General features: G+C 37.7%; 2 protein-coding genes across 2 annotated transcripts; both read right to left on the bottom strand.

Moving 5' to 3' along the window:
* Positions 1-12,810: 12,810 nt before the first annotated feature.
* LOC145782835 (uncharacterized) lies at positions 12,811-63,893 on the bottom strand. The gene is given in 10 exon segments (XM_082594600.1): positions 12,811-15,451; positions 15,541-15,545; positions 17,918-18,420; positions 29,162-29,233; positions 29,482-29,903; positions 40,188-41,293; positions 54,715-54,897; positions 54,941-55,092; positions 60,292-61,322; positions 62,569-63,893. Coding segments are annotated over 10 exon segments (5,562 nt in total). The 5' UTR covers positions 63,861-63,893; the 3' UTR covers positions 12,811-14,655.
* On the bottom strand, positions 30,414-33,964 carry LOC145783006 (uncharacterized). The gene is made up of 2 exons (XM_082594762.1): positions 33,098-33,964; positions 30,414-31,283 (listed from the first exon to the last, which is right to left on the bottom strand). The coding sequence occupies exon 2, from the start codon at positions 31,075-31,077 to the stop codon at positions 30,562-30,564; it is 516 nt and encodes a 171-aa protein (XP_082450888.1). The 5' UTR covers positions 31,078-31,283; positions 33,098-33,964; the 3' UTR covers positions 30,414-30,561.
* Positions 63,894-64,707: the final 814 nt, after the last annotated feature.

The raw sequence follows: 64,707 nt of genomic DNA, 5'->3' as shown, positions 1-64,707 counted from the left end.
TTCAGCTACTGAAACCACTGTGTTGCTGTTTTCTTACGTGCAAGAAAGGTCTAAATGATTGCCTCCATCCAGTAATGGGTAGTTAAAATAAATTCCAGTCAGACTAATGTAAGTCACTGGAAACAGTGTATTACAGGCAACTCCAAAGCGAGTGCTGCAAAAATTGCCTACTATGTGCTGTGCTTCAATGATGTTTTTCCGTCCTGGAGGATAAAAATTCAATGACGACAACACAAGTGGGACATGAATCATGAATAATAACACAGCAACAGCTAACGCTCATTAAGTAGGACATGGATGATACTAAGGCCCGTATTCTAAGATCCAACTTGAGTTCAAGCTGGAGCACAAGTTGGACTTGGGTTATGGTATACCAAATGCATGGACCAAGTCAAACTTGAGTTTCAGCTTGAACTCAAGTTCGATTTTAGAATACGGGCTTAAGTTATCTATAATCCTGCAAATAGTTAGATTTTTTCAAAAACTGCAAGTACGATTAGTATCCAAGCCAGTTGGTTGACATATTAACATGATTAATGATGCATGCATATAATCGTCAAAGAGGCAGTTGGGCATCATCAACATTGGGTGCTTCTTTTGCGAAGGAATGGTTGACACTTTCTGTGTTTTTCTGCCACTTGCACGGTGTCTTGGTAATGGTCTTCGCTGTGAGAAGATCCCAAGAAGTCTGAGCTTAATTTTATATACCTATCAGCACAGTCATTAATTACATTGCTTCCGAGGACATTTACCAGATTTTCTTTTAAGGTGCAAAAATGTATGGTTCAGGTTTAACAAGTTGATAAAATAGCATGAATCTTGTCCAACTAAATCACCAAGCCTTGTTGATGGCCCAAAGTGTTGTGGAAATTTTGGTTTTTCAAACCCAGATCCATGTCGCTGTTTTGGGATGACTGAGCGTAGAGATGTACCGATATATCGGTATCGGTGATATCGGCCATTTTTTGGGTATCGGTATGGGTATCGGCAAAATTTGGCCGATACTAAACACGTAAAAAAAGGCGTTTGCTGCGGATTTTCTACAGAAGCAAAGATATAAATTTTTTAAAGTAGTAACTAACGTCACATTGATGTAGAAAAATAACAACCCGTTCAAATTTTTGATACGTCACACTCCCATGACTTCTTGCGCGCACGTTTTAACATTGGTTGCTTACAGTGATTCTTTCACTTAAACAAAACGTTTTGTTTCAGCAGTTTTGCGTTGTTCGATTCTTAAGTTGTGAAGGAGACTCAATTTTTCCAATATTTATCATTTATGTTTCTTTTTACTCTCAGCAGAATATAAAATTTGTAAAAGTTTTTTATCCACACAACGTTATGAACAAAATTATTATATCTCAAATCAGCATAATGACGTGACATCATCTAAACGTAACAGAAATAGCGAAGAGCAAGTATCACTATAAAAAAAAACACAAAAGTGTAACGCAAATAGGCAACATCAAAAGACATATATGTTCTTTGACTTGTCAGCAGCAAGTGGTGATAACTGTGGTTGTTGGTTGGTTTTGTGGGGTATTTTGGAATTTATTTACTGTTTGAATTTAGGCTTTTTTTTGGTTTTAGACTAATTTGTCATTGTGTCAGTAGCGGTGATGCCACGGCTTGTGTTTTAGCGCAAGATCTTGTGGTTTTACTTTGGATGTTGTGCTTTAAGTTTTGTGCATATTATGCCAATTCAAAGCTTTTTTTAATAGTTTTATGCAAATAAGGTAAAACTTAGCATTTTGTATAATTACTTGCAAATACCAAAATTGCTTCTTTTTGTAACACTAAAGTATCGGCCAAAATATCGGTATCGGCCCAAAAAAGTGATATCGGTATCGGCCAAAATATTGGTATCGGTACATCTCTAGCTGAGTGTGTATCAATGCCTTGTAGCATTCGATCAGCAATAAACCAAGTTTCTTCAACAGGGGTGTGTTCTCTGAATAGAGAAAGAGAAATCATTTCCTCTGTCAAGTACCAAAGGTGTTTCTTTAATGCCTTCAGAGCAATACAGTTATCGATGTTGCTATAAGTGAACAGCATCTTGTAAAACTTTAGATCATTCCATGGAGCATCAGCGGGCGATGAACATGTCAACCACCACTGAAAATACATATGACATGAGTGACGAAGTTGACAAAGCCTCTTATCTTTGAGGTTTGTTGAGTGGTAATAACAGTGCCAAGTGGAAGCAATTCGAGACAGGGTGACTTTCCCTTAGATTTTTATAAGTAGATTTTAGTATTTTTTGTGGATTATAATATTTTTAATATTTATAAGTAGATATAAATAGATTTCTTATATTTTTTGTGGGATTTTCAGGGGTCAATGAGAGCCGCAAGAAGGCTAGCTTGGAGCCGCATGCGGCTCTAAGAGCCGCGGTTGGGAATCACTGATTTGAATGAACTTAAAGAATGCTGAAAGCGAAAAATAACCTACTGGCTTTTCCGGTACACGACAAGTGGGCGAGACAAAGTGGGCGATACCCACTTGGGCAAGACCAGGTGGGCGACGAGTCAAGTGGGCGATGGGCCAGGTGGGCGACAGACCAAGTGGGCGACGGCCAAAGTGGGCGACAGTAGCGCAAGTTTAGCTATATTTTCTGTTTTAGATCATAAAATATGACTTTTAATTTTTACTTTAAAATACAATGATTGAGGCAATGAAAGTTCTGACGCTAAGTCTTACGCACGTTCTGACGCATTCTACCAAGTATTCAGGTAATTTCAATTTGTGAGCACGCTTCTTCAGAATGTCGTGGCCTACATATATATATAGGTCACCAATCGAATGATTGTCCGCAATGGGCGAAATGAAGTAAAGGTGGGACAGGCGCATGCGATCAAAACAAAGACAAGTGTCTGTAACCCCAGACCATAAAAGCAAATCTGTAAAACGAAAAGATCTGGCTTTAGCTGAAAGAGTAATTGCAATCAGAGAGTTAAAGAGGAAAACGTCGCAGAGAGTTGTTGCAGCAAAATTTGAGGTGGCACAGGCGCAAATTTCACGGATATGGAAGGCACGGGAAAAGCTCTTGAACAACCATCGTAAAAACAACATCGACAAAACTCACCTTAAGTAAGTAAAAGTTGTGTTTTATTTCCAGCAAACACACACTTCTTCTGTCCATCCTTCAGACCAAGGTATCATCAAGAATTTCAAACATCATTAATTTATTATCGATGGAGTATGTTGCAAAAACTTCCGGCCACCATCGATGCTGATGAAAACGCTACAGCCACCAACATAGCACGCGCAATCTGTTTTTGTTTTTTTCGCTTAGACTTTTCGGTCATTTGTCCGAAATAACTTGTAAAAATTCGGTCATTTTTTATTTATTTCGGTCATTTTTTCTGATGAAAATATTTCGTTTCAAATAGCTGATACAAACCAAAATTTGCACTTCCTGACTAGCTACAAGATTAAGTTTCGCTGAGAAACGTTGTCGTGTTTTATCTGAGAAAAGACTCAACGTTCATATCGGTCAATGACCGAAAAAAAAAAAAAAAAACAGCGCACAATTAGTGTTGTAGAGTAGACTAGACGCTATAAATCGTATGTGCGAAAATCCAATGTCTCATAGAGACTTGCTATTAACTTACATTTACAATGTTGTATGTGAAAGTACCAATAAAACTTTAATGGACAGGATCCACCACAGACTATGTGGGACTTCTCAAGAGGCATAAGTCATAATTTTAACTTGGGCACTTAAAGTCAACTGATATTTTTTAATCCGAATGCTCTAGTCTAGACGCTGTGTAGCTGCATCAGCAGTTTACAGAAAACATTTTGACGGACAGCCATTACTAGGGCCATTTTGTTTATGACCTAAAAATTGAAAAATGTGACTTTATTTTTAGAGCATCAAATTTATGCTAATCTCCGTAGTTAATGATTCGTATGTAAGTTTTTACATGTATTTTGAACAATAACACACTCGAACAACTAACAAAAAACTTCTGTTTCGCTTGAAAATCACTACAAAAAATCAAATGTCTATTGCATGTACCTACCAAACCAGCTACTTCGTTGTTAAGATCTCAGCACTAGCTGACCTAGTGACCTACCGCAAGTGTTCATAATATTCAGAGACTGGATTGTGTGTTGCAAAATAATGTGTCAAGATGATGTCTAGGGCCATTTAAAGTAATATTTTTTTCTATGCATCAGTAAGTCGTGAAATCAATTTTAACGCAAAAACCGCATCCCTATGAGGTATGTTAAGAAAGTTATGAAGTCATATAAAGTAAAATTTTCCTGGTTAGGTCATAAATCAGCTTTTTAAGTTATGTAGTCATATTTTTGAGTTATAAAGTCATACCGTTGTATACTTTAAATAAAAAAGTACCAATTTAAGCGGTGAAGCAATTAAGCACTAAGAAAGTAAGGCAATTTCTGATTGAATGAAGGCAAACTGAAGGAATACCCTACATAACACTTACAGTCACAGACCTATATTTTATGAGGTCACACATTGCATTGTGTTGCAACAGAATCTGTTCTACTTCTGTGCATTGAAGTGGGACGTCATGTGAAGTTCAGTCAGTGGGTAGGCAAGCTAAAAATCAATGTTTTATTTGTCAGTAACAGGAACAATGTTCTAGAACTATGTTCCTGGAACATAGGTACATGTTTGAAATATGCAATTAATATACACAATGCAAAGTTACACAAGTTCCCATACCGACAGGGAGACGAGACGACCATACGGTCTACTAGTCAATTGCCACCCTACGGAAATGACAATTTTGCCATTTAAAATAAGCTTACAAGAAAAAAAATAAAACGTTAAAACGTTCCCGCGCTTCAACATACGCACCAAAAAAAAAAAAAAAAAACATATTTAAGATAATGTAGGCCTAAACACAAAATTCCAAGAAGCAAGCAGAGATTAATCAAGTTTCCGAGTGAACATTCTATTGCATAATAATGAAACTGGCAAGTTGGTTTCCATAACATATCAGTATCACTTACGAAGCACTGTAGCTTTGTAAAATTAACGTTTTGATCTCTTTTTTGTAACAATGAAATGATAAGTTTTTTAGCCTACTTGGAACCTCTGACCAGACCATTGGTCCCAATATCTGCACAGACTTTTTGCCAAATTCTGTGTTTGATCTATTTATAAAATAGTTGTTGCTTGTTTGATACCTTGTGTTATGCTGATCTTGGTCTGCTCTGTGTTAGACAGATCGCCAAATAGTCAGAAAATAATACACGAACTTGACGATGTGGTGAAAAAACTCAAAATTAACAGAGAGCAAGTGAATTTATTGATATCTGACGCAGCAGCTTACATGTTCTGCGCTGGAAAAGTCTTAAAAGAGGTATATCCTAAACTGCTGCATGTAACATGTGTTGCGCATCTACTGCACAATTGCGCCTTGAAAATAAAAGCCTCCTACCCCGAAGTAGACAGACTTCAACCACTCTTTGGGCATTCGTTTGTTTCTTTTCTGAGGGGTTTCGCTTAAGTTTCACGACAAACCGTGACGCCGCAAATTGCAAAATAATGTGTCAAGATGATGTCACAGTGCAAATTAAGATCAAACAACAAGCGCTCTACTAGACCACAAAAAATAATGAAAATGTTGCTTCCAATGCTTCGTGAAACTCAGCGTCAGAACTCTCATTGCCTCAATCATTGTATTTTAAAGTAAAAATTAAAAGTCATATTTTATGATCTAAAACAGAAAATATAGCTAAACTTGCGCTACTGTCGCCCTCTTTGGCCGTCGCCCACTTGGTTTGTCGCCCACCTGGCCCATCGCCCACTTGACCCGTCGCCCACTTGACTCGTCGCCCACTTGACTTGTCGCCCACCTGGTATCGCCCACTTTGTCTCGCCCACTTGTCGTGCACCGTGGCTTTTCACCAGTGTGAATTCGCATATGACCTTTCAGGTGACTGACCTGTGCAAACGATTTCTCACACATGTCACATTTATATGGCTTTTCACCAGTGTGAATCATTTTATGCCGAATTAAATTACTACATTGTGGAAATGATTTTTCACATAAATCACACTTGTATGGCTTTTCACCAGTGTGACTTCTCTCATGAATTTTCAATTGCACCACTTGTTCTTGGTTATTGATTCCATATGGTTCACAATCTTCAAGCACTTCAAGCTTTACCAGTATTGCTTCACTTTGATTCATGGTAAAAGGTGCAGTGAATTGTTGATTTGAATTAGTGGTACATTAGCGATGGTTGACCAAACAAAAGACTCACAAAGTATGAAAAATATTGCAGGATAAACAGCCTATAACCTGAAACACAAGTAACAAACTGCGAAAAATTCAATATTGGTAAACAGTGCGAATACTCGAATACTTATCTCCAAAAACAGACATAACTCAGCAACAACACTACATGTAACATTATAAAAACAAAAAACAAAAAGCGAACGTTTTCGGCTAGTCATATAGCCCTTTTCAAGCCTATAAGAAAATACATTATTAAAAGAAATGCTAAAGAATCATATAGTATCACAGCAATATCACAGCTATATGATTCTTTAGCATTTCTTTTAATAATGTATTTTCTTATAGGCTTGAAAAGGGCTATATGACTAGCCGAAAACGTTCGCTTTTTGTTTTTATAATGTTAAATGTAGTGTTGTTGCTGAGTTATGTCTGTTTATGGTTTAAAAGAGTTACCTCTCTACCCAAATTGTATTATCTCCAAAAATATTGCAAGTTAAATTCTATATCCATAAAAGCACAAACCATGCGCACAAAAGTGACATCTTGAAAAGTAATAATTATATTACACAAACGTTAACGAAAGCACAGTCTTTTATTTCCATGTTACACAAACTAATATAAAACATATATTATTGAACTATAGCTAATGGAGCTTCAAATGATTAACTTAAGAGAAGATTTTACACACATCACAGACGAAAGCTTTTTCACAAGAAAGAAACGTCAACTTAAATTAATGTGGAAAGGATTTACAACATATACAATTATACATACATCATACATAAAACAATGAAAACTAGTAATACTACAAAAAGTGCTCAATGCCAAGCAAAAAGGCAAAGCAGAGCGAATTAAATCAAATGTATAGTCAAACAGGCAAATGCGCGGAGGTTTTTTAAAAACTTTATTCTACATCATTTAATAAGCGGAAAATTCGTCTTATTTTTGTTCAGTTATGTTCGTCTAGTACTGCTCTATGATCGTGCAAAAAATCACAAACTTACGACTTGTGGTTTCGCGTCACGGTAATTAACGCTATTACTAGCGCATTCACGCAATAAAGATGAATGCGCGTCGCGTGTTGGCCTAACGCGCTCGTGCATTTGCTAATACGCGGTCCATGATTAACTAGTGAATTACGTCTTTGAACAACAGCAAATAAATCTGTCAATTATTGCCACACTCGCCCAGTTTGCAAAAAGTCGTTTTAACGTCGTTAGACGTTAAATCAACGTTAAAGCATCGACTTTGATGGCTGGGATCGTTTTAACTCTAGATCTGACAATTCATTTCCTAGTTTTGTAAAAAAAAAACACGTTTCTTTAATACAGAACTTTTATCACCGTTACCTCATTGTTGATTGGATTATTTCGTTTATTCGATTATGTCAACCTGGGAAAGATATTGTTTACGCTACGAAATGTTGTGATGCAACAATACAATGAAAAGAGTCGGAAGATAGCCCTAATACAATAAAAACAAAAATGTGCTTTGAACAAAGAGACGATCGGTGGTAAAAGAAAGTAGAAATGCAGCTGTGAAGGTTTTAGTTCCATTGTTCTCTATAAATAGAGGAGATTAAATAAACAAACTAATTTTTGAAGTTTTTAACAAAGCGTTGGTACGCTACAGTCCTGTCCTCTTTTTCTACGGTTTCAAACAGTTCTTTAATTTCCTGAAAGTTCTTGAGTTGCCATCGACCACCGCGAAGGGCCTCAATTTGCGCCAAAGCTATTACGTTATCTGCCTTGAAAATATCAATGTCCTTGGGTAAGTGAGAGGGCGTGCTGTCATACACTCCTTCCTCGCCAGTATGCTCCTTCAAGCAGCAATCTATTTCAAGACTTTCTATTGGACCATCCTCCTCAGTTAGAAACCGACGCAATGCACGTCCAATGTAGAGCAAGTTCTTCTTCTTTGAGGGATATATACATGCATACCATCGGCTTCTGACTGATGCTTCATCGTTCGGTGGAGACATAGTTTGCCAAAACAATTTCAAATTATGTTCCCAACTAGAAGCTTGCGAAAATAGGGAACACTTGACTCGCTTTTCTTTCTCAACAACACCCCTTTTCTTTTTTGAAATCCTCTCCTCCTTTTCTTGAATTGCCTTTAAAAAGTCGTCACTAGTTATCACCCGTCCTTTCAAGTCCACCTTTCGCCGTTTCTGTGGGGGCCGTGACGTTGGCTCCTTTATTTTGGTTAGCAACAGCTCCTCAAAGCTAGCTGTTGCACTATCTTGCGGTTGTGCAAGTGCAATAGGCCGTGGAATCCACGCCGCTACCCACTCCATTCCATCACTAGGTGGAAGGTCAGGTTTTTTTCCAATAGCCAAACAGACATTGCAATCACACATTCCCTCTGCTGTGATCGCTGTAGCTGTGCTACTGGAAGCAGGAAGTGTTGCAGTAGCAGGCTTACCTTTCTGGGGCGTATTTAAAGCTGTGGCAAGCAAATCTTCATCTTCTATAGACTTTCCCTCTGTCACCCACTTTTCGTATCTTTTCACCAGCCGTCTATCTAAACGCTCTCCTGGATATTTCGACTCATCTACTGGATATAATCCAGTAGTTTCAAAGCCCCTCTTGACGTTTTTTTCATTAAGGCAGTCTCGCCAAATTCTGCAGAGTTCATCCACAAAAAAAGACTTTCCAAGTGCCTGCTTGGCTCCATAGGCAGTACACCATTTATTAAGAACCTCTTCCCACTTTCGTTTTAATGGACCAAAACAAGTTACATCTAGTGGCTGTAATACATCAGTGACATGAGGTGGAAATTTGATTAAAATAATATTGTTGTCCATAGCTGTTTTTATGACTCTGGCTGACACGTGACTGAGATGTCCGTCCATCAATAGCAAAATGGGTCTCACCTTTACTGTCGCAATAAAATGTTGGAACCACTCCAGAAACACGTCACTGTCCATCCACCCATTCTCACTGACAGCGTATGTAGTGCCACTAAGTTCGTTAGTACCCTTCCACGTACTCTGTAGATTTTTTCCTTGAAAGATGACCAGTGGGGATAACACATCACCTGCAGCATTACAACTAGCTAGAACCGTTGTATTTTGCCGACCTGCTCCACAAGTCACTTTGTAAGCTGTTTTTCCACGTGGACTCACGACTTTGCATCTTGCTGGATCGTGTGGGAAACCAGATTCATCGCAATTCCACACCTGGTGCGGTTGCAGGTTGTAGCCATTCACCACCTCCCGAAGGAGATCGTAGAAACCATAAATAATAAACGGATTACATGTAGCAGATTTTCTTGCGCTACTTATCATATTAGCTCTTTTCATGGACAGATGATTACGTTTCATAAAATTGCGTAGCCAATCATAACCCGGCTTCCCTGATGTAAACCTGGTTTTGAAGTTGTTGATTTCTAAATATTCTTGAACCACGTCCAGAATGTCGCTCTGCCGTGGGCTAAACCCATGCTGGCACAGAACCTTCACACACTGAGCCAAGGACGCCTCTACTTCCTCATCCAGTTCTGGCCTCCGACCCTTTTTCCGTGCAGGAACGTCATCCATCCTTGCTATCCTGCCCCTTATAGTGCTTTCTGGAATACTGTATTTCTTGGAAACTTTTCGTACGCTACTGGTGCCAAATTTGATTTCTTCAAGAGCTAACTGCATTATGTCTTCAGTCCACAAAGAAGCCATTGTAAAAGAAAAGATAGCTTTAGAATAATGAAATAGAGTAAAGTATTAGGAAGCCTACATTTTTCAAAAAATACGTTATTTATATAAGAATATATAGCGCAGGCTAGGCTAATTAATAGTTATTGTTAAACTATATTTTTTAAGCTCGTTCTGACCTTTTAAAAAAAAAATCACAACCTCACTGTATTTTCTTAAGCTTGTTCTGACATTTCAAAGAGAAAATCACAACTTCTTTTTAGTAGTTTTGATCATTCAACTTCAGACAGCAAATCCGTCACTTTACATTGATTCAACGTCTGCGGACGTTGAATCAATGTAAAAATGACGGATTTTGCTGTCTGGGCTACTGAGCCATGTGATAAATCAAAGCCTTTGGTTGCGTCATAATGAATTACGTAATTCCAACTTATCGAGCGAGGAGCAAGATACGCGCGCCGGTATTTAAAAGAGAATTGCGGAGGAAAAGAGTGGGAAGCAAGATAAAGTTGTTTACCACAAAAATGAGCGTCACCGCGTAATAACTAAATTCTCGAAAACCTTTTCGAATGCACTGATTAATGATTTTAATTGGGAAAGAAAGCCAGAAAGTAGAAATTTTCCCATTCAGGTAAAAGTGAAACCACTCGACGTTGGACTAAAGCGGAAAATAACTCTATCACGTTGCCTTGCAAGGCGGCAGATCAAAGATAGCAAATCCGGTCGTAAAGTTGATTTTGCGTGAAAATTAGGTCGTTGAAATCAAGGCTTGATTACTCCTAACTTTGATGTGATATAGGCTTAATTTTTTTTTGTAGTCAGAGTGTAAAAATGGAGGTTTGATATTATCGAATTGAATCACCGGTTTATACTTGTTTTGATACTCTAAATTGATGGACGGCGCATTATCGTAAAAACTGTCCAACCGCGCATTTGCCAATTTGACTATAGTTATTACTACCTGAAGCCTTTACAAATTGTTTCACCTAACGGATCATCAGAAGGTCTTATTCAAATAGAATCATAGATTCTATATATAGATTCTATTTGAATAAGACCTTCTGATGATCCGTTAGGTGAAACAATTTGTAAAGGCTTCAGATAGTATTATAATAACTACATTTGATTTACATCATACATATGTGTTTTTTTTTGCTAACAATGATGTGAAATCAAAAGTTATTGAGTCTTTGCTTCATTTTCTTCAAGAATTGGACAATGCCAAATTAGATTGCATTCAAAACCCATTTGCAATGCTAAGACAAAGTAGACTGCCAAATACCTCTTTCCTAACTCTTAGGAAGAACTTGGTGACAGTGTAATTTCTGACTCTAAGTTGCGGCTTGAAGTTTCTGGAGAGTGAGAGAGAGAAAGAACTTTATTTGCCAATCAGATTCTACAACAGTACGATACACAATAAGCTTACATCACAATAACAAACAGTTCATGAACATAGAGGAACGCATAAGTACGCTCAGTGTTAACAAATTCAATCTGATTAACCAGGAGCAGCGAAAGACCATTTGGTCGTATAGTCAGCTGCTCCAACTGGTCATTAATGAAGACACAAATGGATTGAAGAAAGCACTTGAATTGGCTAATGGCATTAAACAATGAACGGCAATAAGTCAGTGTTTGATATAGTCAACTTAAACAGCGTAATTGTTTGTAGAGGTAGGCTAAGTTGCTTTTCATGTAGGCAACTGGTTTGTCGTCATTTTCAAATAATGTAATTTTACTTTATCACTGAAGGCATTGACGTTGGAAAGTGTGGGATTTCATTCCATACTTTTGGACCTTGCACTTTGAGGCTAGAGCTTGACTTCTTCGTTTCAACTCTTGGCAAAAAATAGTTATTCTGTTGAGAGGATCTTGTGTTATGGTAGTGTATTTCTCTTTGAGTTTGGAAGTATCCAGTAAAGATTGTTCACTTTTGTACTTAAACATAATTTTTGCAATTTCATGTTTATAGATGAGGTTTACAGGTAGTACACAACACTTCTGACAGAGCGGAGCTGCTGTAGTTGTTTGTTTGCTAAATGTTATGGCTCGTATGATTCTGTTTTGCAAGACTAATATTCGATTTAATTGTTTTTTTGAAACTGAACCCCAACTGACGATTCCATAGCTAATAATAGTGTGGGCCATTGCAGTGTAAAGGCTCAGTAACACTTTTCTGTTCAGGTATTTTCTTATTTGAAAAAAGGTCCAGAAATTTTGGGTCTGCTACTATTCGGTGAGTCCGATTCGGTGAGTCTGATTCGGTGAGTTCCTAACCTCTAACCCTAACCCCAAACCCCTAACCCTAAAACCGCAATGATAATTAGGCTACGGTACCCGATAATTTAAAAAAAAATTGAAAAAATCCCCCGTTAAGGGATCGGACTCACCGAATCGGACTCACCAAAACGGGCCATTCCGGAAAATTTGAAAGTCTTTAGCATATGTCGTCAATATGCACTTTCCAAACTAAATTCTCGCCAATGTTAATTCCGAGGTACTTTGCAGAAGCTGTTCTATAAATAATATCATTTGCGTTAACTTGTATTTTAAATTGTTCATAATCAAAGCTTTTTGTTTCATGCTCCTCTAATAGTAAGAATGATGACTTAGTGTAATTTAAAGTTAGTTTGTTCGCTTTTAACCAGTCATTGATATGCAGCATTTCTTTGTTTAGTTATGTTTACTTCCTCTTGAACAGCTTCCAATGTTTTACTTGAGGTAAAAAAAAACTGTGTCATATGCATACAGCTCATTTTAGTACTGCAGGGCAAGTCGTTGATATACAAAAGAAAAAGAAGTGGACCTAGCACCGAACCTTGTGGTATTCCGCAAGTAATATCTATTCTTTAAGGTCTGATGAAGTGTCTTCACGTTTTATAAACTGCTTTCTTTGAGACAAATACGATGATAATAATTTATTCATTTGTCCTCGAATGCCATAGTGTTTCAACTTGTTCAATAATATGTGGTGGTTTACAGTGTCGAAGGCTTCGGTTAAATCCAGGAAAATTATACATGTATTGTGTCCGCATTGTTATTTTTAAAAACAAAAGAACCATTATTCTTTTCAATGTTACACTAAGCAGTCTTTTTGCGACATGTTGCAGTATATAAAAAAATAAAAACAAACCTGAAACACAAGTAGACTACCAAACGGAAATAGGAAAGGTTCAATAATGGTTAACAGTGAAAATATTAATTATCAAAACAATCACAGGTTGCAGTCTATATTCACGAAAGCAAGGTTGTTGGCATACAGTTTAAATACATTATTCTCATTCAAAAGTTCATTCTTATTCATTTTATTAGCAGTTCGATAGCTTCGTCGAAACTTGCTGCCATTGTTGTTTGGCGCCTTTACTTTGTGGATCCGCAGTTAAGAGTCTATGCTAGGGCACAAGTCTTTTAAATCCATACTTTACTAAGCAATATAGACTGTAGTGCAACATCAACATTTCCTCAATTAGACGTCTAATTTGTTAATAAGAAAGTTATCTTGCAAACTAAAGTAAACAACAGAATTAAACCAGCAAGGAAACTCAAAACAAACCTACGGCAATGTGACAAAAAAAAATCAGAAAACAAAAATATATGTTGCATAAAGCAATATCAAGTCATGGTGTAGTTTGAAATTCAATCAAAGATTAATTATTGTCGGGTTATAACGTGTTCTCAATAAGTATAAAAAATACCACAAACGACTCCTGTCCAGAAACACAGGAAACAAATCACAAAAAGTTATACAGGGGACGGCAACCTACGGCCCGCCAAGGAAAATCATCCGGCCTGCCGCCGCTTTACAAATTATAGCAGCCCATTATATGTCCTGCCTACAGGGCCTCTGTGAGAAATTTTACTAGGGGTACTGTACGAAGAGTCATTCCGGCCCTAAACTTCAACAACTAAATTTCACACCGAGAGTGCATCACTGCTTGACTTCTATAAAATTTCTTGAGTGGAAACAATATCCCAAATTGATTAATCATGCCAAAAAAGGGGGTCATTATTTGGCAGCATTTACGCATGTAAAAATCTATTTTCGTCAATGAAACTCACCAAGAACAACTTGAGAACAACATTTTTTGACGACCACTTGCAAGATGTCATGCTTCTTTCCATATCCAATTTACAGCTTGAACTTCAAAAACTTTCAAACCAAAACAACTGCAAAATCTCACATTAATGTTGTTCTAGCAATAAATGTATGTTATATTTTGTAATTTTGTTAATGAAATCAGGACTTAGTCTGATTAAATTTTATAAATTCGAAAGTTGTGACAACGTTATAAAAAAATAATTTGTTAATGGAAAATGTGAGCTACGGTCTGCCAAGACTTTGTAAATTTTGGTTTTGGCCCTCGGTTAATAAAAGGTTGCCGATCCTGTTATATAATGATTAGCAATACAAAACATTCAAAAATATCACAAGCGATAATCTATATTCATAGTAACAAGGCAGCATACAAAGTAATCCCAATCAAACAAAACAATCTCTTAATATCTATTCACCAAAAACAAAGGAAAAGCAGACAAATAGTTAACATAATAATAAACAAATAATAACAAATAAATCACATTCCTATAACTTTCCTCCAGAGTGTTTCTCCATCTTCTGACTATTCAAATTGCTAACACATGGAACCACTTTTTCACATAGGCCTACGACTATGTCCTACATCACATTTTGGCTTTTCACCAGTGTCAATTCACATATGCCGTTTCAGGTTACTGACCTGTGCATTGTGCAAACGATTTCACACACAAGTCACATTTTTATGGCTAATCACCAGTGTGAATTCGAATATGCCGTTTCAGGTTACTGACCTGTGCAAACGATTTCGCACAAACGTCACATTTATATGGCTTATCACCAGTGTGAATTTGCATATGCCTTTTCAGGTGACTGACCTGTGCAAACGATTTCTCACACACGTCACATTTATATGGCTTATCACCAGTGTGAATTCGCATATGACATTTCAGGTGACTGACCCGTGCAAACGATTTTGTACACACGTCACATTTATATGGCTTTTCACCAGAGTGAATTCGCATATGACCTTTCAGGTTACTGACGAGGGCAAACGATTTCTCACACACGTCACAAATATATAGCTTTTCACCAGTGTGAATTCGCATATGACCTTTCAAGTTATCGATGAGGGCAAACGATTTCTCACACATGTCACATTTATATGGCTTTTCACCTGTGTGAATTTGCACATGACGTTTCAGGTCACTGACCTGTGCAAACGATTTCTCGCACACGTTACATTTATATGGCTTTTCACCAGTGTGAATTCGAATATGACCTTTCAAGTTACCGATGAGGGCAAACGATTTCTCACACACGTCACAATTATATGGCTTTTCACCTGTGTGAATTTGCACATGACGTTTCAGGTCACTGACCTGTGCAAACGATTTCTCGCACACGTTACATTTATATGGCTTTTCACCAGTGTGAATTCGCATATGACGTTTCAGGTTATTGGCCTGGGAAAACAATTTCTCACACACGTCACACTTATATGGCTTTTCACCAGTGTGAATCATTTCATGCCGAATTAAACTACTATGTTGTGGAAATGATTTTTCACATAAATCACAATTGTATGGCTTTTCACCAGTGTGACTTCTCTCATGAATTTTCAATTTCACCACTTGTTCTTGGTTATTGATTCCATATGGTTCACAATCTTCAAGCTTTACCAGAATTGCTTCACTTTGATTCATGGTGAAGTGAATGGTTGTTTTGAATTAGTGGTACATTACCGATGGTTGACCAAACAAAAGACTTATATACAAAGTATGAAAAATATTGCAGGATAAACAGCCTATTATATAACCTGAAACACAGGTAACAAACTGTGAAATATTCAATATTGGTAAACAGTGCGAATAATCGCATAGTCGAATACTTATCTCCAAAAATATCGCAAGTTAAATTCTATATCCATAAAAGCACAAACCATGCGCACAAAAGTGACATCTTGAAAAGTAATAATTATATTACACAAATTTTAACGAAAGCACAGTCTTTTATTTCCATGTTACGCAAACTAATACAGTATAAAGCTTGGGTAGAGTTTGCTTTGTTGAACCATAGAGAAATAAAACAAAGTAACCTCAGCGAGTTTAACATGATGTATATATACATTACATGCACAAGTATAACATAATTAAAAATAAACTCTAACGTTTTCAACACGTACGTATCTGTCCAAACAATATGAACAGCAGATGGAATCTGTCCGAGAGCGTCCTCGGAGAAGCCGAAAACCTCCAGCAAGATTCGCTGATTTAAGCTCAGTTTGTTTTAATTTCTGACCATCACAATGAAAAAACAAAATATTACAAACATAGCAGAGGTCTAGAAAAAGGTAGAAGAGACAAAACACGAACGTTATAATGTGCATGATACCAAAGCAGGAATACCAGTTTAAAATATGGCACGGTCGCAACACCTGAATAAAATTTTTACAAATTTAGAAAAAAAAGAGAGGGGAAAAAAGGCTAGTGATTTTTTTTAACAATTTATGAGTAAAAATAAATAAACAAAAAAAAATAACACAAGCCAATTTTTTTTAATTTTTAAGATAAGATATAGCAATAATGCTTATTTATCAGCTCACTATCGAGTAATGATACAAGTGTCCGGTATACAATGAGGGACATCATGCTATGTTATAATGATGTAACCTACTGTGTTGCAGAATTTTGTGCCGTGAATAACTGAATATCATTTTTAAGGCAAAAATGAAAGATTAGGCTACAATTAGGCTAAAAGCGAATAGCAGAAATTGTTATATTGCACAATGTGCAGTAGTTTACATGACCTTAAAACGGCACCATTGCCCCACCATCAACAAAAAAATTGAGGGCAGGGAAGGCATCCTCCCTCCTAATCCCCTGCTTCCGGCGCCCCTGGCCTAGCCTACGCGCATTCAAAACAAAACTACGACTCTGGGAAAGTCAGCTGGAAAACGCAAATTATGCTTTCTTTGCTACACTGCAGAAGAACAAACCTACGAGCAATACGTTATTTGTTTCTATGATACAACACATTTTCATCCCGCTTTGGTGACATTCGTTCTCTCGAAAGTAACATTAAAGTATTAAGTCCTACTCCATCTGATGCACAGATGGATACAATGCAGAAACGAGCTATAATTGAAATTTCACGCCGAGAGTGTATCACTGCTTGACTTCTATAAAAATTCTTGGGTGGAAACAAAATTCTAACTTGATTAATCATGCCAAAAAAGGGGGGTCATTATTTGGCAGCACTTACGCATGTAAAAATCTATTTTCGTCAATGAAACTCACCAAGAACAACTTGAGAACAACATTTTTTGACGACCACTTGTAAGATGTCATGCTTCTTTCCTTATCCAACTTACGGCTTGAATTTCAAAAACTTTCAAACCGAAACAACTGCAAAATCTCACATTAATGTTGTTCTAACAATAAATGTATGTTATATTTTGTGATTTTGTTAACAAAATTAGGAGTGACAACTTCATAAAAAAAATAATTTGTTAATGGAAAATGTGAGCTACGGCCCGCCAAGACTTTGTAAATTTTGGTTTTGGCTCACGGTTAGAAAAAGGTTGCTGACCCTGTTATACGACGATTAGCAAAACAAAACATTTAAGTGATAATCTATATTCATAGTAACAAGGTAGCATACAAAGTAATTTCAATCAAACAAAACAATCTCTTAATATCCATTCACCAAAAACAAAGGAAAAGCAGACAAATAGTTAACATAATAATAAATAAATAATAACAAATAAATCACATTCCTATAACTTTCCTCCAAAGTGTTTCTCCATCTTCTGACTATTCAAATTGCTAACACAAGGAAACACTTTTTCACATAGGCCCACAATCCCACATCACATTTTGGCTTTTCACCAGTGTCAATTCGCATATGTTGTTTCAGGTTACTGACCTGTGCAAACGACTTCGCACACACGTAACATTTCTATGGCTTATCACCAGTGTGAATTCGCATATGCCGTTTCAGGTTACTGACCTGTGTAAACGATTTCTCACACACGTCACATTTATATGGCTTTTCACCAGTGTGAATTTGCATATGGCTTTTCAGGTGACTGACCTGTGAAAACGATTTCTCACACAAGTCACATTTATATGGCTTTTCACCAGTGTGAATTCGCATATGTTCTTTCAGGTGACCGACCCATGTAAACGATTTCTCACACATGTCACATTTATATGGCTTTTCACCAGTGTGAATTCGCATATGACCTTTCAGGTGACTGCCCTGTGCAAACGATTTCTCACACAAGTCACATTTATATGGCTTTTCACCAGTGTGAATTCGCATATGACGTTTCAGGTTACCGACCTGGGCAAACGATTTCTCACACATGTCACATTTATATGGCTTTTCATTAGTGTGAATCATTTTATGCCGAATTAAACTACTAGGTTGTGGAAATGATTTTTCACACAAATCACACTTGTATGGCTTTTCACCAGTGTGACTTCTCTCATGAATTTTCAATTTCACCACTTGTTCTTGGTGATTGATTCCATATGGTTCACAATCTTCAAGTACTTCAAGCTTTACCAGAATTGCTTCACTTTGATTCATGGTAAAAGGTGAAGTGAATGGTTGATTTGACTTAGTGGCACATTAGCGATGGTTGACCAAACAAAAGACTTATATACAAAGTATGAACAATATTGCAGGATAAACAGCCTATAACCTGAAACACAGGTAACAACCTGTGAAACATTCAATATTGGTAAACAGTGCAAATAATCGCATAGTCGAATACTTATCTCCAAAAATATTGCAAGTTAAATTCTATATCCATAAAAGCACAAACCATGCGCACAAAAGTGACATCTTGAAATGTAATAATTATATCACACAAGCTTTTAACGAAAGCACAGTCTTTTGTTTCCATGTTACACAAACTAATATAAAACATATAATTGAACTACAGTATAGCTGATGGAGCTTCAAATAATAAACTTAAGAGAAGATTTTACACACATCACAGACAAAAGCTTTTTCACAAGAATGCAACGTCAACTTAAAATAATGTGGAAAGTATTTACAACATATACAATGTACATACATCACACATGTGTGGGTTTTTTTGCTAACAATGATGTGAAATCAAACGTTATTGAGTCTTTGCTTCATTTTCTTCCAGAAATGGACAATGCAAAATTAGATTGCATTCAAAACCCATTTGCAATGCTAAAACAAAGTAGACTGCCAAATACCTCTTTCCTAACTCTTAGGAAGAACTCGCTGGTGTAATTTCTGACTCTAAGTTGTGGCTTGAAGTTTCTGGAGAGAGAGAGAAATAACTTTATTTGCCAATCAGATTCTATAATAGTACGATACACAATAAGCTTACATCACAACAACAAACAGTTCATGAACATAGAGGAACGCATAAGTACGCTCAGTGTTAACAAATTCAATCTGATTAACCAGGAGCAGCAAAAGACCGTTTGGTCGTCTAGTCAGCTGCTCCCAACTAGTCATTAATGAAGACACTGTAAATGGATTGAAGAAAGCACTCGAATTGGCTAATGGCATTGAACAATGAACGGCAATAATTCAGTGTTTGATATAGCCAACTTAAACAGCGTAATTGTTTGTAGAGGTAGGCTAAGTTGCTTTTCATGTAGGCAACTGGTTTGTCGTCATTTTCAAATAATGTAATTTTAGTTCATCACTGAAGGCTTTGACGTTGGAAAATATGGGATTTTATTCCATACTTTTGGACCTTGCACTTTGAGGCTAGAGCTTGACTTCTTCGTTTCAACTCTTGGCAAAAAATACTTATTTTGTTGAGAAGATGTTGTGTTATGGTAGTGTATTTCTCGTTGAGTTTGGAAGTATCCAGTAAAGATTGTTCACTTTTGTACTTAAACATAATTTTTGCAATTTCATGTTTATAGATGAGGTTTACAGGTGGTACACAACACTTTTGATAGAGCGGAGCTGTGTAGTCATTCGTTCGCTAAATGTTATGGCTCGTATGATTCTGTTTTGCAATTCTAATATTCGATTTAATTGTTTTTTTGAAGCTGAACCCCAACTGACGATTCCATAGCTAATAATAGTATGGGCCATTGCAGTGTAAAGGCTCAGTAACACTTTTCTGTTCAGGTATTTTCTTATTTTGAAAAAGGTTTCAGAAATTTAAAAGTCTTTGGCATATGTCATCAATATGCACTTTCCAATCTAAATTCTCGTCAATGTTAATTCCGAGGTACTTTGCAGAAGTTGTTCTATAAATAATATCATTTGCGTTAACTTGTATTTTAAATTGTTTATAATCAAAGCTTTTTGTTTGATGCTCTTCTAATAGTAAGAATGATGACTTAGTGTAATTTAAAGTTAGTTTGTTCGCTTTTAACCAGTCATTGATATGCAGCATTTCTTTGTTTAGTTATGTTTACTTCCTCTTGAACAGCTTCCAATGTTTTACCTGGGGTAAAAAGAACTGTGTCGTCAGCACACAGCCTAACACTCATTTTAGTACTGCATGGCAAGTCGTTGATATACAGAAGAAAAAGAAGTGGGCCTAGCACCTAACCTTGTGGTATTCCGCAAGTAATATCTTTAAGGTCTGATAAAGTGTCTTCATGTTTTATAAACTGCTTTCTTTGAGACAAATACGATAATAATTTATTCATTTGTTCTCGAATGCCATAGCGTTCCAACTTGTTCAATAATCAATAATATGTGGTGGTTTACAGTGTCGAAGGCTTTGGTTAAATAATCCAGAAAAAATTATACATGTATTGTGTCCGCATTGTTATTTTTTAAAACAAAAGAACCATAAATCTTTTAAATGTTACACTAAGCAGTCTTTTCGCGACATGTTGCAGGATCCAAAAAAACAAAAACAAACCTGAAACACAAGTAGGCTACCAAATGGAAATAGGAAAGGTTCAAGAATGGTTAACAGTGAGAATATTCATTATCAAAACAATCACAGGTTGCAGTCTATATTCATGAAAGCAAGGTTGTTGGCATATTGTTGAAGTTGAAATAACGTTTTAAATCAAAAATAAGTCAAAAAATTCTTATTCAGTTTAAATGCATTATTCTTATTCAAATGTTTATTCTTATTCATTTTATCAGCAGTTCGATAGCTTTGTCGAAACTTGCTGCCATTGTTGTTTGGCGCCTTTACTTTGTGGATCCGCAGTTAAGAGTCTATGCTAGGGCACAAGTCTTTTAAATCCATACTTTATTAAGCAATATAGACTGTAATGCAACATCAACGTTTCCTCAATTAGACGTCTAATTTGTTAACAAGAAAGTTATCTTGCAAACTAAAGTAAACAACAGAATCAAAACAGCAAGAAAACTGACAACAAACCGACGGCAATGTGACAAAAAAAAAAACAGAAAACACAAATATATACTGCTTAAAGCAATATTAAGTCATGGCATAGTTTGAAATTCAATCAAAGATTAATTATTGTCAGGTTAGAACGTGTTCTCAACAAGTTCAAAAAATACCACAAACGACTCCTGTCCAGAAACACAGGAAACAAATTACGAAAAGTTATACAGGGGTCGGCAACCTACGGCCCATCAAGGAAAATCATCCGGCCTGCCGCCGCTTTACAAATTATAATAGCCCATTATATGACCTGTTAACAGGGCCTCTGAGAAAATGTTTCACTAGGGGTACTGTACGAAGAGTCATTCCGGCGCCCCCATCTCACTCTGGCCCCCTTTGTCAAAACACATGAGGTTTGCTTACACGTATTGCACACCATACAACATTTTACTGCAGAATTGGACATCTGTGCGCAATAATAGCATCAGGCTGCAATAAAACTATTATTTAATGTTTTGTGTTGTGCATATCATGTGATCTGTCCCTCGCCAATTTGTGTAGGCTATCATGATTTGAATTTGTGTCAGTTGTTGATGGTGCTGTTGAGGTGTCGCTTGTACAGCTTTAAAATGTAAAATTTCCAAATTTATTTCTCTAAGATATAGCCTATAATTATTCCCCGCTAACGTTACTGAGAGTTATAATTATGTATCTGGTAGCCTGCAACAAGTCAAGCTCTCTACCAAGGCTCAAACATAAAATCTTGTTAAACATAATCAAATTAATCATCTGACCAATAACCTTTCTTCATTAAATTTTGCATTCACCACATGCCCAGTGCCCACTGCCCAGCAGAGGTGAACAAAGTCACTTTTTTCGACTCAGGCTCCAAAATTCATTTTGAAGTGAAATAAGCGTGAAACTACCTTTTCCAAATAATTTTTAAAAAACACAAAAAAGCCCAAACACGTTTTTCTCAAGCCTGCTTTTGCTACCCTACCCCTCCCTCCCCCCCCCAAACAGGAGAATAACCAACTTTTATGATTTAATTTAGGGCGCTTTTTAACAGAACATGTTTACAAGTAGCCTAGTACAAGTAGCCTAAGTTGCGGCTTGAAGTTTTTGGAGAGAGAAAGAGAAAAAACTTTATTTGTCAATCAGATTCTATAATAGTACGATACACAATAAGCTTACATCACAATAACAAACAGTTCATGAACATAGAGGAACGCATAAGTACGCTCAGTGTTAACAAATTCAATCTGATTAACCAGGAGCAGCGAAAGACCGTTTGGTCGTCTAGTCAGCTGCTCCCAACTGGTCATTAATGAAGACACAAATGGATTGAAGAAAGCACTCGAATTGGCTAATGGCATTAAACAATGAACGGCAATAAGTCAGTGTTTGATATAGCCAACTTAAACAGCGTAATTGTTTGTAGAGGTAGGCTAAGTTGCTTTTCATGTAGGCAACTGGTTTGTCGTCATTTTCAAATAATGTAATTTTAGTTTATCACTGGACGCATTGACGTTGGAAAGTGTGGGACTTCATTCCATACTTTTGGACCTTGCACTTTGAGGCTAGAGCTTGACTTCTTCGTTTCAACTCTTGGCAAAAAATACTTATTTTGTTGAGAAGATGTTGTGTTATGGTAGTGTATTTCTCGTTGAGTTTGGAAGTATCCAGTAAAGATTGTTCACTTTTGTACTTAAACATAATTTTTGCAATTTCATGTTTATAGATGAGGTTTACAGGTAGTACACAACACTTTTGATAGAGCGGAGCTGCTGTAGTCGTTCGTTCGCTAATGTTATGGCTCGTATGATTCTGTTTTGCAAGACTAATATTTGATTTAATTGTTTTTTTTTTAAACTCAACCCCAACTGACGATTCCATAGCTAATAATAGTATGGGCCATTGCAGTGTAAAGGCTCAGTAACACTTTTCTGTTCAGGTATTTTCTTATTTTGAAAAAGGTTTCAGAAATTTGAAAGTCTTTGGCATATGTCATCAATATGCACTTTCCAATCTAAATTCTCGTCAATGTTAATTCCGAGGTACTTGCAGAAGTTGTTCTATAAATAATATCATTTGCGTTAACTTGTATTTTAAATTGTTTATAATCAAAGCTTTTTGTTTGATGCTCCTCTAATAGTAAGAATGATGAGTTAGTGTAATTTAAAGTTAGTTTGTTCGCTTTTAACCAGTCATTGATATGCAGCATTTCTTTGTTTAGTTATGTTTACTTCCTCTTGAACAGCTTCCAATGTTTTACTTGAGGTAAAAAGAACTGTGTCGTCAGCATACAGCTTAACACTCATTTTAGTACTGCAGGGCAAGTCGTTGATATACAGAAGAAAAAGAAGAAGTGGGCCTAGCACCTAACCTTGTGGTATTCCACAAGTAATATCTTTTAAGGTCTGATGAAGTGTCTTGTCTTCATGTTTTATAAACTGCTTTCTTTGAGACAAATACGATGATAATTTATTCATTTGTTCTCGAATGCCATAGCGTTCCAACTTGTTCAATAATCAATAATATGTGGTGGTTTACAGTGTCGAAGGCTTTGGTTAAATAATCCAGGAAAATTATACATGTATTGTGTCCGCATTGTTATTTTTTAAAAAGAAAAGAACCATAAATCTTTTAAATGTTACACTAAGCAGTCTTTTTGCGACATGTTGCAGGATCCAAAAAAACAAAAACAAACCTGAAACACAAGTAGGCTACCAAATGGAAATAGGAAAGGTTCAATAATGGTTAACAGTGAGAATATTCATTATCAAAACAATCACAGGTTGCAGTCTATATTCACGAAAGCAAGGTTGTTGGCATATTGTTGAAGTTGAAACAACGTTTTAAATCAAAAATAAGTCAAAAACTTCTTATTCAGTTTAAATGCATTATTTTTATTCAAAAGTTCTTTCTTATTCATTTTATCAGCAGTTCGATAGCTTTGTCGAAACTTGCTGCCATTGTTGTTTGGCGCCTTTACTTTGTGGATCCACAGTTAAGAGTCTATGCTAGGGCACAAGTCTTTTAAATCCATACTTTATTAAGCAATATAGACTGTAGTCAACATCAACATTTCCTCAATGAGACGTCTAATTTGTTAATAAGAAAGTTATCTTGCAAACTAAAGTAAACAACAGAATCAAAACAGCAAGGAAACTAAAACAAACCAAAGGCAATGTGACAAAAACAAATCAGAAAACACAAATATATGTTGCTTAAAGCAATATCAAGTCATGGTGTAGTTTGAAATTCAATCAAGATTAATTACTGTCAGGTTAGAACGTGTTCTCAACAAGTTCAAAAAATACCACAAACGACTCCTGTCCAAAAACACAGGAAACGAATCACGAAAAGTTATACAGGGGTCAGCAACCTACGGCCGCCAAGGAAAATCATCCGGCCCACCGCCGCTTTACAAATTATAGTAGCCTATTATATGACCTGTCTACAGGGCCTCTGAGAGAAATTTTCACTAGGGGTACTGTATGAAGAGTCATTCCGGCCCCCCTCTCACTCCGGGCCCCTTTTGTCAAAACACGTGATGTTTGCTTACGCGTATTGCACACCATACAACATTTTACTGCAGAATCGGACATCTGTGCGCAATAATAGCGTCAGGCTGCAATGAAACTATTATTTAATGTTTTGTGCTGTGCATATCATGTGATCTGTCCCTCGCCAATTTGTGTAGGCTACCACACATTGAATTCGTGTCAGTTGTTGATGGTGCTGTTGAGGTGTCGCTTGTGTAGCTTTAAAATGTAAAATTTTCAAATTCATTCATTTATTTCTCTAAGATATAGCTTATAATTATTCCCTGCTAACGTTACGAAGTGTTATAATTATGTATCTGGTAGCCTGCAACAAGTCAAGCTCTCTACCAAGGCTCAAACATAAAATCTTGTTAAACATAATCAAATTAATCAGCTGACCAATAAATTTTGCATTCACCACATGCCTAGCAGAGGTGAACAAAGTCACTTTTTTTGACTCCGGCTCCGAAATTCATTTTGAAGTGAAATAAGCGTGAAACTACCTTTTCCAAATAATTTTTAAAAAACACAAAAAAGCCCTAACACGTTTTTCTCAAGCCTGCTTTTGCTACCCTACGCCCCCCCCCAAACAGGAGAATAACCAACTTTTATGATTTAATTTAGGGCGCTTTTAACAGAACATGTTTACAAGTAGCCCCGCCTAGTGATGTATTATTTTATAACCAAACCCCTAATTTTTGATTAATGTGATTATAACACAAACTATGCTTTATTTTCTCAGCTTCTTTGGTGACTTTTATACCGTTCATGATGTGAATCGTCATAACACCCGACAAACCTTTGAACATTCCTTTTGGCTCAATCGTCCGTTGGCTAAGTCGAGACGATATGCTAAAGAGTGTACACGTTGAAGGAAGAAACAGCAACCTTCCTTAAAAGTAAGACCATCATTGCTGCAGAGTTTCATAAACAAGATTCGGTTCTAATTTGGCAATTCTCGTCGATTTAACGTCACATCTGAACAACTTGAATGTGCGCCTTTAGGGAAAGCTCCAATTGATACACAAGATGTGGATGCATGTAGGCCTAGCCCAGGGGTGTCAGAACGATTTTTGACTGGGGGGGGGGGCAGGATTATGAAAAAAGGGCACGTTTGTTGCTGAAAAGCCAATTTTTTGTTTAATTTTTAAGATACGTATAGCGATAATGCTCATTTATCAGCTCACTATCGAGTAATGATACAAGTGTCCGGTATACAAAGAAGGACATCATGCTATGTTATAATGATGTAACCTACTGTGTTGCAGAATTTTGTGCCGTGAATAACTGAATAAGCTTATTAGTTTTAAGGCAAAAATGAAAGATTAGGCTACAATTAGGCTAAAAGCGAATTGCAGAAATTGTTATATTGCACAATGTGCAGTAGTTTACATGACCTTAAAAGGGCACCATTGCTTCCATGCCCCTCTATCTACATAAAAATTGAGGGCAGGTTGGCATCTTCCCCCCTGCGCCCCTGGCCTAGCCTGCGCGGATTCGAAACAAAACTACGACTCTGGGAAAGTCAACTGGAAAACGCAAATCATGCTCTCTTTGCTACACTGCAGAAGAACAAACCTACTAGCCATAGGCGCCAACTTTTATTTTTGCACGGGGTGGCGAATAGCACAATATGGCAACCTAAAAACTTTCAAACTGCATGTTTTTGTTTGATTTTTACTAAGCGTATTTCGTAGATGCAATTGTCTTTTCACACCTGATTTGTAGCTCGATAATTTACAGGAGGTATGTGGTGAATTTTATTGTTAAGTTGCTGCTCTGACACTTAACATTCGGCAAAAGTATTTTTTGCGAACAGCAGCTCTGTCAATCCAACTGTTAATCAACTGATCAAGTTGTAACCGTGGAGCTCCAGATTGATAAACATTTAAAATTAGGACGTGGTTCAATCGCTGTTGCGTCATGGTAGATCGCAAGTAGGTTTTTATGCGCCTGAGTGCACGAAACGATCGCTCCGCCTCGCAGGTGATGGAAGGCAACAATAAGTATATTTTCACAATGCAGACCACGTTTGGAAGCATTAATGAAATTGTTTCAATGCTTGCAAATAGATCAAATCAAGCAGTTGCGACATAGTTGCAAATCGGACAGAATGCTCTATCTTTGCATCTATCGTATTCTAGCCACGGGAATTCGCTCTCCCACGATTTTTGATAGCTTCTTCCTTCAGCAGCGATTATCCTGCTCGTACTCGGTTCTTCCACCTCCCTGATCGAGTGATCGTGCTAACGCCTTTTGGCACTGGCGCACTTTCGTTTCGTTCAGACGTTTGGTCACTTTCATGCTGGCTGAAATTCTGACTAGACGCAACAAAAAATGACTCAATGGAGGGCTGCAATTTTGAACGCTTTTTCGGTGGCATCTTTAAGCTGAATAAAACTGGAATGTCGGCGAAAACTTTTACTGGACGACTTTTCGGAATTTTTTCTGTGATGTAACAAGCAACTCCTATGTCAGACCAACAAATTCCCGCCTCACAATTTGTCACGCATTGACACGCAATATTACTGCATGAAGTAGATAACAAAGTAGAAATTAAAGCATGAAGTACATGACAGTACACTCCAATTGAAATCGGAAAACAATTCAAAATGCAAAATCTTGAGTAATTGAAAAGGTTGCTTTTATTATTGGGAATTGGCAGGGGGTGCAGCTTTTCTCCAATAGAATTGTGTAAATTTGCAAAACGTTAAAACTGCTACTTTACTAAGTGCACATTTTAAATAAAACTCAAAAAGTTTCGAAAGTTGCATTTTTTTAATGAAATTTAAAAATAGATATTCATTTAGGGAGTTGAGCTATCAATCATCGAGATAATTTTATTTCCAAGCATTTTATAGCTGTCATAATTTATAGCGATATTATGAGCAGTTTAAAAATTTTCAAAAAAATATTTTTAAGGGAGGCAATGGAAAGGTCGTATTTTATTGATTAATAAATCCCATTGTAAACCTAACAAATGTTACAATGACTTATGACAAGTAACAAATAAAACGACCGCAACATCAACAAGGAAAAAACTCGTAGCCACGTGTTGCGTAATCTTCACGTAGCTTGCTTGATGTTACGCGAGTATCATGCTTGTGACAAAAACAATCATTTTCTTCGCAATATTATATTGGGAACACCTCTTTCTTTACGTTGACTTGAAGCGAAAACCAATGATCAAAAAAAGATTTAAACGTCCGTTTAAATTACATTTATTTGCAGTAAGTAATGTAACCTAAACGGGGTGGCTGCCACCCGGCCACAGCGGTTACGGGGTGGCCAAAAGTCGGCGCCAGTGCTACGAGCAATACATCATTTGTTTCTATGATACAACACATTTTCATCCCGCTTTGGTGACATTTGTTCTCTCGAAAGCGACATTAAAGTATTAAGTCCTACTCCATCTGATGCACAGATGGATACAATGCAAGAGAAGTAGGCTATCAAATAAAGTTGAGCTACAGTGCAGAAACGAGCTAAAATTGAAATTTCTTGCCGAGAGTGTATCACTGCTTGACTTCCATAAAATTTCCTCAGTGGAAACAATATCCCAACTTGATTAATCATGCCAAAAAAGGGGGTCATTATTTGGCAGCATTTACGCATGTAAAAATCTATTTTTGTCAATGAAACTCATCAAGAACAACATTTTTTGACGACCACTTGCATGATGTCATGCTTCTTTCTTTATCCAACTTACAGCTTGAACTTCAAAAACTTTCAAACCAAAACAACTGCAAAATCTCACATTAATGTTGTTCTAGCAATAAATGTATGTTATATTTTGTGACTGTGTTAACGAAATCAGGACTTAATCTGATTAAACCTTATAAATTCGAAAATTGTGACAACTTTATAAAAAAAAAAATTTTTAATGGAAAATGTGAGCTACGGCCTGCCAAGACTTTGTAAATTTTGGTTTTGGCCCGCGGTTAGAAAAAGGTTGCTGACCCTGTTATACGACGATTAGCAATACAAAACATTCAAAAATATCACAAGCGATTAATCTATATTCATAGTAACAAGGTAGCATACAAAGTAATACCAATCAAACAAAACAATCTCTTAATATCCATTCACGAAAAACAAAGGAAAAGCAGACAAATAGTTAACATAATAATAAATAAATAATAACAAATAAATCACATTCCTATAACTTTCCTCCAGAGTGTTTCTACAGCTTCTGACTATTCAAATTGCTAACACACGGAACCACTTATTCACAAAGGCCTACATCACATTTTAACTTTTCACCAGTGTCAATTCGCATATGCGGTTTCAGGTTACTGACCCGTGCAAACGATTTCGCACACACGTCACATTTCTATCACTTATCACCAGTGTGAATTTGCATATGCCGTTTCAGGTTACTGACCTGTGCAAACGATTTCACACACACGTCACATTCATATGGCTTATCACCAGTATGAATTCGCCTATGATCTTTCAGGTGACTGAGCTTTAAAAACGATTTCTCACATACATTACATTTAAATCAAATGTAGTTATTACTATCTGAAGCCTTTACAAATTGTTTCACCTAACGGATCATCAGAATTTACTTATCATCAAATCAAATCATCAAATTCAAATCAAATCAAATCATCAGAATTGATTAATCATCATGATTAATCATCATTTTTTTACATTACATTTATATGGCTTTTCACCAGTATGAATATACATATGACTTTTCAGGCTATTGACCTGTGCAAACGATTTCGCACACACGTCACATTTAAATGGCTTATCACCAGTGTGAATTCGCATATGATCTTCCAGGTGACTGACCCGTGCAAACAATTTCTCACACACGTTACATTTATATGGCTTTTCACCAGTGTGAATTCGCATATGACGTGTTAGGTTACCGACGAGGGCAAACGATTTCTCACACATGTCACATTTATATGGCTTTTCACCAGTGTGAATCATTTTATGCCGAATTAAACTACTACGTTGTGGAAATGATTTTTCACATAAATCACAATTGTATGGCTTTTCACCAGTATGACTTCTCTCATAAATTTTCAATTTTACCACTTGTTCTTGGTTATTGATTCCATATGGTTCACAATCTTCAAGTACTTCAAGCTTTACCAGTATTGCTTCACTTTGATTCATGGTAAAAGGTGAAGTGAATTGTTGATTTGAATTAGTGGTACATTAGCGATGGTTGACCAAACAAAAGACTTATATACAAAGTATGAAAAATATTGCAGTATCAACAGCCTATAACCTGAAACACAGGTAACAAACTGTGAAAAATTAAATATTAGTTAACAGTGCGAATAGTCGAACACTTATCTCCAAAAATATCGCAAGTTAAAATCTATATCCACAAAAGCACAAACCATGCGCACAAAAGTGACATCTTGAAAAGTAATAATTATATTACACAAACTTTCTACAAAAACACAGTCTTTTATTTCCATGTTACACAAACTAATATAAAACATATAATTATTAACTTAAGAGAAGATTTTACACACATCACAAACGAAAGCTTTTTCACAAGAATGAAACGTCAACTTAAAATAATGTGGAAAGGATTTACAACATATACATACATGACACATGTGTGGGTTTTCTTTGCTAACAATGATTTGAAATCAAACGTTATTGAGTCTCTGCTTATCGGCTTTTTGTCAAATTTGTTGAAACAGTTTCAGTAGTATTTTCTTCCAGAATTGGACAATGCCAAATTAGATTGCATTCAAAACCCATTTGCAATGCTAAAACAAAGTAGACTGCCAAATACATCATCATCATCATAATCCATCGTCGGTTTGTTCCCCACTAGTGGAGGTGGCCGATTGTTTCCTCGCAGCAATTGTTTTAATCCCTTTTCTCCATTTCACTCTGTCCCTTGCATCTTCCTCCTTCAGTCCGACTTTTTTAAGTTCATCCTTCACTTGTTGTTTCCACGTTCTTCTTGGACGACCGCGTTTCCTCTTCCCATCCACCTTTAGATCTAGTGCCTTTCTAAGAAAACTTCCTTCCTCTCTCCTTATCACATGTCCATACCATCTTACTCCATTTGCCCTTGCCAGTTGGTCTATGGTCTCTCTCATCTCTAGCATATCCAACAATTCTTTAGTCCTTTTTTCCCTTCTCGTTTTCACCCCACACATTGCTCTCACCATTGACTTTTCCGTTCTCCTCAGGATTGCCAGTTCACTCTCTCTCAATATCCATGTCTCGCTACCATGTAGCATTGCAGGCCGCACACAGCTCCGATATACTTTCCCTTTCATCCTTAGTGAAAATTTTCTGCCATACAACATTTCCCCACATTCCCTGAACTTTGCCCAGCCCAATCTTGCCCTTGTTGTCACCGCTGCTTCACATCCACCACTTCCATTTATCCGATCACCCAGATAACAGAAGTCTGTCACTGTTTCGATGCCATGGCAGAACTAATACCTCTTTCCAAACTCTTAGGAAGAACTCGCTGGTGTAATTTCTGACTCTAAGTTGCGGCTTGAAGTTTCTGGAGAAAGAGGGAGAAATCACTTTATTTGCCAATCAGATTCTATAATAGAATGATACAGAATAAGCTTACATGTTACATCACAATACCAAACAGTTCATGAACATAGAGGAACGCATAAGTACACTCAGTAGGGTGTTCCATTTTGACAAAAATTTTTGAACTTGCACTTGTAATAGTGATTATGAGATGGGATTTTTTGTCAAACGAAGTGTCTTTTTTAAACTTTTGACCAACTCCAAGTTTTTGAGGTCCCACGACCCCCTTGAAATTTAGCAAAATACCCCTCGGTAGACATAAAATTCAAATGTTTGAATGATCATAACTTCTGATTAGAATGGAGTAGAACCATCATCTTTTAATTAATTCTGCATGGTTTTTCATGCTGAACAAGATTACATGGTTTTTAAGGTCTTAAAATAATTTTAAAAAAAATTTTTTGCAAATTTTCAAAAAAAATACAATACCATATTTCGCGGCGTATAAGACGACTCCTGACTTTACAAGCAAAAATCTGTGATTCAACATATGTTCGCCAGATAAGACGACCCCCACTTCCATCTGTTGCTATACCGTTGGTGACACTGCAAGTCACTGCATACACTAGTGATACTGCTCTAAGTTTATCGCTTGTTTGCTGTATTTCACGTAATTAATAACGTTACAATTGCATAACACCGAAATTCTGGCAGTGCACTGTTGGACGCGCACATTCTATTTATGGCATAAAAACTTGGTTATTCCCTTCATTAAATAGGCTCTTGCCGCTGTGAATAGCGACTTACTACTTTCATTATCTGCCCAGTTGAGTTACACGTTGATTGACCATCTCAAAACGTAGCTCTGACTTAATAGTCTAACCTTGGGTTTTCAGTTACAATTGAGTTACAGTATGATTCTGCAGTTAATACAGGCTCAAAAAAAGGAATCGTTACGAAAATCATGAAATATTGCAATCTGAAATACGGCCATGATGTAATATCGCTTGAATGTTTGTATCATTGCATTGAGCTGCTGTTAGGAGATGTCATAACAGCTATTTGATGGCAATACAAAATCACCGGATCTTTTAAGTGATGGAGCTGTATTTAATTTCATTAGCCAACTAACAAAAAATCACTTAATGGTTGATAAACTACAAAATTGCAGAGATACTTTAATTAAGCCATCAAAGAAAAGCAAAAAAAATTTTATCCAATCTTTGGGAAAGATAGCAACATCAATTCCAGGCAACAAATCCATAAGAGCTGACCAAGCTTCACTCTTAGTTCAAAACTGTGCAACATTCCAGGACATTGCTAATGAGTTGAAACAATACTTGTTTGTTGCACAGGAGTCTGTCCATTATGCTCGCTAGTTGAGCAAGGCCAATGGCTATCTACGTATTCTACTTTTTAGGCCAATGGCTATCTTCGTATTCTACTTTTTAGGTCATTTGCACTCAATGCCACTCAACTTGCTGGATTAAGGTCTATTAGCCAATTTATAGTTGATGTGTATTGTGTATGCTCCCATGTTTAATTTCAATTTTTTTGCACCCCAGTGCTGTGAACGGACCAACCATCACACTTCTCAATAGAGATTTGACGCAGTGTCTGATTATGCTATTGTAAAGTATGCGATACCAAGTTTTATCAGTCATGGAAGATTGTGGGTTTTCCCAAAAAATGTCACCCGGGCATCTCATTCTGATGAACCACCAATTTTGCCAGAAAACGTCAGCAAGATTGCAAGAAAGCCAATAGAGGCCAAAAAACTGACTCAATGCTTGCACTATCAAGTAAAAAGACACTCATTTCATTTTATGATGTCACCAGTCAGTGTTCTCCATGACGTTTATTGGGCACACCGGATGCATGGAGATCATTCAAAAACAACCAGATGAACAATGAAAGAGTCATTGGACAGCTGAAACGTTGTGTCATCAAAAAACGAGTCAAGGATAGCACAGATGCCAATGATGATGATAAATTAGAAAAGGCTGACATTGATATTCGCCAATATGTGGTTGCAATAATGCAATAAGAATGCATGTTTAGTTATGGTTTAGCATGCTACAAGTTTAATATGAAAATATAGTTTCAGGAGAGAGTTTGCTTTTTTATACCAAAGACAGGCAAGACACAACAATAACACAGGGTTGAGCATTACAACAGTATATTACATATTTACAAATAGTTCAACATTCAAACGTTTTCGGCTTATCTTAAGCCCTCATCAGGAATCTGCAAATATTTATAAACTACAATAAATTTCACTTCTTGACAGTAACTACTGTAACTAACTAACTAACTAAACAACTAACTAAAAGCATCGAGAAACACGCAACGATTAAAAGCAATAAAGTGGAAAACCTATACAGACAGACGAAAAGCAAATTACATTAAGAAAAGGCAACTGCATGACTAAGTTAAAAATGAATCTGCACCACGGGGAACGTGATACACTAGTAAATGTTGAGCAGAATGGAGGCGCCTCCCGCAAATAACTGTTTGTTTAAATTTGGTTTGTAGCGTTGGTTGTAGCGTAGGTTATAGCGTTTTGGGTTGTTTCATACGCTACAACCCAAACTTAAACAAAAAATTATTTGCGGGATTGGCTTTTCAGCAATAAAAGGGCACTTTTGTTGCTGAAAAGCCAATTTCTTTTAATTTTTAAGATAAGATATAGCGATAATGCTCATTTATCAGCTCACTATCGAGTAATGATACAAGTGTCCGGTATTACAATGAAGGACATCATGCTATGTTATAATGATATAACCATGGCGCCCTCTAGTAGAGGCCAGGTCATCGCGCGTACTTCAAACGTGACTGACGGCCTATTCTTAACTTAATCAGTTGTGAGGAAGATGTTTCATCTATAGTCTATACTTTATGCTAAGGTTCTAGTTTTACTGAATTTATTTTTTATATTTTCCTTAACTTGTTCACTAACTATGCATCTTTGCCAGAAAGTAGAAGTTTAGTTACAAACTTTATGAAAAGCTGAAGCAGTTACAGTTATGCAGCTTAGTTTAACAAAATTAGGTATAAGCTACAATGTTTTTGTTTCAAGGAGCTTTTATCTGTTCATGAAGTCATTGGTTACCCTGAAAATTTACAACAAACTGCCATTACCAATCTATGTTTTCTTTAATAATAAGTTTCTGCCCAGTTTCCTTGTAGCATGTTGTGGGTAGAGTAGGCAGAAAATTGTATTGTATTCCAGGTTTATTAAAGTTAGCAAATAGAGTAGGCCTATTTAATAAATCTCCATTTATATATTCAGTTGTATGCAATGTTACTCACTACTGGTAAGTTAGTTTAACAGCTTCAGTCAATTTTGAATGTTGATACTAAATGTTTACCTGTACTTTATATTACAAATCTTCATGTACTGTATTTTTGTGCTTGCCAGCAACATGTCTTCTGTCCACTCACCATTTTCTTATAGATAACATATCAATATTCACAAAAAAGTATTTCACTGATATTACATTTATTTTCTTAAATACCAGTACCAAAGCTAATCTTTGTAGAATGTAATGTTATTAATTTGTGTGGATTACCGTACTTACTGTATAGAGTTCTAACAAATCTTAACTAACTTAAATAGTAACTTTCAATAGGCTATACTGGTAGTACAACAATTTTTAATAGATTGACTGCCCAGTTTCAACAACTGTTTAGTTTTGTAGCATCTTCATTTAATACATGCATGATGGGGGATCTTTATTTGTTATGCTTTCATTTATTTCTCGAGATGTTTTGATTTTTGCAATACATACATCTTGAGAATTCATGATCTGCATGTCAGTAGAAAGTAGTTAACATGCATGGTTTGATATTATTTAGATTTACTAATCTGATTAATTTGCATGAAAGATAATTCCTCTGTTTTAAAAAATGCCTTTAAAGTGTTGCGTACCAAACTGCAATTCAAATTATAAGTCTACTGGGATTGTTGTGTCCATATATAAGTTACCACAGGATGAGGAAGACAGAAAGAAATGGATAGCCATGATACCGCGTTCAAAGTAGTAACGAAACACACAGCGATTTGTCGCAAACATTGGCCAGATGATTGCAAGATGGTTGCTTGTCGTGGAAAACTGCGCCCCAGTGAACCCCCAAGTGTCTTTCCCAATATTCCAAGAAGCTGTTTGTCCTCACCTCCTCCCAAATGCAGAAAAACAATACAATCTTCTGTCAGTGTTCGAAGTGTTTTGCCAGATGAGATCGCAGAGTTTGAAAAGGCTGATATGCTTACATTGAATGAGGTTGAGAAGAAGTTACATGATTCAGAATTATTTGTGTACAGTGATGATGAAAGTAAAATTATTCAGTCAAAAAAAATGACGCAAGGTGTACCACATTTCATAATCAAAATAAAAAGTGATTTAACCTATGAATCATTTCACTGTGGATCCTCATGTACAGTTAACACACTTTCAGCAAACAGAGTCACTTCTTGCAATCGTTGGTCTACTCTTCATGAAATTATTCGATTTTTAAAACATAAAGAGCAAAACCACAAAACCCAAATCATTTTTGAGCAACTGAGTGCCATGGGAAAAGAGAAAGTTGGGGAAGCTATTTATTCACCAGATTCAGTCACTAGAGCATTTGAATATTTCGCATTGTCAAGATCATTATACAACCGATTTCGTGAAGATTACAAGCTCCCGAGTGTTAGTACACTGAAACGTCTTACTTCGAAAGTGGATAACATAACTGATTTGGCTTTCTTAAAAAATGTTTTAGATGGTTTACCTGCGCGTCAACGTAACTGTGTTTTGTTGTGGGATGAAGTATATATTAAATCTATGATCACATACCATGGTGGCACACTATTCGGCAAAGCTGCAGATCATCCAGAATGCTTAGCAAAAACTGTGTTGGGGATGATGGTAAAGTGCTTGTTTGGTGGTCCGGAGTTCCTGGCAAAAGTTCTACCAGTGAGTAATTTGACATCAGATTTTTTAATCAGTCAAAGTGAACCTATTTTGCAATGTATCAATCAGTCTGGTGGAAACATTTTAGCAATTATTGCAGATGGGCATCAAACCAACCAAAAATGTTTTAGGAAACTTAACACGGTTAAGGGGAAACCATGGCTCAAAGATGAAGGAACATTTTTGCTGTATGATTATGTTCATGTTATGAAATGTATTCGAAATAACTGGCTCACTGAAAAGTGTGGCGAGCTGGAATTTGAATTTGATGGTAAGCGTCAGGTTGCAAAGTGGAGTGATCTAAAGCGGTTACATGAAATGGAAACAAATCATCTACTGAAGCTTTCGAAGTTAACAAATGTGGCTGTTTCTCCAAAACCAATTGAGAGGCAAAAGGTGTCAACCTGTCTGAAGGTGTTTTGTGATGAAACTGTCGCCGCTTTACAAACTCATCCGAAACTGAAACATCTTCCTGCTGCAGGTACAGCAAATTTTATCAAAATTTTCATTAAATTATGGAAGATTCTTAGTGTCAGAAGACTTGGTACTGATGTGAGATTTAATGATCCAACTAGGGCAGTGATTCGGTCACCCGATGACCCAAAGCTACAGTTTTTGCTAGATGTTGCAAGCATGGCAGAAAAAATGAAGAAAACTGGCTCAGTCAGAATTCGTCACTTAACGGCAGATACTGCCAACTTCTTGTATCATATATGCCATGGTTTTGTAGATCTAGCAAATTATTTACTTTCATGTGGAAATGATTTTGTAATCTTTGGCTGGTTTACAACAGACCCATTAGAAAAGTGCTTCAGTAAACTTCGACAAGGGTCTGGAGGTACCTATTTCATTACTGCTCAGTCAGTTTTGGAAAAGGTAAGAATTCAACATGCGAAGCTCTCACTGCAATTAGATTTAAAGTTTGATGTTGCCGAAGGTCATGCTTGTGCCGCTTGTAATCGTGATCTTGTAGAAAGTGAGCTTGAAATTTTGGATAGCTTATGTGCTTTGGAAGGGAAAGTTTCAGAAGAGGTTTTAATTGCAATGGTTTATATTGCTGGGTATGTTGAGTTGAAGAATGGATGTGCTATTGCAGAAGACACATACTTCTATTATGAAAGATTTGGTTCATATGTTGATAAATTAAATCGAGGTGGTCTGACACGTCCTAAGGATAGTGTTGTACAGTGGTGTGTATTTTGTTACATCTTTTTTACAAGTGTTGTTGGCGAAATGTGTCGAAAATTTATTTCCTGCAACTTTCTATCCATATCTGAACAACATTGCTTTTTCATGACATTGTCTCATTGTCGCACATTGGCTAATGTATTTTTAAAGAACTATGCCCTGTTGCAGTCTCCCAGATGCTCAAAAGAAAGTGCATTGAAAGTGCTAAAACTTTCGTAGAATATAGTCTATACATGCTGATAGCTAAAGGCATAATCTTTCTTTGAATCTTTATTTAGCTGATCTGATGTTATAAAAATGCCTGGTAGTTTATTTGTATATTTTTCCAGGTAAGCTTTTACTTTCCATGCAACTTTTAATGTTTTTAAACAACATTTCTACTGTATTTATTTAGTAGGTATTTTCTACTTCGTTATACGGCTGCATTTATCAGTAGTAATCATTTACCATCTACAATTATCCACTTCTATAGTTCTATTGTAGTAAATCACAATATAATTGTGACTCATTTGACTTTCTCTTTTACTCGTTCATTTTGTAAAATTACAGCTTTATATTTTGTTTAACCTTATTGTTTTTGCATTTTAGGCAGTCACTCTAGGGCTAGGCAGACTGGCTTCATTGATTAATTTATTGACTGTTGATATTTGAAGAGTTGAGCTTAAAGTTTTGAAGTATAGCTCTGTCTGTCAGATGAATATGAAAACAGAATTTCACCATTTATAAGTGACTATATGGCAGAAGAACATCGCACTATCAATGGTATGAACTACAGAGACCAACGCTGATCCTGATCAACCAACACCAGGTGCCTCTCCCTCCATCAACTGATGACTCAGAGATAACCATACAATATCAGATTCAGAGGGTGAACACTGACTCATTTTGATGTGGCCAGAACTGCTTACATGCTTATTGTTTTGTGTATATGTCTATTGTCTAAACTCAAAACTATTCTTGGATAAAATTACCAGCAGGCATATTTTTGTTTACTAGTTTCTACTGCTCTAATTTCACTTTATTTTCTGATTGTATAGGAGAGTTGGATGTAATATCTGTCTAGAAGGCCAACACATAAGATCTTTTGCAGCGCGATCTAACGAACGATATAGTTTGAGCAACGTCCGGCTCACCTGCATTATACTGTGAAGGCATGATTCAATTGAAAACTATTGATCAGCACGATTTTGTTTAAATTGCTATTTAATGTTGCATGGAAATTAGTTGCAGATATGTATGATGCTCAGTACTTTATTTCTACCATGTTTAAGTTTTTCTGTGCTTTTAAACTGTTAATGGTTTTATATTTTATGCATCCAGTAGGCTACTTGAATTTTTTGAATTACAGTACGTACTGTTTAAAGTCAATAGGGGAAATGCAGAAAACTGATTCGTAGAAATTGTGGTTTATCAACATTATGCAGCGATTACACTGTCATTTGCTTACCTAAACTACTAAAACTGCTGTTATTACTAAATGCTATTTGTAATACAGTAAAACATATGATGATCAAGTTATATCCATGTGATATTGTTTGTATATTAATTACAATAATTAATAATTTTTGACGAAACATCACCTAACTATTAATAACGTTCCAGGAAAGTGACAAAATCGTGTTTTTTTACATAAAGCATATCGGCCGTCAGTCAGATCTCGTGCGTGCACGATGCGCTGGCCTCTATTATAGCTCGCCGTGGATATAACCTACTGTGTTGCAGAATTTTGTGCCGTGATTAACTGAATATTATTTTTATGGCAAAAATGAAAGATTAGGCTATATTAAGCTAAAAGCAAATAGCACAAATTATTATATTGCACAATGTGCAGTAGTTTACATGACCTTAAAAAGGCACCATTGCCATTCCATCTACAAAAATTGAGGGCAGGGGGGCATCCTCCCTCCTAATTCCCCACTTCCGGCGCTCCTGGCCTAGCCTATGCGCATTCGAAACAAAACTACGACTCTGGGAAATTCAGCTGAAAAACGCAAATTATGCTCTCTTTGCTACACTGCAGAAGAACAAACCTACGAGCAATACGACATTTGTTTCTATGATACAACACATTTTCATCCCGCTTTGGTGACATTCGTTCTCTCGAAAGCGACATTAAAGTATTAAGCCCTACTCCATCTGATGCACAGATGGATACAATGCAGAAACGAGCTAGATGGATACTCTGATGCATAGATAGACTGATGCATAGATGGATCACTGCTTGACTTATATAAAATTTCTTGAGTGGAAACAATATCCCAACTTGATTGATCATGCCAAAAAAGGGGGTCATTATTGGGCAGCACTTACGCATGTATTTTGTGACTTTGTTAACGAAATCAGGATTCAATCTGATTAAATTTTATAAATTCGAAAGTTATGACAACTTTATACAAAAAATATAATAATTTGTTAATGGAAAATGTGAGCTACGGCCTGCCAAGACTTTGTAAATTTTGGTTTTGGCCGCGGTTAGAAAAAGGTTGCCGACCCTGTTATACGACGATTAGCAATACAAAACATTCAAGCGATAATCTATATTCATAGCAACAAGGTAGCTAGCATACAAAGTAACTTCAATCAAACAAAACAATCTCTTAATATCCATTCACAAAAAAACAAAGGAAAAGCAGACAAATAGGTAACATAATAATAAATAAATAATAACAAATAAATCACATTCCTATAACTTTCCTCCAGAGTGTTTCTCCAGCTTCTAACTATTCAAATTGCTAACACAAGGAACCACTTTTTCACATAGGCCTACATTACGTTTATACGGCTTTTCTTCCGTGTCAATTTGCATATGCCGTTTCAGGTTACTGACCTGTGCAAACGATTTCGCACACACGTCACATTTTTATCGCTTATCACCAGTGTGAATTCGTATATGCCGTTTCAGGTTACTGACCTGTGCAAACGATTTCGCACACACGTCACATTTATATGGCTTATCACCAGTGTGAATTCGCATATGATCTTTCAGGTGACTGACCTGAGAAAACGATTTCTCACATACATTACATTTATATGGCTTTTCACCAGTGTGAATTTGCATATGACTTTTCAGGTTAGCGACCCGTGCAAATGATTTCTTACACACGTCACATTCATATGGCTTTTCACCAGTGTGAATTTGCATATGACCTTTCAGGTGACTGACCCGTGCAAACGATTTCTCGCACACGTCACATTTATATGGCTTATCACCAGTGTGAATTCGCATATGATCTTTCAGGTAACTGACTCGTGCAAACGATTTCTCACACATGTCACATTTATACGGCTTTTCACCAGTGTGAATTTGCACATGACTTTTCAGGTGACTGACCTGTGAAAACGATTTCTCACACAGGTCACATTTATATGGCTTTTCACCAGTGTGAATTCGCATATGACCTTTCAGGTGACCGACCCGTGCAAACGATTTCTCACACACGTCACATTTATATGGCTTTTCACCAGTGTGAATTTTCATATGACCTTTCAAGTGATTGACACGTGCAAACGATTTCTCACTCAAGTCACATTTATATGGCTTTTCACCAGTGTGAATTCGCATATGACCTTTCAGGTCACCGACCTGTGCAAACGATTTCTCACACACGTCACATTTATATGGCTTTTCACCAGTGTGAATTCGCATATGACCTTTCAGGTGACTGATCTGTGCAAACGATTTCTCACACACGTCACATATATATGGCTTTTCACCAGTGTGAATCATTTTATGCCGAATTAAACTACTACGTTGTGGAAATGATTTTTCACATAAATCACAATTGTATGGCTTTTCACCAGTGTGACTTCTCTCATGAATTTTCAATTTCACCCATTGTTCTTGGTTATTGATTCCATATGGTTCACAATCTTCAAGTACTTCAAGCTTTACCAGAATTGCTTCACTTTGATTCATGGTAAAAGGTGAAGTGAATTGTTGATTTGAATTAGTGGTACAATAGCGATGGTTGACCAAACAAAAGACTTATATACAAAGTATGAAAATTATTGCAGGATAAACAGCCTATAACCTGAAACACAGGTAACAAACTGTGAAACATTCAATATTGGTAAACAGTGAGAATAATCGTATAGTCGAATACTTATCTCCAAAAATATTGCAAGTTAAAATCTATATCCATAAAAGCACAAACCATGCACACAAAAGTGACATCTTGAAAAGTAATAATTATATCACACAAACTTTTAACGAAAGCACAGTCTTTTATTTCCATGTTACACAAACTAATATAAAACATATAATTGAACTGCAGTATAGCTGATGGAGCTTCAAATAATTAACTTAAAAGAAGATTTTACACACATCACAGACGAAAGCTTTTTCACAAGAATGAAACATCAACTTAAAATAATGTGGAAAGAAACTACAACATATACATACATCACACATGTGTAGGTTTTTTTGCTAACAATGATGTGAAATCAAACGTTATTGAGTCTTTGCTTCATTTTCTTCCAGAATTGGACAATGCCAAATTAGATTGCATTCAAAACCCATTTGCAATGCTAAAACAAAGTAGACTGCCAAATACCTCTTTCCTAACTCTTAGGAAGAACTCGCTGGTGTAATTTCTGACTCTAAGTTGCGGCTTGAAGTTTCTGGAGAGAGAGAGAGAGAGAGACAGAGAGAATAATAACTTTATTTGCCAATCAGATTCTATAATAGTACGATACACACAGGGCTGCGATTTTTTATTTCTTGTCAAACGACCAAAAATTCTGCGTTTGTTTGTCGAATAGTGGTATGACGTCACAAGAGTCAGATTATAAGCGTTTGGCCGCGAATTACTGCGTGATAGAGAATTTTTCTTTTGGCATCTCTTTAGTTTCGCTTAGTACGTTAATGGATATGCACGTACCGTCGTACCCGCATGCAAACACAGTTAGGAGCGAAACATGCAAGTTACCAAGAAACACAGCAAAGATAAAGCAAAAAATGAACTGCAAATAAAAGAAAACGGAACAATACCACGATAATACAAAACAACGGCGTAATGCTACAGCATTTAAGGCGTGCCGAGATGGCAAACAAGCCTTTTCGTACAACATTGCAACAAACTACATGCAATCACGTAAAGTAACACAAGAACAAATTAATTAATAACAGTGAAAAGGAAAGAATATTAGTAACAAGTAACAACACAAACATTAATGCCAGGGCATGCTTGCTGCTAGATCTTGATTTTGCTGCCTCTGTATGACTTTAGACAAGAGATTTCGAATGCTTTGCGACGTTAGGCTACTAAACGCTATTAGCTGGAAGTTTACCTGAATGATAAGTTTCAATGTGACGTGGGCGTGGCAATGCTTCTCTAGATAGCTCCTTCGAACAGATCCCACACTTTACTCGCTGTTTGCTGAACCTTAACCGCTTCTCGGTAAGACCGACCGAAGCTTTTTCCATCCATGTTGTCGGAGGATTCTTTCGTTTTTTAGTCATTATAGGATACTGACTAACTGAAGACTATCCTATCTGTAGTTGGGTTGGGTTCAAAGCTATGCTGTTCTTACAACTTGCCTATTACCTTGCTTTGTCCACTCCCAGTGACTACCTACTACAGGTCATTTACCAATTATATTTAGAAGTATGAAGGTACTTCGGAAGCAGATAAACTCGGTCTTCTTGTCAATCATCTTGATAGTGCAGCTTATGAGGTCATTTCAGAAGTTGGCACATATGAAGCTGCGATTACTCAACTTCAAAGTGCATATGACAAAGCTCCTCATCGAATTTATGCGCGGTATTTGCTTAAATCTTGCAAGCAAGACATCAACCAGACACTTGATGAATATTATCAAAAGCTCAAGCGCTTGAGTACTGACTGCAATTTCGAAGCTGTGTCGGCCGTTCAGCACAGAGAGGACTCATGTTGCCAACCTCCTCGTGGTGAGTCCTGGTAATTCAAATTAATGAAGCGAATGGCAACAATCAGAGACCGCAACTCACAGGGCACCTGGGGTGGTAAAAGGATAAACCCTCGGCCCCGGTGTCCAATGAGAGAAATTCATCCAACAGTCGGAGTAACTATCTTGCAGCTAAACGTTGAAGGCCTTACCAAAGCCAAATGCGACATGTTGGAACATCTCACACAAAAGCATAACGTGACAGCATTACTCCTGCAAGAAACCCACACCACCAAAGTATCGAAGTCAAAGATCAGTGGATATACCCTGGCAGCATGCACCAATAGCAATATTTATGGAATAGCCACATATGTAAAGAACTCCGCTAAGTGGATACCGATTGCTTCATCCAACCCTGACTGTGAAGTTGAATGGACAGCCACTGAAATCGAAGGCACAGCTGTGATCAACGTGTATAAACCACCAAATACACGTCTGCAAGCTAACTCCATTCCCGCCTTTGCTCCACCATGCATATATGCCGGAGACTTCAATTCCCACAGCACAACCTGGGGCTACCGCCACTCAAATGCAGACGGCATAGCGCTTGAATCATGGGCAGCTGTCACTGGTATCCAATTAATGTTCAACCCAAAACAACCAGACAGTTTTTTATCAGGAAGATGGAAAACAACAACCAATCCAGATCTGGCCTTTGCCAACCTAAAAGGACCTTTACCAAACCGTACCATCCTTAGCCCCTTTCCTAAGTCCCAACATAGACCATCGCTCATCACCCCTGAAAACCCATTCAACCCAGTCCCAAGCAAACCTGTGAAGAGGTGGAATTTTCGCAAGGCAAACTGGACCAAGTTCACACTCCTGGTTGAAAAGAAAACCCGGCACCTCCCAGAACCAACTTCTGACGGACTGGAGAAGTCTTATAAAGCCTTCTGCAAAACCTTGCTCGTGGCAGCAAAGAAGTCCATCCCCCGTGGATTCCGTCGTCAATTTATACCATCATGGGACGAAGAATGCAACAAACGCTATGATGCGTTCCTGGCCTCAAAAACCAGTGAAGAGACATCCATGACTGCCACTGATCTGTTGGAACACCTCAACGTAAAACGCAAGCAGCGTTGGGAAGATACAGTGCAAGGCATCGACTTCACCCACTCAAGCAGAGCTGCATGGAAAACCTTCAATCGTCTTACAGGCCGTACCTCCAATCCTAAACGATGCCCTGTAACCGCTAACGCCATAGCACAACAGCTCCTAGCCAATGGCAAATGTAAAGTGGCAAACAAGAAGCACGCCCTTGTAGTGAAGCAGGAATGCAGCAGGCTCTGGAACGCCCCAAGCGCAGATGGCCATCTGTCAGCCCCCTTCAGCACCGGAGAACTTGCGTCTGCCATCAAACAAGTTAAAAGCGGGAAAGCACAAGGGCCCGATAACATCCCTCCAGAATTCTTGAGGCACTGTAGCTCCAAATGTCTGGCATGGTTGAAAAGGTTCTACTCTGCTTGCCTGACCCTCCAGGCCATACCTAAAATCTGGCGAAAAGCAACTGTAGTGGCAGTACCTAAACCAAACAAGCCAGCTGATGATCCCAAGAGCTATCGCCCAATATCACTACTCTGCGTCCCATACAAGATCCTGGAACGGCTCCTGCTAACTAGACTCGAGCCAGTTGTTGATCCCCAGCTACCAAAAGAACAAGCTGGATTTCGGCACGGACGCTGTACGACTCATCAAGCAGTCAAGCTGACCGAGGATATTGAGGAAAGTTTCGAGAAGGGCAACAAAGCAGGAGTAATCTTGGTAGACCTCACTGCTGCCTATGACACTGTGTGGCACCAAGGGCTAACCCTAAAGCTCCTCCGCATGATCCCAGACAAAAAGGTAGTGCGATTTCTCGCAAATATTCTGGCAAATCGGACCTTTCTGCTTAAGACGAGTGACGGGCAGTGCAGCCGGCCTCGTCGCTTAAAAAACGGTGTTCCGCAAGGATCATGCTTATCACCCCTACTATTTAACATCTACATTAGTGACATGCCAGAGACCACGTCACGCCAGTACGGCTATGCTGATGATCTGGCACTACTCAATTCTGACAAGTCCTGGCATGTGGTAGAGGAAGCACTTACAGATGACATGGCCCAAATCGCAGACTACCTGAAGCTGTGGATGCTGAAACTGAGCCTGGCAAAGACCACCGTCACACCTTTTCACCTTTGCAACATGGAATCAACGCGCCAATTGTCAGTCTCTCTCAACGGAAACCCACTCCCACACAACCCGTGTCCCACCTACCTAGGAGTGAAGCTCGACCGACAATTAACCTACAAACACCATGCTGAAGCCCTTCATGCTAAGCTATCAGCACGCAACAACTTGCTGAGATGCCTAGCTGGAACATCCTGGGGTGCTAGTACATCCACACTCCGTACAAGTGCTCTTGCACTTGTTTACAGCACCTCCGAATATGCTTCCCCCACTTGGTGCCGCAGCGTACACACTTCCAAAATTGACACTGCCCTCAACACCACCATGAGAATAATCACCGGTTGCCTGCTTCCAACTCCCACTGACTTTCTGCCGGTACTATCAGGCATCGCCCCAGGTAGACTTCGTAGGGAAAACCACGTACATAGCCTGGTCCTACAAGCTATGTCAAGGGATGACCACCTCCTCAACCAGATTGTCCTAAACTCGCACTCCCAAAAGCCCCAGCGCTTGAAATCTCGACGCCCGTTCTCCCGACATGCTGCAGCTATCTGCAAATCGAACTTCCACATTTCCGAAGTTTGGAACCGTGAATGGAGAGAAGTTGCGAGACCAACCCAACTCACAGTCCTTCCCAATACCAACACCCCACCTGGAGCAGAACTACCCCGGAAGGAATGGGTGAAGCTCAATCGCCTGCGGACTGGAGTGGGCCGTTTCAGCAGCAACATGTTCCAGTGGGGCCTCGCCGATTCACCATCTTGTGCGTGTGGCTCAGATTTTCAAACTGCACACCACATTATCTATCAATGTCCTGTATACCGACCACAAGATAGACATGTGGACCTAACAATGCTCGATGAATACACAATCCATTGGCTGCTGTGCCTGGATGTAACAACGTGATCTGTGGCGGCCTCAAACGCAAGAAGAAGAAGCACAGAGAGGAATCTATTCTTGATGCCTTTATCGGCGGTTTGACATCACAAGAAATTAAGCAACGTTTATTGGAAGACCCAAACCTTGTTCTACAAGCTGCTTTCGAGAAAGCTCGGTCGTTGGAAGATGCTCAAAAAAACGCTGGACGAATAGTTGCAGAACCCTCAACACTGCATTCGCATCAAGTTGCTGTTCTATCTGAACCTAAAGATGACCTTGAAAGAAAGCAAGATACTGTTGCAGCTACCGTTTCAGTAAGATGTCCATATTGTGGATTTAAATGGCATTCTCGGCAATTTTGCCCAGCTAAGGAAGTTGAGTGCTATCGTTGTGCTAAGAAAGGACATTTCTCCAAAATGCGTCGATCACCTAAACTTTCTATGAATAAAAGTCATTGTTCTTCAACCTCTTTGATGCACACAACCCCTCAAAAGACTTCAAAATCTATTGATACGAAAGTCATCATTCCTGTCACAATTAACGGTATTTCTGCCAATGCTTTATTGGACACAGGATTGTCGTTATCACACATAAGCAAGTCGTTTAGTCAACGATTGCAATTAAACCTTACAGAGACTGATCAGCGGATTGGTTTAGCAGTAAAAGGATGCAGCTCTAAAGGTGAAGGCATATGTAACGTTGACGTGAACCTTGGTGGTCAACTATACCAAAAAGTGGATGTAATGATGCAGGAAAATTTGCTAACTGATGTCATACTCGGTCAAGACTTTATGGAACAGCATAAAACAGTCAGCATTTACTTCGGAGGTTCGAAGCCCACGTTACACCTCGGATTGTTGCAAGCTGTAAAGACGTCAACTCCTGTCAATCTATGTCAGCATCTAACGGAGGATTGCCATCCAGTGGCAACCAAAGAACGGCGTTATTCAATGCAAGATAAAGACTAAAGAGTTCATAGGATCAGAAGTAAAACGACTGCTGAAGGAAGGACTCATTGAGCCAAGTAACTCTCCATGGCGTGCGCAGCCTCTTGTGGTTACCCAAGATAACCATAAAAGGCGAATGGTCATTGACTATAGCCAGACTATAAATAAATTCAATAGAATTGATGCGTATCCGCTGCCACGGATGCAGGACATGGTGCAAAATGTTGCAAAGTTTAATGTGTATTCGACAATCGATATGACAAGTGCATACCATCAAGTAGAACTACCTAAATGCGACAGGATATTTACTGCGTTTCAAGCTGACGGTTCACTTTGGCAGTGGAAAAGAACACCATTTGGGCTGACAAATGCAATGCCGTGTTTCCAGCGAATTGTAGACGATATTATCAAGTCTAAAGATTGCAAAGGTACGTTCGCTTATCTTGATGATAATACAATTGGTGGTAAAACGCAGCAAGAACATGATGAAAATTTGTCGAAGTTTTTGCAAGTAGCTAAAGAGTGTAATTTGACATTTAATGAGTCGAAATGTAAATATTCGACTGACTGTATACAGTTGTTGGGTTATCAAATTTCTAAAGGTTGTTTAAAACCAGATCCTGACCAAGTGAAAACTCTTTTAGAGCTCCCTTCTCCAACAAATAACAAAGAGCAGCAGCGTGTTATCGGACTTTTCGCATATTATGCCAAATGGGTGTCTCATTATTCTGACAAAATTAAACCGTTAATAGAAAACAGCAACTTTCTTTAAATGGTGATACTTTAAAAGCGTTTGAAGAGCTTAAATCAGAATTGGCCACTGCGACACTTGGAGTAATCGACGAGGAAGCCATGTTTGTAGTCGAAACTGATGCTTCAGATGTTGCCTTGTCAGCAACCTTAAATTAACGAGATAGACCAGTTGCATTTTTTCCCGATCGTTGACAAAAACCGAAAAGCATCACTCTTTGATAGAAAAAGAGGCCGCTGCTATTGTTGAAGCAGTGCGGAAATGGAGCCATTTGTTGGCCGCGCGGCGTTTCAAACTTCCAACTGATCAGCGATCAATAGCGTTTATGTATGATTGCAAAAGTCATAGTAAGTTGAAAAACAGAAAATCTGCGATTATTTTCTCCTGCATCAATCGCCTGCTCTAGGTTATATAACGGAAATGAAATCTTACATTTGTTTTCGTCATCATGCACTGGCTACATAAATCCATCATTGTTAAATCTTTCAAAGGATGGCATCTCGCCTGGTGCGAGACAAATTTCCTGCAGATGTCCAGACTTCCCAGCCAGCAAACTTGTTTATACATGTCATGCATTGTGATTCAACATCTGCAGACGTTGAATCAATGTGAAAATGACGAGTTTTACTAGCTGGGTTGTAGGGGTGTTCAATTTCGATTATTTGAATATTCGAAATTCAATTTATTTTCGATTTCCGAATTTCGATTTCGAATATCACAACTATTCACCACACTGCAAAATGTGATTTTATTGAAAGAAATGACATGAAAATTCACTAGAAAACGCGAAAAAAAAAGCGATGAAATTTTGCGAAAAAAGAACACAAAATAACGTCTACAGCGCCAGGTCCATGTTGGTGTTTAAGAACACAAGCGACATGGTCACCCATCAGTCGGGATCTCAGCTTCGTGACGGTCAGGCCAGCTTTTGAAAACGATCGCTCCGCTGAAGCCGAGGTCGCTGGGATCCCAAACACTTCGAGTTCATTTTCACAGCGAGCGATTCACTGCCGCGACATTTCACTGCAGAGGTTTCGACTCGAAAGCGACATCGAGTATGTTTTCAAGCGCATAAAGCTAAACGCACACTCCGTCTACGTAGCAAATTATGTTGTTTTTGGGTGTATTCAACATCTGATGACATTGAATCGACACGAAATGGTAGATTTTTGCTATGTCCCAGGCAGCAAAATCAGTCATTTTTACATTGATTCAACGTCTGCAGACATTAAATCAATGTAAAAATGACAGATTTTGTTGTCTGTTGTTGGATTGTAGCATCGCAACTCGTTCTAGTGACTGATTATTTATCGCGAAGCTGTTGCGGTTTGCATTCAAAAAGTGTTTTCCTGCTGCCGATCGCTAGTTCATCTATTGTTTTATGTATCAATACAGCATAAAACGTTGCCCCCACACAGAAATATGCATGGGGGCCTGGCCCCCACGCAGGCCCGTAGCTAGCTGGGGGCCCTGGCCCCCCTGAAAAAAATTTCGCCTTTCCCTCCCCCCCTTGGTAAAATCTCAACATTCTCGAGCAACAGCTACAATTATAATGATTTTGCCCATTGAAATTTTTTCGGCCTCCCCCGCTAAAAAAAAGTTGACCCCCTTGCTCTGCGGTCTGGCTACGGCCCTGCCCCCATGGCTTAGGCGCCTATGGATTCGGTAAAAAATGGATAAAACTGCGACAAAGCTCAGCTTACACTTTCTGCTATTGCACACCCTAGCTATCTTCATTCTTGAGAAATTTGTGAAATTTGGCATTAAAAATGCCAACCTGGCATCCCTGGTGCAGGACTGGCCGTTGGACCCGCGAGAGCGTGTGATAGTCACGTGATCGAAGATGCGCATGCGTCGAAGTCTTTTTTCGCTTGCAAAATGTGACAAGACAGATTTCAAGCCACTCGAGTTACTTTCAACCGCGTTCAGCCAAAAGGGCGGCTATAATTTCGAATATGTCCCATACGAAAAACGAATTTCGAATATCACCTTAATCGAAATCGAATCGAAAATAGAAATTGAACACCCCTACTGGGTTGTGTGCTTTTGTGAATGTGCAAAATCGCCCATTACGTAATCACAGAAACTCTTTTAGTGGAAGAAAGTCGAGTTGCAATCGTGTTTATCTGTCTACTATTCTTTATTCACATTGCAATACATTTCTGCAATCTTGGAACAACAAGTGCATAAGTCAGACATAAATACAAACTTGCAAACACGTTGACAACTAAAAGTAGCCTACTTCGGTTATTTTATCTATAAAAGAAACCCGTTGTGTCAAATAGCACGAAACGTGTGTGGCGAAATGTTTGATGGCAGCAGTTAGAACCTCGATCAAAGCATTTTCCAGCAGTGTTCAAACTGTTCTGGAAGAGAACTCCTTTCCATAAAAATAGCAGCTTTCTTCATCTGTATTTTTGAACATCTGGTCAGAAACTAGGCTGTTTTCTACATGTGAAAAACTTTCATAGCAAGTATCCAACAGTCATTTTACCAGAGCAATATTGTTAATTGGCTCAAACAGCGAAATACAAACTGGCATAGACATTGACAATTCAACGCAGCCTAGGTTATTTCATCTATAAAAGAAACCCGTTGTGTCGAATAGCACGAAACGTGTGGTGCAAAATGTTTGATGCCAGGCGTTGGAACTTCGATCAAAGCATTCTCCTGCAGTGTTCAAAATGCCGGCGCTGACGCCTTGGGAGTTTCTCGTGTGAAGCGTCGCTTTTAGACTTTGCTTTGAAGTACCTGGCGCAAGAAAGTTTACGTAAGTCAGCACTTTTATGATTGCATCACGTGATGCTCCCTCCCCCCAATTGTTCTTTGACCTGACGACGTTTAGTCCTCTCTCAGTTTTTTTATTCCGTAAGGCACGGCGTTTGTGGAATAGTGATGGCGCGTGTCGAGTGACCTTGTCACCGAAAACAGCAAAAATCGCAGCCCTGTTCGAAAGTTGTGACAACTTTATAAAAAAAATAATTTGTTAATGCAAAATGTGAGGTACGGCCTGCCAAGACTGTGTAAATTTTGGTTTTGGCCCGCGGTTAGAAAAAGGTTGCCGACCCTGTTATACGACGATTAGTAATACAAATTGGGTGGCCGTTGGGTGGCCGTTTTGGCACCAAGTCATCTGTGTACCTCCTCGTGGTACGGCTGGAAGCAGTGCGGCTGACTAAACACAGAGGCGCTGAAGAAAGGAACTGGCCTACCTACTTCAGTACTATGGCCAAGTCTACAATGATGCAAAAGTTCAACAAAAATACGAGAAACGGCGTAAATGGGTCTCCGAGTTCTAGAAACCAGAGCCCCTCGCCCGGTAGTCGGAGTCATCAATTGCAGGGCTCCTTCGATCGTCATTCAACAACTGTAATTAATGCAAAAACATTCCGACAACGAACTCAAAGAATTGCCATATGGAATGTACGAACACTTTACCAGCAAGGAAAACTGGACAATGTTATTCTAGAAATGGACAGAATGAGAATGAACTGCTTGGGTCTTTGCGAAGTAAGATGGACAAATACTGGTCAATTTGTGAAAGATGATAAAACAATTATATACTCTGGAGGTAATGAACATCAAAGAGGTGTTGCTGTGATTATTGACAAACAACTTTCTAAATCAATATTGGGTAGTTGGCCTAAATCTGATCGGTTGCTTCTCGTAAAACTGAAAGCTAGTCCCTTCAATATCAATCTGATTGTTGCTTATGCACCAACAACAGATGCAGATGACTCGGAAATTGGTGATTTCTACGACTCACTGGATGAATTGTACAAAGAATGTAAATCACAGGAAGTGAATATTGTGATGGGTGATTTCAATGCTAAAGTTGGCTGCAAAAAACATGGAAAAACTGTTGGACCTCACGGCCTTGGATCACAAAACGATCGTGGTGAGATGCTCATTGACTGGTGTGAAGGAAAAAAGCTTGCTGTTATGAACACATGGTTTGCGGCACATCCTCGGCGTCGATATACTTGGACAAGTCCTGGTGACCGAGCAAGAAATCAAATTGACTACATTATGATAAATGAAAGATATAGGTCTTCCATTTCTAATGCAAGAGCCTATCCAGGTGCTGATGTAAACAGTGATCATAACCCTGTAATTGCAACAATCAAAATCCGTTTAAACACACTAAAACAACCGAAACGCAAACCGAAATATTTGTTAACTGCTCTAAAAGATCCTGTAATAAGAACAGATTTTTGTCATGCTGTCCTGGACAATCTCCCAGTGAACCAAAAGAAAGAAACAGTAGATAATCAGTGGGACAATCTCAAAACAAGTATCTTAACAGCAGCAGATAAAGTTATACCAAAAGAAACCAGACGAACTAAACAGCCTCACTGGATGACAGAAGAAATAAAAAATCTTATGTCAGAAAGAAGACAGTCAAAAACAAACCGTGAAAAATATAACAAAATTCATCAATCTATTCAAGAAAAGTGCAAATCTGCAAAAGAACGATGGTTAGAAGAAAAGTGTGAAAAAATTGAAAGGCTCAAAGACATCAGCCCGAAGGAACTGTTCAAGGAAATACGCTTAATATCCAACACCGGTCCTGTATTAACATCGAAGTGCATTCGATCTTCTGATGGCAAAATTCTCTATGAACCGAAAGATGTGAAGAAACGTTGGGAAGAATATATTACTACCCTTTTTCAAGATGACAGAGAGGATATTGATAATAATATGATTAATTGTGAAACAGGACCACCAATATTAAAGAAAGAAGTACAGTGGGCTTTAGATAATTCAAAAACCGGAAAGGCAGCAGGCCCAGATGAAATTGTGGTGGAAATGTTGATTGCCGTGAAAGAAGATGGAATAAACTTGTTGTGGAATCTCATTAATACCATTTATGAAAATGGTGAATTACCTGAGGATATGCTGAAATCTCTTTTTATTGCTCTACCGAAAAAACCAAATGCACTTGAGTGTGGAAATCACAGAACGATAAGTCTAATGTCACATACATTAAAACTGCTCTTAAAAATTGTCCTCCAAAGAATACGAAGAAAGATTTTACCGGAAATATCTGCTTGCCAATACGGATTCATGCCTGACAGAGGAACCAGAAATGCAATTTTTGTAGTTCGCATGCTGTGTGAACGTTCAATTCAACACCAACAAGATGTATTTCTGTGTTTCATAGATTATCAAAAAGCTTTCGATAAAGTACGCCATTTCCAGCTTCTTTCATCACTAAAACGAATTGGGATTGATGATAAAGATTTCCGTATGATACACAATCTATACTACAAGCAGCAAGCCGCTGTTATGCTTCCCGATGGAATCACTGAATGGATGGAAATATCAAGAGGTGTTCGACAAGGCTGTGTCATGAGCCCAGATCTCTTCAATTTGTATAGTGAACTCATCCTTAGAGAACTGGAAGAAATTGATGAAGGAATTAATATAAACGGAAAACTTATAAATAACATTCGATATGCAGATGACACAGTCTTGCTTGCAACGTCACAATGTGGTTTGCAAGTTTTACTTGATGCAGTTCAAATATTCAGTGAAAAATATGGACTAAAAATCAACATTAACAAAACCAAAACTCTGGCAGTCTCGAAACGTCTTCCTGAACCAACAATTTGCGTGTACTGCAATGATAACAAAATTGAACAGGTTCAAAAATTTAATTATTTGGGCTCAATACTAAATCCAAGCACCCGATGTGAAGAAGAAATTAGACGACGCATTGCATTTTCAAAGTCAAGTTTCAACACCATGGCAAAAATCTTTAAAGATCGAAAGCTCTCCAAAACCTTAAAAATTCGTTTGTTAAAATGCTTTGTTTGGTCAATTTTGATGTACGGATGTGAAACCTGGACACTAACGGCAAAAACCCGAAATAAAATTGAAGCTGCAGAAATGTGGTTTTACCGAAGAAATCTTAAAATTCCATGGACAGCTTTTCGAACCAACAGAGCAGTTCTCCAACAGATGGGCCAGGAGCAGCAGATACTGAGATCTTTAGAAATGCGACAGCTGAAGTTCTTAGGTCACATTATAAGGAAAGGCGAACTTGAAGATTTATCTTTAAGTGGAAAAATTATAGGTAAACGGTCAAGAGGAGCACAAGTATTCACATTTTTGCACAATTTTCAACCACTTATGAAAAATCCTACTAAAATTTGGCAAGAAGCACGAGATCGATCAAACTGGAACATCATTGTACATCGAGGGCTGCATCAGCTATGATACCTAAAGAGAGAGAGTAATACAAAACATTCAAGCGATAATCTATATTCATAGTAACAAGGTAGCATACAAAGTAACTTCAATCAAAGAATTTTAACAATCTCTTAAAACCCATTCAACAAAAACAAAGGAAAAGCAGACAAATAGTTAACATAATAATAAATAAATAAAAACAAATAAATCACATTCCTATAACTTTCCTCCAGAGTGTTTCTCCATCTTCTGACTATTCAAATTGCTAACACACAGAACCAGTTTTTCACATAGGCCTACATTACGTTTATACGGCTTTTCACCAGTGTCAATTCGCATATGCGGTTTCAGGTTACTGACCTGTGCAAACGATTTCTCACACACGTCACATTTCTATCGCTTATCACCAGTGTGAATTCGCATATGATCTTTCAGGCTACTGACCTGTGCAAACGATTTCTCATACACGTCACAGTTATATGGCTTTTCACCAGTGTGAATTCGCATATGACCTTCCAGCCTAATGACCAATGCAAACGATTTCTCGCGCAGGTCACATTTATATGGCTTTTCACCAGTGTGAATTTGCATATGGCTTTTCAGGTGACTCACCAGTGCAAACGAGTTCTTGCACACATGTCACATTTATATGGCTTTTCAGGTGACTGACCTGTGAAAACGATTTCTCACACACGTCACATTTATATGGCTTTTCACCAGTGTGAATTCGCATATGACCTTTCAGGTGACCGACCCGTGCAAACGATTTCTCACACACGTCACATTTATATGGCTTTTCACCAGTGTGAATTCGCATATGACCTTTCAAGTGACTGACCCGTGCAAACAATTTTCTCACACATTTTGGTAGCCTACTTGTGTTTCAGGTTTGTTTTTGTTTTTTTTTTGGACTTGCAACATGTCGCAAAAAGACTGCTTAAAGTAACATTGAAAAGAATTATAGCTCTTTTGTTTTTAAAAATAACAATGCGGACACAATACATGTATAATTTTCCTGGATTTAACCAAAGCCTTAGACACTGTAAACCACCACATAAAATTGAACAAGTTGGAACACTGTGACATTCGAGGACAAATGAATAAATTATTATCATCGTATTTGTCTCAAAGAAAGCAGTTTATAAAACATGAAGACACTTCATCAGACCTTAAAGATGTTACTTGCGGAATACCACAAGGTTCGGTGCTAGGCCCACTTCTTTTTCTTTTGTATATCAACGACTTGCCCTGCAGATATTAGGCTACTTGTCAAAAAAAAAACAACCTATCATACGAAAGAAGAAGAAGCCCTACAGTACTGAAATGAGTGTTAAGCTGTATGCTGACGACACAGTTCTTTTTACCTCAGGTAAAACATTGGAAGCTGTTCAAGAGGAAGTAAACATAACTAAGCAAAAAAAGGCTGCATATCAATGACTGGTTAAAAGCGAACAAACTAACTTTAAATTACACTAAGTCATCATTCTTACTATTAGAGGAGCATCAGACAAAAAGCTTTTTGTTGATATGAATTAATTGATTATGAACAATTTAAAATACAAGTTAAACCAAATGATATTATTTATAGAACAACTTCTGCAAAGTACCTCGGAATTAACATTGACGAGAATTTAGATTGGAAAGTGCATATTGATGACATATGCCAAAGACTTTCAAATGGAAATAGGAAAGGTTCAGTAATGGTAAACAGTGAGAATATTCATTATCAAAACAATCACAGGTTGCAGTCTATATTCACGAAAGCAAGGTTGTTGGCATATTGTTGAAGTTGAAACAACGTTTTAAATCAAATATAAGTCAAAAAATTCTTATTCAGTTTAAACACATTATTCTCATTCAAAAGTTCATTCTTATTCATTTTATCAGCAGTTCGATAGCTTCGTCGAAACTTGCTGCCATTGTTGTTTGGCGCCTTTACTTTGTGGATCCGCAGTTAAGAGTCTATGCTAGGGCACAAGTCTTTTAAATCCATACTTTACTAAGCAATATAGACTGTAGTGCAACATCAACATTTCCTCAATTAGACGTCTAATTTGCTAATAAGAAAGTTATCTTGCAAACTAAAGTAAACAACAGAATCAAACCAGCAAGGAAACTAAAAACAAACCAAAAGCAATGTGACAACATAAAATCAGAAAACACAAATATATATTGCTTAAAGCAATATCAAGTCATGGTGTAGTTTGAAATTCAATCAAAGATTAATTATTGTCGGGTTAGAACGTATTCTCAACAAGTTCAAAAAATACCACAAACGACTCCTGTCCAGAAACACAGGAAAGGAATCACGAAAAGTTATACAGGGGTCGGCAACCTATGGCCCGCCAAGGAAAATCATCCGGCCGCCGCCGCTCTACAAATTATAGTAGCCTATTATATGACCTGCCTACAGGGCTTCTGAGAGAAATTTTCACTAAGGGTACTGTACGAAGAGTCATTCCGGCCCCCCCTTTCACTCCGGGCCCCCTTTGTCAAAATGCGTGATGTTTGCTTACGTGTATTGCACATCATACATTTTACTGCAGAATTGGATATATGTGCGCAATAATAGCATCAGGCTGCAATAAAACTATTATTTAATGTTTTGTGTTGTGCGTATCATGTGATCTGTCTCTCGCCAATTTGTGTAGGCTATCATGCATTGAATTCGTGTCAGTTGTTGAGGTGTCATTTGTACAGCTTTAAAATGTAAAATTTTCAAATTCATTCATTTATTTCTCTAAGATAGAGCCTATAATTACACTGGCCAACAAAAAAAAAATTTTTTTTTCGGTGGCGAAGATATTTCAACTGTTTTTAGCTGATTTGAGGTCGCTGATTTCAAAAATGCAGTCAGTTTTTGTCTACCAGGTCTAGTTTTCTAGTTACCGTGATTCCACTGCATGCGTGCACTTATGCATAATTGCTGATGTAAAATCTATCCACCAGTCAAATACTGTATATTGTCAAAAGACATAATAAATTTCAGCAAGCCAACAAAGAACTTGAAAACGTAGGATTAACACGTACGCTTCTTATTCTTCACCTTGCTTAAGTGTCTGCCATAAACTTGCTTTAGGAGATCTACGAGAGTGAATTGCAAAAGCATCTTCGCTGTGAGAAAGCAATTCCAATTGTTGCAAACCTTCAAAATCAGGAACAGGAAGTTTTTCTCTGTGTAGCACTGGCCTGATTGCTGAAGCTAGGTTTGGATATTGCAAGGAAGTCCTATTTTTCCTGTTTATGTCTTTTATGTTTACTGCACAAAAATAGTAGTCGCTTTTGTGATCTTTTGGTTCACGCCACACCATTGGAATAGCAAACCTTAATCCTTCTCTTATTTGTTCGTCCATTGATGTAAATGTTCTTTGCAAGTTTTGCAAATAATGTGGAGAGCCCAAGACTTATCTTGATCCCCCAACTTCACTTTAAAGTAAACTAAGCAAGAGAAGCACGCTTTACAAACTCATCGATTGGTTTTCTGTTAGGCTCTAGTGCAGGGGTGGGGAACCTTTTCAGTATTGCGGGCCACATAAAATGAGAAATAACACAGGCGGGCCACTAAAAATTTCGAAATTTTATTTACAGATAAAAAATGCAGCGAAAACAGTTAGTAGACAATGATTTATTTCACTTTCACAGCTAGTGGGATGTATTATTTTATAACCGAACCCCTAATTTTTGATTAATGTGATTATAACATAGACTATGCTTTATTTTCTCAGCTTCTTTGGTGACTTTTATACCGTTCATGATGTGAATCATCATAACACCCGACAAACCTTTGAACATTCCTTTTGACACAATCATCCGTTGGCTAAGTCGAGACGATATGCTAAAAAGTGTACACGTTGAAGGAAGAAACAGCAACCTTCCTTGAAAATACGACTATCATTGCTGCAGAGTTTCATAAACAAAATTCGGTTCTAATTTGGCATTTCTCGTCGATTTAACATCACATCTGAATAACTTGAATGTGCACCTTTAGGGAAAGCTCCAATTGATACACAAGATGTGGATGCATATAGGCCTAGCCCAGGGGGCCCAGAACTAATTTTTGACTGAGGGGGCAGGATTATGAAAAAAAAGCACTTTTGTTGTTGAAAAGCCAATTTTTTGTTTAATTTTTAAAATAAAGATATAGCGATAATATGCTCATCTATCAGCTCACTATCGAGTAATGATACAAGTGTCCGGTATACAATAAAGGACATCATGCTATGTTACAATGATGTAACCTACTGTGTTGCAGAATTTTGTGCCGTGAATAACTGAATATTAATTTTATGGCAAAAATGAAAGATTAGGCTATAATTAGGGTAAAAGCGAATAGCAGAAGCAGTTATATTGCACAATGTGCAGTAGTTTACATGACCTTAAAAGGGCACCATTGCCCCTACATCAACAGAAAAATTGAGGGCAGGGGGGCATCCACCCCCCGCTTCCGGCGTCCCTGGCCTAGCCTACGCGCATTCGAAACAAAACTACGACTCTGGAAAAGTCAGCTGGAAAACGCAAATTATGCTCTCTTTGCTACACTGCAGAAGAACAAACCTACGAGCAATACGTTATTTGTTTCTATGATAGAACATATTTTCATCCCGCTTTGGTGACATTCGTTCTCTCGAAAGCGACAATTAAAGTATTAAGTCCTATTCCATCTGATGCACAGATGGATACAATGCAGAAACAAGCTAAATATGAAATTTCACGCCGATAGTGTATCACTGCTTCACTTCTATAAAATTTCTTGAGTGGAAACAATATCCTAACTTGATTAATCATGCCAAAAAAGGGGGTCATTATTTGGCAGCATTTACGCATGTAAAAACCTATTTTCGTCAATGAAACTCACCAAGAACAACTTGAGAACAACATTTTTTGACGACCACTTGCAAGATGTCATGCTTCTTTCCTTATCCAACTTACGGCTTGAACTTCAAATACTTTCAAACCAAAACAACTGCAAAATCTCACATTAATGTTGTTCTAGTCAATAAATGTATATTGTAGGTTATATTTTGTGATTTTGTTAATGAAATCAGGACTTAATCTGATTAAATTTTCTAAATTCGAAAGTTGTGACAACTTTATAAAAAAATAAATTGCTAATGGAAAATGTGAGCTATGGCACCGCCAAAACTTTGTAAATTTTGGTATTAGCCTGCGGTTAAAAAAAGGTTGCCGACCGTGTTATACGACGATTAGCAATACAAAACATTCAAAAAATATCACAAGCGATAATCTATATTCATAGTAACAAGGTAGCATACAAAGTAATCCCAATCAAACAAAACATTCTATTAATATCCATTCACCAAAAACAAAGGAAAAGCAGACAAATAGTTAACATAATAATAAACAAATAATAACAATAAATGACATTCCTATAACCTTTCTCCAGAGTCTTTCTCCATCTTTATAGTATTCAAATTGCTAACACACGAAACCACTTTTTCACATAGTCCTACACAGGGTTTTTTTTAAGGTTTGGTTTGGGTGACCGCTAAGTAGTTTTAAGAAACCGCAAGTGTTTCATTTAAATACCAAAAAATAGCCATAACTACATACAATCAACGCAACATAAAATGAATTATTCGACAAGGCACAGCTTAAATGATTGTGACAGCGACCAAACAGCCTGCCCAACACGGCCGCCAAACAAGTTTGCTGCACAATCAAACAACGTGTGCTTGTTGGCTTCTGCTTGTCATGTTTCCACACGTAAAAACTGATCATTATGCGCCATAAATCAGAAATAAACATTGACGAGTATCGAAGGTGCACTTCTTTTGTGATAACTCTTTGATTCAGCTGTTAGCTGTACCTCCACTTATTATTTTTTCCGGACGTGAACTATTGATCGTAAGCTATCTTCGTATTATCGACAAGACATAGCGAGAAACAACCATTACTTTTCTACTGTAGTTGCAAGTCCAAATTTTGGGAAACCGCTGGAGAAATTTGGGGGACCGTTTCGGTCCCCCAAAACACCTTAAAAAAACACTGGTCCTACATCACATTTTGGCTTTTCACCAGTGTCAATTCGCATATGCCGTTTCAGGTTACTGACCTGTGAAAACGATTTCGCACACACATCACATTTATATGGCTTATCACCAGTGTGAATTCGCATATGATCTTTCAGGTGGCTGACCTGTGAAAACGATTTCTCACATACATTACATTTATATGGCTTTTTACCAGTGTGAATTTGCATATGACTTTTCAGGCTAGCAACCCGTGCAAACGATTTCTTACACACGTCACATTCATATGGCTTTTCACCAGTGTGAATTTGCATATGACGTTTCAGGTAACTGACCCGTGCAAACAATTTCTTGCACACGTCACATTTATATGGCTTTTCACCAGTGTGAATTTGCATATGACTTTTCAGGTGACTGACCTGTGAAAACGATTTCTCACACACGTCACATTTATATGGCTTATCACCAGTGTGAATTCGCATATGATCTTTCAGGTGACTGACCCGTGCAAACGATTTCGCACATACATCACATTTATATGGCTTTTCACCAGTGTGAATTTGCACATGACCTTTCAGGTTATTGACCTGTGAAAACGATTTCTCACACAGGTCACATTTATATGGCTTTTCACCAGTGTGAATTCGCATATGACCTTTCAGGTGACTGACCTGTGCAAACGATTTCTCACACAAGTCACATTTATATGGCTTTTCACCAGTGTGAATTCGCATATGACCTTTCAGGTCACCGACCTGTGCAAATGATTTCTCACACATGTCACATTTATATGGCTTTTCACCAGTGTGAATTCGCATATGACCTTTCAGGTCACCAACCTGTGCAAATGATTTCTCACACACGTCACATTTATATGGCTTTTCACCAGTGTGAATTCGCATATGACGTTTCAGGTTACCAACGAGGGCAAACGATTTCTCACAAATGTCACATTTATATGGCTTTTCACCAGTGTGAATCATTTTATGCCGAATTAAACTACTACGTTGTGGAAATGATTTTTCACATAAATCACATTTGTATGGCTTTTCACCAGTGTGACTTCTCTCATGAATTTTCAATGTCACCACTTGTTCTTGGTTATTGATTCCATATGGTTCACAATCTTCAAGTACTTCAAGCTTTACCAGAATTGCTTCACTTTGATTCATGGTAAAAGGTGAAGTGATGTGTTGATTTGAATTAGTGGTACATTAGCGATGGTTGACCAAACAAAAGACTTACAAAGTATGAAAAATATTGCAGGATAAACAGCCTATAACCTGAAACACAAGTAACAAACTGCGAAAAATTCAATATTGGTAAACAGTGCGAATACTCGAATACTTATCTCCAAAAATATTGCAAGTTAAATTCCATATCCATAAAAGCACAAACCATGCGCACAAAAGTGACATCTTGAAAAGTAATAATTATATTACACAAACTTTTAACGAAAGCACAGTCTTTTATTTCCATGTTACACAAACTAATATGAAACATATAATTGAACTATAGCTGACGGAGCTTCAAATAATTACCTTAAGAGAAAATTTTACACACATCACAGACGAAAGCTTTTTCACAAGAATGAAACGTCAACTTAAAATAATGTGGAAAGGATTTACAACATATACATTAGGGTGTTTCATTTGCTCCCTTTATTTGAATTTTAATCTGTCCCTAAGTTAATTCTGTTCCATTTGGAAAAAAAATAACCTGGAAATAATTTTTAATTTCATGGCCCCACGTTTACTCCCCCCCACCGTGACTCCGAAAATTCTGCCTACTCCAATCGCCATAACTCAAAAACCATTTTAGATTGACATGGGTTGTTGGGTTATTGCCATACCCCACAAAAGTTATTGCCATACCCCACTTTAATTCAAAAATGCTGTCAAAATAATAATCTGAGCAAAAATTTTTTTTTTTCATTTTTGCACAACATAAGAAAAGCAGTTGAAAAGCATTCAAAAACATCACAAGCGATAATCTATATTCATTGTAACAAGGTAGCATACAAAGTAACCTCAATCAAATAAAACAATCTCTTAATACCCATTCACCAAAAACAAAGGAAAAGCAGGCAAAAAGTTAACATAATAATAAATAAATAATAACAAATAAATCACATTTCTATAACTTTCCTCCAGAGTGTTTCTCCATCTTTTGACTATTCAAATTGCTAACACACGAAACAACTTTTTCACATAGGCCTACATCACATTGCGGCTTTTCACCAGCGTCAATTCGCATATGCCGTTTCAGATTACTGACCTGTGCAAACGATCTTGCACACACGTCACACTTCTATCGCTTATCACCAGTGTGAATTCGCATATGCCGTTTCAGGTTACTGACCTGTGCAAACGATTTCGCACACACGTCACATTTATATGGCTTATCACCAGTGTGAATTCGCATATGATCTTTCAGGTACCTGACCTGTGAAAACGATTTCTCACATACATTACATTTATAAAGCTTTTCACCAGTGTGAATTTGCATATGACCTTTCAGATTAGCGACCCGCGCAAACGACTTCTTACACACGTCACATTCATATGACTTTTCACCAGTGTGAATTTGCATATGACCTTTCAGGTAACTGACCCGTGCAAACGATTTCTCACACACGTCACATTTATATGGCTTATCACCAGTGTGAATTCGCATATGAACTTTCAGGCTACTGACCCGTGCAAACGATTTCACGCACACGTCACATTTATACGGCTTTTCACCAGTGTGAATTTGCACATGACCTTTCAGGTGACTGACCTGTGAAAACGATTTATCACACAGGTCACATTTATATGGCTTTTCACCAGTGTGAATTCGCATATGATTTTTCAGGTGACCGATCCGTGCAAACGATTTATCACACACATCACATTTAAATGACTTTTCACCAGCGTGAATTTGCATATGACCTTTCAGGTGACTGACCTGTGCAAAAGATTTCTCAAATAAGTCACATCTATATGGCTTGTCACCAGTGTGAATTTGCATATGACCTTTCAGGTTAGCGACCCGCGCAAACGATTTCTTACACACGTCACATTCATATGACTTTTCACCAGTGTGAATTTGCATATGACCTTTCAGGTAACTGACACGTGCAAACGATTTTTCGCACAAGTCACATTTATATGGCTTTTCACCAGTGTGAAGTTGCATATGAACTTTCAGGCTACTCACCAGTGCAAACGATTTCTCGCACACGTCACACTTATATGGCTTATCACCAGTGTGAATTCGCATATGATCTTTCAGGCTACTGACCCGTGCAAACGATTTCACGCACACGTCACATTTATATGGCTTTTCACCAGTGTGAATTTGCATATGATTTTTCAGGTGACTGACCTGTGCAAACGATTTCTCACACACGTCACATTTATATGGCTTTTCACCAGCGTGAATTTGCATATGACCTTTCAGGTAACCGACCCGTGCAAACGATTTCTTACACATGTTACATTTGTGTGGCTTTTCACCAGAGTGCATTCGCATATGACCTTTCAGGTTATTGACCTGTGAAAACGATTTCTCACACACGTTACATTTATATGGCTTTTCACCAGTGTGAATTCGCATATGACGTTTCAGGTTACCGACCTGTGCAAACGACTTCTTACACATGTCACATTTGTATGGCTTTTCACCAGTGTGAATTCGCATATGACCTTTCAGGTGACTGACCTGTGCAAACGATTTCTCACACATGTCACATTTATATGGCTTTTCACCAGTGTGAATCATTTTATGCCGAATTAAATTACTACGTTGTGGAAATGATTTTTCACATAAATCACAATTGTATGGTTTTTCACTAGTGTGACTTCTCTCATGAATTTTCAATGTCACCCCTTGTTCTTGGTTATTGATTCCATATGGTTCACAATCTTCAAGTACTTCAAGCTTTACCAGTATTGCTTCACTTTGATTCATGGTAAAAGGTGAAGTGAATTGTTGATTTGAATTAGTGGTACATTAGCGATGGTTGACCAAACAAAAGACTCACAAAGTATGAAAAATATTGCAGGATAAACAGCCTATAACCTGAAACACAGGAAACAAACTGTGAAAAATTCAATATTGGTAAACAGTGCGAATAATCGCATACCGGTAGTCGAATACTTATCTCCAAAAATATTGCAAGTTAAATTCTATATCCATAAAAGCACAAACCATGCGCACAAAAATGACATCTTGAAAAGTAATAATTATATTACACAAACTTTAACGAAAGCACAGTCTTTTATTTCCATGTTACACAAACTAATATAAAACATATATAATTGAACTATAGCTAATGGAGCTTCAAATGATTAACTTAAGAGAAGATTTTACACACATCACAGACGAAAGCTTTTTCACAAGAAAGAAACGTCATCTTAAAATAATGTGGAAAGGATTTACAACATATACAATTAGACATACA

The sequence above is a fragment of the Aplidium turbinatum genome, chromosome 14, assembly GCF_918807975.1.
Source record: "Aplidium turbinatum chromosome 14, kaAplTurb1.1, whole genome shotgun sequence".
NCBI classification, from domain to species: domain Eukaryota; kingdom Metazoa; phylum Chordata; class Ascidiacea; order Aplousobranchia; family Polyclinidae; genus Aplidium; species Aplidium turbinatum.
This window is presented reverse-complemented; position numbering and strand designations above follow the sequence as displayed.

What these genes read in the sequence shown, in the direction of transcription:
- LOC145783006 (XM_082594762.1), bottom strand. Translation starts at nt 31,077, where the DNA reads ATGTTGTATGGCAGAAAATTTTCACTAAGGATGAAAGGGAAAGTATAT.